Source organism: Thamnophis sirtalis, unplaced genomic scaffold (genome assembly GCF_051295495.1).
Source record: "Thamnophis sirtalis isolate CommonGarterSnake01/CBP01778 unplaced genomic scaffold, rThaSir2_p1.2 scaffold_15, whole genome shotgun sequence".
NCBI classification, from domain to species: Eukaryota; Metazoa; Chordata; class Lepidosauria; order Squamata; family Natricidae; genus Thamnophis; species Thamnophis sirtalis.
In genome coordinates, this window is record NW_028261395.1 from 4,232,394 (window position 1) to 4,304,482 (window position 72,089).

The 72,089-nt window shown below is 43.0% G+C and overlaps 3 protein-coding genes and 1 long non-coding RNA gene across 4 annotated transcripts in view; 3 read left to right on the forward strand and 1 right to left on the reverse strand.

The window, feature by feature from the left end:
- The first annotated feature begins 445 nt into the window (after nt 1-445).
- Nucleotides 446-7,914, forward strand: LOC148042436 (interferon-induced protein with tetratricopeptide repeats 5-like). The gene is made up of 2 exons (XM_087702020.1): nt 446-575; nt 5,365-7,914. The coding sequence occupies exons 1-2, from the start codon at nt 571-573 to the stop codon at nt 6,812-6,814; spliced, it is 1,455 nt and encodes a 484-aa protein (XP_087558146.1). The 5' UTR covers nt 446-570; the 3' UTR covers nt 6,815-7,914.
- A 9,705-nt stretch (nt 7,915-17,619) lies between these two features.
- On the forward strand, nt 17,620-26,564 carry LOC148042437 (interferon-induced protein with tetratricopeptide repeats 5-like). The gene is made up of 2 exons (XM_087702390.1): nt 17,620-17,624; nt 22,722-26,564. The coding sequence occupies exons 1-2, from the start codon at nt 17,620-17,622 to the stop codon at nt 24,169-24,171; spliced, it is 1,455 nt and encodes a 484-aa protein (XP_087558516.1). The 3' UTR covers nt 24,172-26,564.
- Nucleotides 26,565-38,749: 12,185 nt separating this feature from the next.
- On the reverse strand, nt 38,750-57,730 carry LOC148042438 (uncharacterized). Its single transcript, XR_015695101.1, has 3 exons — nt 57,642-57,730; nt 39,739-39,863; nt 38,750-38,947 (listed from the first exon to the last, which is right to left on the reverse strand). It is a non-coding gene; the product is annotated as an uncharacterized LOC148042438 (long non-coding RNA).
- Nucleotides 57,731-62,641: 4,911 nt separating this feature from the next.
- Nucleotides 62,642-72,089, forward strand: part of ASAH2 (N-acylsphingosine amidohydrolase 2) — a 28,744-nt gene continuing 19,296 nt past the window's right edge. The window contains exons 1-7 of the mRNA XM_087702192.1: nt 62,642-62,654; nt 64,378-64,469; nt 66,278-66,430; nt 67,233-67,409; nt 68,779-68,906; nt 70,470-70,547; nt 72,077-72,089. The exon at nt 72,077-72,089 is cut by the window's right edge and continues 108 nt beyond it. Of these exons, the coding sequence (XP_087558318.1) occupies nt 62,642-62,654; nt 64,378-64,469; nt 66,278-66,430; nt 67,233-67,409; nt 68,779-68,906; nt 70,470-70,547; nt 72,077-72,089 (654 nt within the window). The remainder of the gene's footprint in view (nt 62,655-64,377; nt 64,470-66,277; nt 66,431-67,232; nt 67,410-68,778; nt 68,907-70,469; nt 70,548-72,076) is intronic.

Sequence of the window (72,089 nt, forward strand, 5' to 3'; positions counted from 1 at the left end):
GATATATGCTGACTCTGTAAACTGCTTAGAGGGGGCTGAAAGCCCTATGAAGCGGTATATAAGTCTAACTATTGCTATTGCTATTCCTCTGGTCCGCTAATTTTGTCATCAAAGAATGCAATAAGATTAGTCTGGCAGCCGTTATTAAACACATAAAAATGCAAGCAGCCTCCAGTCCTTCCTGTCGGTTCCACTGAGTGTCGTGGGTTAAACTTGACCAGATTTATTCGCCGATCTTGACGTTATTCACCCCAAACCGGGAAAAGCCAGCCTGATCCCCTTTAACAACGACGGAAATCAGAAGAAATGGAAATCGATTCCGCTCCGGGCTTTACTTTCAGCAGGGCAAAAATGTAGTTTCGGTTCTCTCAATTTCAGTGGATCGTCTAAGTTTCGTTTTTCCTCCCCTCTCTTGCTTTCTTTCTGACCAGACGGGTGACTGACAGTGTGGAGCAAGCGATCTTCTCCTCCCGCTCTTCGCTTTCTGAAGTTTAAGGATCGCCATTCCTTTAAGAAAAGGAGATTCCGTGGGTTTTTCCCCCTCCCAAGCCTGATAATAAAACTGCAATTATGAGGTAAGGAAACAGATAATAATAGAGGGAGATCATTCTTCTCCTCCTCCTTTGCTCAATGTCGGGGTTGTTGCATCCTGTGGGGTTGTGTTTTGTTTTGTTATATTTCTTGCGACTGTGTTGTGGTTGGATTGTGGTCCCAAGTGAGCATCCTTTAAAGCAGTGGTCTCCAACCTTGGCAACTTTTAAGAGCTGTGGACTTCAACTCCCTTTATTTATTTATCAGCACAAATGCAATGCATACATACATACATACATACATACATACATACATACATACATACATACATACATACATACATACATCAGTCTGTCTCTATTTCTATCATCTCTATCATCCACCTATCATCTATCTATCTCTTTCTATATCTGTCTATCTCTATTCTGTCTGTCTGTCTATCTATCTATCTATCTATCTATCTATCTATCTATCTATCTATCTATCTATCTATCTATCTATCTGCTGATGAGAGCTAAATAGCTTGAAATAGATCTATACTAGTCTCCCTTTATTTATTTATCAGCACAAATGCAACACATCCATCCATCCATCCATCCATCCATCAGTCTGTCTCTATTTCTATCATCTCTATCATCCACCTATCATCTATCTATCTCTTTCTATATCTGTCTATCTCTATTCTGTCTGTCTATCTATCTATCTATCTATCTATCTATCTATCTATCTATCTATCTATCTATCTATCTATCTATCTGCTGCTGAGAGCTAAATAGCTTGAAATAGAGCTATACTAGTCTCCCTTTATTTATTTATCAGCACAAATGCAGCACATACATACATACATACATCAGTCTGTCTCTATTTCTATCATCTCTATCATCCACCTATCATCTATCTATCTCTTTCTATATCTATCTATCTATCTATCTATCTATCTATCTATCTATCTATCTATCTATCTATCTATCTGCTGATGAGAGCTAAATAGCTTGAAATAGATCTATACTAGTCTCCCTTTATTTATTTATCAGCACAAATGCAACACATACATACATACATACATACATACATACATACATACATACATATATCAGTCTGTCTCTATTTCTATCATCTCTATCATCCACCTATCATCTATCTATCTCTTTCTATATCTGTCTATATCTATCTATCTATCTATCTATCTATCTATCTATCTATCTATCTATCTATCTATCTATCTATCTATCTATCTAAGAGCCAAGGTGGCGCAGTGGTTAAATGCAGCACTGCAGGCTACTGCTAGATCAGCAGGTCAGCGGTTCAAATCTCACCGGCTCAGGGTTGACTCAGCCTTCCATCCTTCCGAGGTGGGTAAAATGAGGACCCAGATTGTTGGGGGCAATATGCTGACTCTCTGTAAACCGCTTAGAGAGGCCTGAAAGGCCTATGAAGCGGTATATAAGTCTACTGCTATTGCTATATAAGTCTACTGCTATTGCTATCTATCCAGTCATTTATCATCTACTTTTCATCCAGCTTACCCATCTATATTTATTTTAATCTCTCTGTCTGTCTGTCTCTCTATATATCTATTTACCCACCTGCATGCCTATTGTTGCCGGTGTTCGCACCATTACATCAACCTGTCCCACCCAATAAGGAGGGAGGGTATGTTGAGTTTCCTGTCGGGTAAAGAATCCCGACTTGGGGGGGGGGGTCCAGAAACAGAATTTTCTCTGCCATAGAACACTCTCCCCCCACACCCTGTGAGGTGGGCCCCCATTCTTCTGGCCATCCAGAAAAGTGTAAAAACATGGCTCTGCAGCCTTGCTTGGTGATCACATAGGAGCCTTCAATGGGATTGGCTCCTGCCCTGAAAGTCATTTTCACCCTCCTTTTTTAATTAACTCTCTCATGTTTAATTTGAATCATCTTTGCCTTTTAATAAAATGTACGTATTGTTTTTACGGTTTGATGTTTCATCTATATACTGCCAAGACAAGCAGTTTTAAAATATGATAAATCTTAAAACACAACGCTGGTTGTTCTTAATTGTTGATGGAAAATGGGACTGCAGGTGACTGCAGTTCTGCAGTTTGGCTGTTCAAATCTCACCAGCTCAGGGTTGACTCAGCCTTCCATCCTTCCGAGGTGGGTAAAATGAGGACCCGGATTGTTGTTGGGGGCAATATGCTGACTCTGTAAACCGCTTAGAGAGGGCTGAAAGCCCTATGAAGCGGTATATAAGTCTAACTGCTATTGCTATATTCCATACTTTCCAATCAGTATTTCAAAGCCGCTTCATAGGGCTTTCAGCCCTCTCTAAGCGGTTTACAGGGTCAGCATATTGCCCCCAACAACAATCCGGGTCCTCATTTCACCCACCTCGGAAGGATGGAAGGCTGAGTCAACCCTGAGCCGGTGAGATTTGAACAGCCGAACTGCAGAACTGCAGTCAGCTGAAGTAGCCTGCAGTGCTGCATTTAACCACTGTGCCACCTTGGCTCTTATTTGACCAAGAAGATGATGAACAGAACAACAGATGCTTTGTGGGTAAAAATAATTATGAGTAATTTTAAAAAATACTACAATTGGCCTGGAAATGTTTATAACTTATAAAGAAATTACTTCTTCCTCTTTATACAAGTATAATCAATTTTAATACTTGATTGTCTTCTTTTAAAATACAACAAACGGTATCGTCCCCCCATATTTTATCTCCTATGTATAAACAGATCCTCAGAGTAGGGGGGGGGGGATGATGACCACTTTATGGCTTACGGATTTATACTCCCAGAATTCCTGAGTCAGCCATAAAAGGGCCTTGATCAGCAAAGTCCCTTGAGGGTTACCAGAGATACCCATATTTCTATTTTAACCATGATCAAATAAATCAACCTTCAATTCCTTTTACAACCTTGATCTCCTTCAAATAATGCCTAGATCCACGTGCCACAGGTGGCGCATAGAGCCATATTTGCCGGCACCCGAGCCATCAGTTCCAAAGTACATGCACACACCGGCCAGCTGATTTTCGGCCTTCTAGAGGGCCAGGGCGGGCCATTTTTGCCCTCCCCAGGTTCCAGGAAAGCCTCCGGATCTTGGGGAGGGTAAAAAAACAGGCACAATCGTTTCTGAACTTCTGGGTTGTGCGTGCATAGGCATGGGTGTGTGTGCTTTGCAATATGGGTGTTGGCATGCATGCATGCATGCTATCACGTATGCGCACTTGCACTTTTGGCACCCAAGAACAAAAAAGTTAGCCGCCACTGCCCTAGATTTTGATTTCATTTTTTTGTCCCTTCCCACAAAATTCTTCATTTCAGCAAGCCTCTTTTGCAAATTCCAATATAGGAAAATTTTCAGGTCATTCCATTTGTTTGTTATTTACATGTTCTTTCTTATTAAAAGATTAGCCAGTTTCTTTTGTATGTCTAGTCCTTTTTCCATATTATTCTTACAGTGGATGTATCACTTTTAAATACACTTCCAGATCAGTCGCAATCTTGTCAGATAAAACTTGTTCCCCCTTCCTTAACAACTTTTAAACAGAGTCTATCTATATAGACATCTTAAAGCTAATGTCTGGGTCTATTGTTCCAAGATACTTTCCATATGTCCAGTGTTAAAATATTTTGCTTAATTCTGTGTAAGTCAAATTTAAGTGTTCTTCTCCTTTAATTGTAAACTATTTTTTTGTGTAAACTTCAAAGTGTCATCTACCTTCTTTTAAACAATTCTAAACAGGCATTTCCTTATGGGAAGGATTGTTGTAATTAATTTCAGAATTGTATTTTAAATCAAATACAATCAAAGTTCTAATAACGTTTTGCTGTTTATTCCCTACATGTGCTTTTTTTAAAAAAAAAGTTTTTGAACTTGCATTTAAAACTTCTTCCACTGAAGGAAACTCATCTGGTACTTTCTGACTTTGGAACTAAAGGTTCCTAATAGCTAAAAAGCAGTTAACAAGCAATTCCCAAATAAGTATGAACAATAAATACGCATACCCAATGTCTTTAAAGGCGCAAAATGGGTTTGTAGTGAAGTGCTCTAAACAGTTAAAGGCTGATGTCTTGCAATCCTCTTATTAGAAGAGCATTTGTTTGGAACACTTCTCTACTTTTCTGCTTTCCGTCTTTTTATTTCACTGTGATAAAAGCACAGGCATCTTCAGATTAACATTTCTTCTCTGGAAGACCATTACTGCAAATACTACTAATTCCTATCTACGAGTATATTTAAGTGATATCTAAAAAGTACAAAAATCCAACACTAATTGAATTGAATTGAATTTCCTTTATTTGTATGCCACCCTTTTCCCTGAGGGGACTCAGGGCGGCTCACAATTCAAAAAGGGAGGGGGGGAAAGACAAACAGTATTCCAATATGAAAACAATACAACATATTAAAAGAGAGCACAACAGTCACACAATTCGGGTGGGGTTGGAATCTTAACCCCAGGCCAGCCAGGACAGCCAGATCTTCAAAGCGGCGCGGAAGGATTGGAGGGTGGTGAGGGTCCGAATCTCCACGGGGAGTTCGTTCCAGAGGGTCGGAGCAGCCACCGAGAAGGCTCTCCTCCGGGTAGTTGCCAGTTTGCACTGGCTAGTAGATGGAATTCGGAGGAGGCCTAATCGATGCGATCGTATCGGTCTAGTGGAGGTAATTGGCAGTAGGCGGTCTCTCAAATACCCAGGCCCACTACCATGAAGGGCTTTATAGGTGATAAGTAGCACCTATCAGTTTTTTTAAAAAAAAGAAATCTCTAATTATCATGGATAATAGGACTGTTTCTTATTTTCACAAATGTACATGTGTCTCATTCTCTTTCCTTTTGTCCTGCAGTCTCACCTCCCAGGAAGGTTTAAAGGAGATTCTCCAACAACTTGAATGCCATTTTACATGGGAGTTGCAGAAAGAGCATATCGATCCCGAAGAATTGGAGGAAAGAATTGCCGAGCAGACCCGGTTCTTAACCAATAAATCCAAAGTTAGAAATTACAACCTTCTTGCCTATGTGAAATTCCTGAACGACAAGAAGGACAAAGCACTGGAAAACTTGCAGAAAGCTGAAGAGACGGTGCCCGTAGAATGCCCTGAGGATGTTCAAAAGGGAAGCCTGGTTACCTGGGGCAATTATGCCTGGCTGCACTACCACATGGGCAATCTTACTGAATCCCAAGCCTACGTGGAGAAGGTAGAAAGCATCTGCAAGCAATTTGGAAGTGAGTCTCCTTATAAGATGGAGCTCCCACAGATCGACTGTGAGAAGGGTTGGGCTCTCCTAAAATTCGGAGGCAGGTATTATGAAAAGGCCAAGGAGAGCTTTGAAAAAGCCCTGGGAAAAGAACCCGAAAACCCAGAATTTAACGCAGGCTATGCAATCATGGTGTACCGCTTGGAAGATTATTATGCCAAAAAATGTTCAGGAAAAGCCTCTTCACTGGAACCTTTGAGGCTTGCGGTAAAACTGAATCCCAACGACGTATTTGTGATTCCTCTCCTTGCATTAAAGTTACAGGAAACAAACAGAGTGAAGGAAGGAGAAAGATACATCGAGGAAGTGCTTGGGAAACATCCTGACGTTCCTTATGTATTAAGGCACGCCGCCAAATTTTACAGGAGGAAAGGAGACGTAGAGACATCACTGCAACATTTGAAGAAAGCATTAAGCTTGACCCCGAACTCTGGAATCTTGCACCATCAGTTTGGGATTTGCTATAGGGCACAATACTTCGCGCTGAAAAAAAAGGGGGCCAAGGACCAATTCCAGTTTGTGCAAAAGCAGTACGAGCTGATGAAACTTTGCATTTCTCATTTCCGGAAAGTGGTGGAGCGTAAAACCAAGTTTATCTACGCTTATATTGACCTTGCTAAGATGTACGCCGAAAAAGGAGAGATACTGGAAGCAGATAAGACCTTTCGGAAAGTGTTTGCCATCAGCAACTTAACCGCTACAGAGAAGCAACAGCTACACTTTAATTATGGACGTTTTCTGGAATGTCATAGGAAGTCAGAAAGGGATGCTATGAAACAGTACCTGGCTGGGCTGAAAATTGAAAACCATTCGTTTGAACAAAAGAACTGCGAAAGGAGCTTGAAGCAATTGATAGATAAGACAGATAAGAAAGGTCAGAAATGCGTTGAGGTATTCGAAAGCAAAGGATTCATCGCCGAACGCGATGGGTTCAAAGAAAGAGCCATCGAAGCCTACGAATCCGCCCTGAAAATGGATCCTGGGAACGAAGAGTGTCTGAGTGCAATTATGAACTTGAAGCTTTCCTTGAAAAGCTAAATGTTTGCTGTGTTTGGAAAGCAAATGGTTTCCAAATATTTCCTGCCGGGGGTCAAAGCCCTAAACTTAGCAGTTGCCCCAAGCTAGAGTACTTACATCTCTGCTGTGTGTGTGTGTGTGTGTGTGTATTTTAAAAGAATATTAGCTTCTAATAAGGCCTTCTTAGAACAAGTCAAAACATTGAACGGAACAGCAAGCAAGATTTAAAAAACCTACGTCTATATGGGGATGAGGTGAACTCTTACAACGATGCTCTGCAGCTTCAACAAGTCCTTGCAGAAGCTGCGATCGTTTTTGCATGTATCCCGATTTACCACTCAGTCACGGTGGCACAGTGGTGAGAAGGCAGTTTTGCAGGCTAATTCTGCTGACGGCCGGTACTTCGATTTTCACTGGGTAACCCAGAGTGTTGAGGGCAGTATGCTGACTCTGTTAACCGCTTAGAGAGGGCTATATAGATTTAAGATTTAGTTTATTTGTGTGTGTGTGTGTGTGTGTGTGTATTTTAAAAGAATATTAGCTTCTAATAAGGCCTTCTTAGAACAAGTCAAAACATTGAACGGAACAGCAAGCAAGATTTTAAAAACCTACGTGTATATGGGGATGAGGTGAAATCTTACAACGATGCTCTGCAGCTTCAACAAGTCCTTGCAGAAGCTGCGATGGTTTTTGCATGTATCCCGATTTACCACTCAGTCACGGTGGCACAGTGGCGAGAAGGCAGTTTTGCAGGCTAATTCTGCTGACGGCCGGCACTTCGATTTTCACTGGGTAACCCAGAGTGTTGAGGGCAGTATGCTGACTCTGTTAACCGCTTAGAGAGGGCTATATAGATTTAAGATTTAAGATTTAGTTTATTTGTATGCCGCCCTTCTCCGGGAGGGACTCAGGGCGGCGAACAACTCAAAGGGGGGGGGAAGGGAACATAAAACACAATACATGTGATTAAAATAAGCCAGAATTATACAACCATACGAGTCGAGAGGGGAGGGGAACTCATCAACCCCAGGCCTGCCGGCACAGCCAGGTTTTGACGGCTTTCCGGAAGGCCTGGAGAGAGGTGAGGGTCCGAATCTCCGCGGGGAGTTCGTTCCAGAGGGCCGGAGCTGCCACAGAGAAGGCCCTCCCCTGGGTAGTAGCCAGGTGGCATTGGCTGGTAGACGGAACCCGGAGGGGGCCAACCCTGTGTGATCTAAAGGGTCTTTGGGAGGTAATTGGCAGCAGGCGGTCTCTCAAGTATCTCTCAATAAAGCGGAGCAGAGCAGTTGCAAAATAGGAGAAAGAAAAATTATAGGCAGGAGAGAATTGTTGTTGACTAATAATAAGTGGGCTAACTAGCTCAGCCTTACTTTTGTACATTGCCCTAAGGAAGGTAAAAAAAAAAAGGAGATAAAAAGGAAAAGATAAAAAAAAATTAACAAAAAAGGGGAGAAAAATAGACAAAAGGGGATAAAATAAAGGAGGAGAGTAAGCAGTGTTTAGTCTGGCTCATAAGTTAAGTTTTGTTATCTTATAAAATAAAAAAGAAATAAGTAAAGGAAGAAGAAGGAGAAAATAAAAAAGGGAAAAAGAGATCCTTGATATAGTGAAATACTATAAGAAAGGTAAAGAAGAAGAAGGCAGGAAAAGTAGTTTTGTTTTGATGGTGACACTTAATAAAAATTGGCACCTAACACAGCATGATTTTTGGCGTTTGTAACAAAAGGGAAAAGAGGAGGGAAAAAAGCACTGTGGAGTGCAGATCAAAACGTAAGAGTAAAAGTTGTTAAATTGTGAAACATTTAGAACCGATGTCTGAAAAAAAAAAAAGAAATATGTTCATGTTCCGCACTTGCGCAAAAACTGGTGGGCGGTAAGGAAATTTTTCCATCAAGAAAGATCCCTTAGTGGGCGGTAAGTAGGAAAAGGTTGACTACCACTGATTTAAATCATCAAACCAAAAGATTGCATAGCCTAATCTGCAGGCAACTTCAAAGTCTTATATTCATCCTGCAGTTCTATATTGTCATTGGTTCCCTGGGCAAAGATATTTCCGTGGCACGACAAAACCGCGCTCCACTAAAGCGCGCCCGATTAAACCGCGTCGCTGACGTCATCAGCAGTGCGACAACAGCGACCGCGGAGAAAAAAGGGTGCTTTAAAAAGCGCTTTGAAAGCAAGCCGATTCAAGTTAAGGTAAGGGTTAGGGTTAGGTTAAGGGTTAGGTTTAGGATTAGGTTAAGGGTTAGGGTTAGGTTTAGCGTTAGGTTAAGGGTTAGGTTTAGGGTTAGCGTTAGGTTAAGGGTTAGGTTTAGGGTTAGGTTAAGGGTTAGGTTTAAGGTTAGGTTTAGGGTTAGGTTTAGGGGGGTTAGGTTTAGGTTTAGGGGTTAATTTTAGGTTTAGCGTTCACAGCGTGCTTTTTTGTCGCGCTGTGATGACATCAGCTACGTGGTTTCGTCGAGCGCGCTTTAGTCGAACGCGGTTTTGTGGTGGAACCGATATTTCAGTCCCAATACATCTGCAGGGTTGGCCTTTCCTGTCCGGACAAAGTAGTGGTTTGTGACATGGACATAAATATGACTTTGCAAAAAGCTAAAATTTTCAGAGCATAATAGTCTCTCAAATTACATACCTAGTATATGGAATTTGACAAGTTATTCATTCTCCATGCTCTTACTATGGCCATAGGACTGATACTGCAGCATTGGAAAGATAAGAGCCGAGGTGGCGCAGTGGTTAGGGTGCAGTACTGCAGGCCACTTCAGCTGACTGTGATCTGCAGTTCGGCGGTTCAAATCTCACCGGCTCAAGGTCGACTCAGCCTTCCATCCTTCCGAGGTGGGTGAAATGAGGACCCAGACTGTGGGGGCAAGTTGCTGACTCAATTTGCTAAAAAAAAATTGGAAACCGCTTAGAGAAGGCTGAAAGCCCTATTAAGCGGTATAGAAGTCTAATTAATAAAATAAATAAAATAAAAGGTAGGGCCACATTCTCTCAACAAATTGAAGAGCTGATTACACTTGCCACCTATGAGTGGATAGAGAAGCATAATATAATATGCAACGCATTTATACTCAGTGGGCATGATAGTCATGGAAGCATATTGAATATATAATGTATTTTTCAGACTATAAGATGTACTTTTTTGTCTCCCAAAAGGGGTTAAAAATGTCTGTGCGTCTTATAGACTGAATATTTCCGAAGCCCCGTCCACCCGCCAGTCATTTTTTGGCCTCTGCACACACTCCTTTTTGAGGCCTTTTTTCAGCTCGTTTTTGAGGCCGTTTTTGAGGCTTTTTTCAGCCCGTTTCCGAGGCTTTTTTCAGCCTGTTTTCAAGGCTTTTTGTTGGCCCGTTCCCCCCCCCAAAAAGTAGGCTGTAAAAAGCCTTGAAAACAGGCCAAAAAAGCCTCAAAAATGGTTAGAAAAAAAGGCTGGAAAAGGCCCCCAAAAAGGGCCGAGGTGCAGAGAGGCCAAAACCCTTTTTTGTTTGTTTTTCTCTTCTAAATTTAGGTGCGTCTTATAATCCGAAAAATACAGTATGTCTTGAATAATAATATACTTTTTTCTCTTGTATTTTTTAACCTCTTTAATATGTTACTTTTCTTTGATAATGTAACATTGCTATCATAATTATCTTTGCAAATTCCAAATAAATTGGCCTTGCAAGTCTCTTATGGCTATTAAAAGGGGGGGGGGGAAATGTAGCCTTTTTTTTTGCTCTTATTTAGGGTGACCAGATGTCCCGCATCTGGTGGGACAGCCACGCCTTTTCATAATTTTTCCCGCGTCCCGGGGCGTTCTCAAAAGATCCCGCTTTAATTTTGGCACCTTCTCGCTCGCTCCCCCACCCATCCGCTGCCGCTCGCATGGGCGGGGTAGTGTAGCGAGTGAACGAGCGGATGGGCGGCGAGCGAGTGAGCCACTCATTCGTTCCCCTGCCCATCCGCTGCCGCTCGCATGGCCTGGGTATTGTAGCGAGTGAGCGAGCGGATGGGCAGGGAGCGAGTGAGCCGCTTATTCGTTCCCCCGCCCATCCGCTGCTGCTTGCATGGGTGGGGTGTAGCGAGTGAGCGGGCGGATGGGCGGGGGAGTGGCTCGCCTTTCCAGCCCCACTTCCACCCGGACAAGCCATGGGAAAGCCTCCGCCTCTCCGAAAAGAGCCACCTGTGTGTGTGGCCCTCGGCGGGGTCTGGAAGTGGAGCCTTTCCCCAAAGCATCCCTCACGCACTTCGGGGGCCGGTGGGCGAGGCGAGCACAGCAGCCGGAGACTCCCCCGCAGGACCACTGTTCCGAAGGCAAGAAAACACCGCGTAGCACTTTTCAACTCTCGCGCAGCCGCAGTGATCTGTTGTGATGAACACGGGGTGACTGGACTGATGATAAGCCCCCGCCACCACCGGACTAACTGCTGCTGCCTCTTCCTCCTCTAACAGCACCGCCGGATTTGCTGCCCGGCGCTGCGGCTGAGGTGAAGCTGCCAAAGCTCTCGCCGTGCTTTTGAGGAGCCTTGAGGCCACGGGAGCCAGTAGGAAGGCGGCGGAGTGGCGGGAGCAGGAAAAAAGGCCCGATGGCTCCTCAAAAGCATGGCGGCGGCGGAGGGGGCAGGGCAGGGGTAACGCAGTGCCCAGCTCAGGTGCTCCGAGCGCAGGGGGAAGAAGCACCGCTGCTGCCATGGGCGGGAGCTTTGGCGGCTTCACCTCAGCGCCAGGCGGCAAAAATTTTAATCAAGAACACCCCCACACCGCCCCGCACTGCACCGCCCTGCTCGCCAATGGTGTCCCGCTTTACCAATTTTAAAATCTGGTCACTTTAATCAACTACCAAAGAAAGAAGAAAAAAACCCCCAGTTATTGGCTCTTCTGCTCTCCATACACCATATTTATACCTTATCCAACACTTTCTTCCCCCTCTCTCCTCCCCCTTTATACATCCTGTCTTCCCTTCATCATTTTCTACTCTACTTCCCCTTCCTTTCTCCTTCTCCTCTCTCCCCTTACCACTCCTCCTTATACACCTCATCTTCCCCCCTCACCCTCTCTCCTGTCCCTCTCTTCCTATCTTTCTTCTCTCCTCTGCTTCCCACTCTTCTACATCCTGTCTTCCCTCCATCCTTTTCTACTCTATTTCCCCTTCCTTTCTCCTTCTCCTCTCTCTTCATTCCACTCCTCCTTATCCTCCTCATCTTCCCCCCTCACCCTCTCTCCTGTCCCTCTCTTCCTATCTTTCTCCTCTGATTCCCACTCTTCTACATCCTGTCTTCCCTCCATCATTTTCTATTCTACTTCCCCTTCCTTTCTCCTTTTCTTTCCCCTTACCACTCCTCCTTATACACCTCATCTTCCCCCCTTCACCCTCTCTCCTGTCCCTCTCTTCCTCTCTTCTCTCCTCTGTTTCCCACTCTTCTACATCCTGTCTTCCCGCCATCATTTTCTACTCTACCTCCCCTTCCTTTCTCCTCCTCTCTCCCCTTACCACTCCTCCTTATACACCTCATCTTCCCCCTTCCCCCTCTCTCCTATCCCTTTCTTCCTCTCTTTCTTCTCTCCTCTGTTTCCCACTCTTTTACATCCTGTCTTCCCGCCATCATTTTCTACTCTACCTCCCCTTCCTTTCTCCTTCTCCTCTCTCCCCTTACCACTCCTCCATATACACCTCATCTTCCCCCCTCACCCTCTCTCCTGTCCCTCTCTTCCTATCTTTCTTCTCTCCTCTGCTACTCTTCCTCTCATTCATTTGGTGTATTAAAGCTTCTGAGCAAACTCCATTCTGTGTTGGTGGTATTTATAATTCCATTAATAATAAGTGGCTCTTCTTGAAAACCTCCAATGATGAAGCACCCACAGTTTCTGAAGGCAAGTTGTCCCATTGGTTGATTCTTCTCACTGCTAGAAAATTTCTCTTTATTTCTAGGTTGACTCTCTTCATGGTAAGTTTCCATCCATTATCTGTCAAGATCCATCTGGAGCTTGAGCTTATCTAGGGCAGGGAGTCCCGTGCCGTCCACACCCACCCAAGCGCCATGAAGGGAAAAAAACATCACAACATGTCACGTGATGGCAACGTGATGCTGTGAGTTTTGACACCCATGATCGAGGCTGTTGGCTCTTCCTGCCAGCTTAATATCTGCAAATTTGATAAGTTCCCTTTCTACTCTATTCTAAGTCTTTGAATCAAACACTTTGGCAACCTCATGAGAAGGAAGGACTCAGAGAAGAACTTAATGTTGGGGAAGATCAAGGGCAAAAGGAGGTTACGACAGAGAATGAGGTGGCTGGATGGAGTCTCCGAAGCAGCAGGCGTGAGCTTAAATGGACTCCAGAGGATGGTAGAGGACAGGAAGGCCTGGAGGAACATTGTCCATGGGGTAGCAATGGGTCGGACAGGACTTCGCAACTAACAACAACAAAGTCATTGAAGAACAGTGGTTCCACCACAAAACCGCAAAGCCCTTATCCGCGCCGACATAAGTGCGGAGGCAAACCCGCGACGTCCGAAGCGCTAAGAAAAAAACGACCCTACCACGATGACATAACCGCGGAGGGCAAATCTGCGCCTACCAAAGCACCCTACCCCTAACCCTAAACCTAACCCTAAACCTAACCCTAAACCTAACCCTAAACCTAGGGGCTCGCAAGCGGGGCGGCGACGCGGGGCGGAGGCAGGCCGCCCTCTTCTTCCTCAACAACATCTCGCCTCAGCCGCCACCGCTGCCGTGTCCTCCGCCGCCAAAGCCTCCCCCAGAGGAAGAGGCAGGGCGGGCGGCATCGGCGGAGCCCGTGCCCCGGCTGCTGCTGCCGGCCCCGCTCAGGCGCCCCGTGGGCTTCCTGCTGCCCCCCGCGGCTGAGCTGGACCCTTCCCGCAGGCTGCTGCTGCTGGGCAGCCCGCTTTGCCCCGTGCCCGCTGCCGCCGTCGGGGGCCGCCCTGGCAGGGGTCTTGGTGGGTGCCCCCAAGATGGGCATTACACCCCCCGGATTGCTGAGCCCCACGCAGGGTGTCCCTGTTGGAGCAGCAGGAGGAGGAGGACTACCTTTGGAGAACAAAGAACGAAGCATGTATCGCCCTTCTGTCACCGTGCTGTTGTCGCGGCGGTGATAACGCGCGGTGATGACGTCGTGGCTTTAGCGACGCGGTTTAATCACCGCTATTTTGACGAGCGCAGTTTTGTCGTGCCACGAAGAATAGTAGGCCTAAGATGGAACCTTGTTGTACCCCACTACTTACTTCCCTCCATGTAGATGTAGTACCATTAAGAACTACTCATTGAGAACAGTTTGTCAGCCAGTTACAAATCCATTTGGTGGTGATGCTGTCCATCCTACATTTTTCTAGCTTATCAAGAAGTAGGTTGTGGTCTACTCTGTCAAATGCCTTGTTGACGTCTAAGCATACTATCTCCACAGCATTTTGCTGGTTTACTAATTTAGTCCCTTTGTCAAATAATGAAATAAGATTGGCTTGGCATGATCTGTTTTTAACAAATCTGTGCTGGCTTCTAGTTCTGGGTTTTGATGATCTTTTCCAGGATCTTCTCAGGTATTGATGTTATAAGACAAATAAATAAATAAATTATTGGTTAGCCTGTAATTTCAGCCTTAGCATCCATACTCCATGCAGCACTTGGTCCTTCTAACCTATTCTATCATCTTCCTTTAACATCACCAATACCAACTCAGAATGCTCACAAAAATGAACATGACTTAGTCCTCACCACCACCACATGGAATCAAATGGTTGCACAAGAATGAAATAAGATTTGTTTGGCATGATCTGGTTATGATAAACCCATGCTGGCTTCTGGTTATAAATTTGCTTGCTTCTAGGCGTTGCTTGATTACGGTAGTATTAGTAACAATTAAGTGTTTATTATTTTTCCAATTTATGCAGCCATCTAAAACAAGTCCTCCAGGTGGTGTACAATTATTGGATAAGGGCCAGAAAGACTGGCTTCAAATCTAACCTTAAGGCAAGAGAAGTCATGAAGAGATATAATCTACCATTATAATCTGTAATCTACCTGCCAGGAACTGCTTGGGGAGGGGACGGAATGTAGAAGGGAGAACTGCTTGGAAGAAAAGCAGGATAGAAATTTTTAGATTTCTGGAGACATCCAAAAGGTTATTTAGATTGTGCACCCTAAAAAAATAACATCTTCAGACCTATTCCCAGATGTGCAGTGCAACACACAGACACACGCACACCTGCTATTCTATTCTAGGGACCTTGGAGGTCTTCTAGTCCAACCCCCTGCCTAGGGAGGAAACCCTACACCACTTAAGAACAAATGGCTATCCAACATCTTCTTAAAGACTTCCAGTGTTGGAGCATTCACAACTTCTGGAGGCAACTTCTGTTCCACTGATTCATTGTTCTCCCTGTCAGGAAATTTCTCCTCGGTTCTAAGTTGCTTCTCTCCTTGATTAGTTTCCACCCATTGCTTCTTGTCCTGTCCTCAGGTGCTTTGGAGAACAGTTTGACTCCCTCTTCTTTATGGCAACCCCTGAGATATTGGAAGGCTGCTATCATGTCTCCTCTAGTCCTTCTTTTCATTAAACTAGGCATACACAGTTCCTGCAACCGTTCTTTATATGTTTTAGTCTCCAGTCCCCTAATCATCTTTGTTGCTCTTCTCCGAACTCTTTCTAGAGTCTCCACATCTTTTCTTCATCGTGGTGACCAGAACTGAATGCAGTATTCCAAGTGTGGCCTTACCAAGGCATTATAAAGTGGTATTAACACTTCACGTGATCTTGATTCTATCCCTCTGTTTATGTAGCCTAGAACTGTGTTGGCTTTTTTGGCAGCTGCTGCACACGGCTGGCTCATATTTAAATGGTTGTCCACTAGGACTCCAAGATCCCTCTCACAGTTACTACTATGGAGCAAGGTACCACCTATACTGTACCCGTGCATTTCGTTTTTGTTGCCTAAATGTAGAACCTGACTCTTTTCACCATTGAATTTCATTTTATTAGATAGTGCCCAATGTTCAAGTTTGTCAAGATCCTTCTGTATCTTTAGCCTATCTTCTGGAGTGTTGGCTATTCCTGCCATCTTGGTGTTATCTGCAAATAGGATGAGTTCCCCATTTATCCCCTCATCCACATCATTAATGAAGATGTTGAAGAGCACTGGGCCTAAACAGAGCCTTGGGGTACTTCACTGCATACTTCCCTCCATGAAGATGCTGTTCCATTGACACGTTGAGTGCGGTTGATCAGTCAGTTACGGATCCTATCTGGTGGTGATGCTGTCTTATCCATATTATTCTACTTTATCTAGTAGTAGGTTATGGTCTACCTTATCCGAGGTGGCGCAGTGGTTAAATGCAGCACTGCAGGCTACTTCAGCTGACTGCAGTACTGCAATTCGGCTGTTCAAATCTCACCAGCTCAAGGTTGACTCAGCCTTCCATCCTTCCGAGGTGGGTAAAATGAGGACCCGGATTGTTGTTGGGGGCAATATGCTGACTCTGTAAACCGCTTAGAGAGGGCTGAAAGCCCTATGAAGCGGTATATAAGTCTAACTGCTATTGCTATTGCTATTATCAAATGCCTTACTGAAGTCCAAGTAAACTATATCGACGGCATTCCTCTGGTCCGCTAATTTTGTCATCAAAGAATCCAATCCATCTGGTGGTGATGCTGTCTAACCCACATTCTTCTACTTTATCTAGTAGTAGGTTATGGTCTACCTTATCAAACACCTTACTAAAGTCCAAGTAAACTATATTGATGGCATTATATTGATAAATATAATTGATGAAGAGCCGAGGTGGCGCAGTGGTTAAATGCAGCACTGCAGGCTACTTCAGCTGACTGCAGTTCAGCAGTTCGGCTGTTCAAATCCCACTAGGCTCAGGGTTGACTCAGCCTTCCATCCTTCCGAGGTGGGTAAAATGAGGACCCGGATTGTTGTTGGGGGCAATATGCTGATTCTGTAAACCGCTTAGAGAGGGCTGAAAGCCCTATGAAGCGGTATATAAGTCTAACTATTGCTAGATAGATGATAGGTAGAAAAAGAGAGAGAGAGAGATGTAGGTAGGTAGGTAGAGATACATAGATAGATCATAGATTGATAGATCGATAGATTGATCAATAGATAGGTGATAGATAGATGATAGATAGATAGATAGATAGATAGATAGATAGATAGATAGATAGATAGATAGATAGATAGATAGATAGATAGATAGGTTGACTCAGCCTTCCATCCTTCCGAAGTGGGTGAAATGAGGACCCAGACTGTGGGGGCGATATATGCTGACTCTGTAAACCGCTTAGAGAGGGCTGAAAGCCCTATGAAGCGGTATATAAGTCTAACTATTGCTATTGCTATTCCTCTGGTCCGCTAATTTTGTCATCAAAGAATGCAATAAGATTAATCTGGCAACCGTTATTAAACACAGAAAAATGCAAGCAGCCTCCATTCCTTCCTGACGCTTCCACTGAGTGTCGTGGGTTAAACTTGACCAGATTTATTCGCCGATCTTGACAGTTATTTACCCCAAACCGGGAAAAGCCAGCCTGATCCCCTTTAACAACGACGGAAATCAGAAGAAATGGAACTCGACTCCGCTCCAGGCTTTACTTTCAGCAGGGGAAAAATGTAGTTTCGATTCTCCCAAGTTCAGTGGATCGTCTAAGTTTCGTTTTTCCTCCCCTCTCCTGCTTTCTTTCTGACCAGACGGGTGACTGACCGTGTGGAGCAAGCGATCTTCTCCTCCCGCTCTTCGCTTTCTGAAATTTAAGGATCGTCATTCCTTTAAGAAAAGGAGATTCCGTGGGTTTTTTTCCCCCTCCCAAGCCTGGATAATAAAACTGCAATTATGAGGTAAGGAAACAGATAATAATAGAGGGAGATCATTCTTCTCTTCCTCCTCCTCCTTTGCTCAATGTCGGGGTTGTTGCATCCTGTGGGGTTGTGTTTTGTTTTGTTATATTTCTTGCGACTGTGTTGTGGTTGGATTGTGGTTCCAAGTGAGCATCCTTTAAAGCAGTGGTCTCCAACCTTGGCAACTTTAAGAGCTGTGGACTTCAACTCCCTTTATTTATTTATCAGCACAAATGCAACACATCCATCCATCCATCCATCCATCCATCCATCCATCCATCCATCCATCCATCCATCCATCCATCCATCCATCCATCAGTCTGTCTCTATTTCTATCATCTCTATCATCCACCTATCATCTATCTATCTCTTTCTATATCTGTCTATCTCTATTCTGTCTGTCTGTCTGTCTATCTATCTATCTATCTATCTATCTATCTATCTATCTATCTATCTATCTATCTATCTTATCTGCTGATGAGAGCTAAATAGCTTGAAATAGATCTATACTAGTCTCCCTTTATTTATTTATCAGCACAAATGCAACACATCCATCCATCCATCCATCCATCCATCCATCAGTCTGTCTCTATTTCTATCATCTCTATCATCCACCTATCATCTATCTATCTCTTTCTATATCTGTCTATCTCTATTCTGTCTGTCTGTCTGTCTGTCTATCTATCTATCTATCTATCTATCTATCTATCTATCTATCTATCTATCTATCTATCTATCTGCTGATGAGAGCTAAATAGCTTGAAATAGAGCTATACTAGTCTCCCTTTATTTATTTATCAGCACAAATGTAACACATACATACATACATACATACATACATACATACATACATACATACATACATCAGTCTGTCTCTATTTCTATCATCTCTATCATCCACCTATCATCTATCTATCTCTTTCTATATCTATCTATCTATCTATCTATCTATCTATCTATCTATCTATCTATCTATCATCTGCTGATGAGAGCTAAATAGCTTGAAATAGATCTATACTAGTCTCCCTTTATTTATTTATCAGCACAAATGCAACACATACATACATACATACATACATACATACATATATCAGTCTGTCTCTATTTCTATCATCTCTATCATCCACCTATCATCTATCTATCTCTTTCTATATCTGTCTATCTCTATTCTATCTATCTATCTATCTATCTATCTATCTATCTATCTATCTATCTATCTATCTATCTATCTATCTATCCAGTCATTTATCATCTACTTTTCATCCAGCTTACCCATCTATATTTATTTTAATCTCTCTGTCTGTCTCTCTCTCTCTATATCTATTTACCCACCTGCATGCCTATTGTTGCCGGTGTTCACACCATTACATCAACCTGTCCCACCCAATAAGGAGGGAGGGTATGTTGAGTTTCCTGTCGGGTAAAGAATCCTGACTTGGGGGGGTGTGTGTGTCCAGAAACAGAATTTTCTCTGCCATAGAACACTCTCCCCCCACACCCTGTGAGGTGGGCCCCCATTCTTCTGGCCATCCAGAAAAGTGTAAAAACATGGCTCTGCAGTCTTGCTTGGTGCTCACATAGGAGCATTCAATGGGATTGGCTCCTGCCCTGAAAGTCACTTTCACCCTCCTTTTTTAATTAACTCTCTCATGTTTAATTTGAATCATCTTTGCCTTTTAATAAAATGTACGTATTGCTTTTACGGTTTGATGTTTCATCTATTTCCTGCCAAGACAGGCAGTTTTAAAATATGATAAATCTTAAAACACAACGCTGGTTGTTCTTAATTGTTGATGGGAAATGGGAAAAAAAGGTGAGAAAAATTAATCAGAGGGGTGTACCTTTAATGTGTTTTACCGTCGTGGTTGGTGTGGCTAGGTGTGTTAATGAAATCCTGAATATAGAAGGAACAGTACGGGAGAAGGGATTGTGACTATGCAAGCAACTCCCATCTTTTTGAAGTTGCTTTTGAGCTAAACACTCAAGTCTACCATCTAAATGGCATTCATGGCACAGCCACAACAATACTCCCATTCAGACTTCTGGGCTTTGAAATACTGATTGGAAAGTATGGAATATAGCAATAGCAGTTAGACTTATATACCGCTTCATAGGGCTTTCAGCCCTCTCTAAGCGGTTTACAGAGTCAGCATATTGCCCCCAACAACAATCCGGGTCCTCATTTTACCCACCTGGGAAGGATGAGTCAACCCTGAGCCGGTGAGATTTGAACAGCCGAACGGCAGAACTGCAGTCAGCTGAAGTAGCCTGCAGTGCTGCATTTAACCACCTTGGCTCTTATTTGACCAAGAAGATGATGAACAGAACAACAGATGCTTTGTGGGTAAAAATGATTATGAGTAATTTTAAAAAATACTACAATTGGCCTGGAAATGTTTATAACTTATAATGAAATTACTTCTTTCTCTTTATACAAGTATAATCAATTTTAATACTTGATTGCCTTCTTTTAAAATACAACAAATGGTATCATCCTCCCATATTTTATCTCCTATGTATAAACAGATCCTCAGAGTAGCGGGGGGGATGATGACCCCCTTTATGGCTTATGGATTTATACTCCCAGAATTCCTGAGTCAGCCATAAAAGGGCCTTGATCAGCAAAGTCCCTTGAGGGTTACCAGAGATACCCATATTTCTATTTTAACCATGATCAAATAAATCAACCTTCAATTCCTTTTACAACCTTGATCTCCTTCAAATAATGCCTAGAGCCACGTGCCACAGGTGGCGCATAGAGCCATATTTGCCGGCACCCGAGCCATCAGTTCCAAAGTACATGCACACACCGGCCAGCTGATTTTCGGCCTTCTAGAGGGCCAGGGCGGGCCATTTTTGCCCTCCCCAGGTTCCAGGAAAGCCTCCGGATCTTGGGGAGGGTAAAAAAAACAGGCACAATCGTTTCTGAACTTCTGGGTTGTGCGTGCATAGGCATGGGTGTGTGTGCTTTGCAATATGGGTGTTGGCATGCATGCATGCATGCTATCACGTATGCGCACTTGCACTTTTGGCACCCAAGAACAAGAAAGTTAGCCGCCACTGCCCTAGATTTTGATTTCATTTTTTTGTCCCTTCCCACAAAATTCTTCATTTCAACAAGCCTCTTTTGCAAATTCCAATATAGGAAAATTTTCAGGTCATTCCATTTGTTTGTTATTTACATGTTCTTTCTTATTAAAAGATTAGCCAGTTTCTTTTGTATGTCTAGTCCTTTTTCCATATTATTCTTACAGTGGATGTATCACTTTTAAATACACTTCCAGATCAGTCGCAATCTTGTCAGATAAAACTTGTTCCCTCTTCCTTAACAACTTTTAAACAGAGTCTATCTATATAGGCAGACATCTTTGAAGTTTCAAACACCGTAGAAATTCAAAACCCGATCAGTGTTACGAAGCTGCTCGGCGCCATTTTGAATATCTCTTTAGCAAGTAAGATATCAGAAGGAATTCTTGTAAAAATGAAGCTAAGGATTAATACAAACAATTGAAAGTTCATGTGTATAGGATCTGCTCGTCTTGAATTCAGTAAATCAAATTTTTGTTCTGAGGATGGGAGATTTGCTTTGCGTTGCTAATAAACAACAGGAATTCCTGGCACGGAGACAATTTTGCTCTCGGGTGTCGCTTCCTCCCCTCCCAGAGTCGATCTGAGAGAGTTAGTTGGCGCGTTGCCCAGCACAATTAGCTCACCTTATCTCCTCCCCCCCCCCAAGAAAAGGTAAACAAGCTGTCAGACGGCTGATGGATTGCTCATCAGACAGATTAACACGTCCAGGATTCTGGAGCTGTAATGACCAGCTCCCACCAGCAAGGCCCTCCCCACCAGAAGTCCTATATAGGCAGACATCTTAAAGCTAATGTCTGAGTCTATTGTTCCAAGATACCTTCCATATGTCCAGTGTTAAAATATTTTGCTTAATTCTGTGTAAGTCAAATTTAAGTGTTCTTCTCCTTTAATTGTAAATTCTCTCTCTCTCTATATATATGTATGTATGTATGTATGTATGTATGTATGTATGTATGTATTTAAAGTCACAACCCCTGGTATGCCCAAATATGGGAGGAAGGTCACACTTCCACTCTCTGTCCTTCGGCTCGTCACAAGAGACCATCCAGACAGAAACCCAATATTTTTTACTGTTGCCTTTTTGTTACATCTGTTATATTTATGCTGATAAATAAATAAAGGGAGACTAGTATAGATCTATTTCAAGCTATTTAGCTCTCATCAGCTAGCCATACCCTTGCTGGGAATCGAACCTGTGCTCTATTGCCTCTTAGGCAGATGTGTTAACCATTGAGCTACAGAGCTCGACTCCTTATCAGCCAGGCCAGGGTGAAAGGTACATATTTAAAGTCACAACCCCTGGTATGCCCAAATATGGGAGGAAGGTCACACTTCCACTCTCTGTCCTTCGGCTCGTCACAAGAGACCATCCAGACAGAAACCCAATATTTTTACTGTTGCCTTTGTTACATTTGTGTTGTATTTGTGCTGATAAATAAATAAAGGGAGACACCTTTCCTCCAGTGTCTAAACTTCAAAGTGTCATCTACCCTCTTTTAAACAATTCTAAACAGGCATTTCCTTATGGGAAGGATTGTTGTAATTAATTTCAGAATTGTATTTTAAATCAAATACAATCAAAGTTCTAATAACGTTTTGCTGTTTATTCCCTACATGTGCTTTTTAAAAAAAGATGAGAAACTCATCTGGTACTTTCTGACTTTGGAACTAAAGGTTCCTAATAGCTAAAAAGCAGTTAACAAGCAATTCCCAAATAAGTATCAAAAATAAGTGTTCATACCCAATGTCTTTCCATCTTTTTATTTCACTGTGATAAAAGCACAGGCATCTTCAGATTAACATTTCTTCTCTGGAAGACCATTACTGAAAATACTACTAATTCCTATCTACCAGTATATTTAAGTGATATCTAAAAAGTACAAAAATCAATCACTAAGTTCAGTTTTTTTTTTAAAAAAAGAAATCTCTAATTATCACGGATAATAGGACTGTTTCTTATTTTCACAAATGTACGTGTGTCTCATTCTCTTTCCTTTCGTCCTGCAGCCTCACCTCCCAGGAAGGTTTAAAGGAGAGTCTCCAACAACTTGAATGCCATTTTACGTGGGAGTTGCAGAAAGAGCACATCGATCCCGAAGAATTGGAGGAAAGAATTGCCGAGCAGATCCGGTTCTTAACCAATAAATCCAAAGTTAGAAATTACAACCTTCTTGCCTATGTGAAATTCCTGAATGGCAAGAAGGACGAAGCAGTGGAAAACTTGCAGAAAGCTGAAAAGACGGTGCCCGTAGAATACCCTGAGGATGTTGAAAAGGGAAGCTTGGTGACCTGGGGCAGCTATGCCTGGCTGCACTACCACATGGGCAATCTTACTGAATCCCAAGCCTACGTGGAGAAGGTAGAAAGCATCTGCAAGCAATTTGGAAGTGAGTCTCCTTATAAGATGGAGCTCCCACAGATCGACTGTGAGAAGGGTTGGGCTCTCCTAAAATTCGGAGGCAGGTATTATGAAAAGGCCAAGGAGAGCTTTGAAAAAGCCCTGGGAAAGGAACCCAAAAACCCAGAATTTAACGCAGGCTATGCCATCACGGTGTACCGCTTGGAAGATTACTATGCCAAAAAAAGTTCAGGAAAAGCCTCTTCGCTGGAACCTTTGAGGCTCGCGGTAAAACTGAATCCCAACGACGTATTTGTGACTCCTCTCCTTGCATTGAAGTTACAGGAAACGAACAGAGGGAAGGAAGGAGAAAGATACATCGAGGAAGTGCTTGGGAAACATCCCGACGTTCCTTATGTGTTGAGGTACGCCGCCAAATTTTACAGGAAGAAAGGAGACGTAGAGACATCACTGCAACATTTGAAGAAAGCATTAAGCTTGACCCCAAACTCTGGATTCTTGCACCATCAGATTGGGGTTTGCTACAGGGCCCAGTACTTCGCGCTGAAAAAAAAGGGGGCCAAGGACCAATTCCAGTCTGTGCAAAAGCAGTACGAGCTGATGAAACTTTGCATTTCTCATTTCCGGAAAGTGGTGGAGCGTAAAACCAAGTTTGTCTATGCTTATATTGACCTTGCTAACATGTATGCCGAAAAACGAGAGATACTGGAAGCAGATAAGACCTTTCGGAAAGTGTTTGCCATCAGCAACCTAACCGCTACAGAGAAGCAACAGCTGCACTTTAATTATGGACGTTTTCTGGAATGTCATAGGAAGTCAGAAAGGGATGCTATGAAACAGTACCTGGCTGGGCTGAAAATTGAAAACCATTCGTTTGACCAAAAGAACTGCGAAAGGAGCTTGAAGCAATTGATAGATAAGACAGATAAGAAAGGTCAGAAATGCGTTGAGGTATTCGAAAGCAAAGGATTCATCGCCGAACGCGATGGGTTCAAAGAAAGAGCCATCGAAGCCTACGAATCCGCCCTGAAAATGGATCCTGGGAACGAAGAGTGTCTGAGTGCAATTATGAACTTGAAGCTTTCCTTGAAAAGCTAAATGTTTGCTGTGTTTGGAAAGCAAATGGTTTCCAAATATTTCCTGCCGGGGGTCAAAGCCTTAAACTTAGCAGTTGCCCCAAGCTAGAGTACTTACATCTCTGCTGTGTGTGTGTGTGTGTGTGTGTGTGTATTTTAAAAGAATATTAGCTTCTAATAAGGCCTTCTTAGAACAAGTCAAAACATTGAACGGAACAGCAAGCAAGATTTAAAAAACCTACGTCTATATGGGGATGAGGTGAAATCTTACAATGATGCTCTGCAGCTTCAACAAGTCCTTGCAGAAGCTGCGATGGTTTTTGCATGTATCCCGATTTACCACTCAGTCACGGTAGCACAGTGGCGAGAAGGCAGTTTTGCAGGCTAATTCTGCTGACGGCCGGTACTTCGATTTTCACTGGGTAACCCAGAGTGTTGAGGGCAGTATGCTGACTCTGTTAACCGCTTAGAGAGGGCTATTAAGATTTAAGATTTAGTTTATTTGTGTGTGTGTGTTTGTGTGTGTGTGTATTTTAAAAGAATATTAGCTTCTAATAAGGCCTTCTTGGAACAAGTCAAAACATTGAACGGAACAGCAAGCAAGATTTAAAAAACCTACGTCTATATGGGGATGAGGTGAAATCTTACAATGATGCTCTGCAGCTTCAACAGGTCCTTGCAGAAGCTGCGATGGTTTTTGCATGTATCCCGATTTACCACTCAGTCACGGTAGCACAGTGGTTAGAAGGCAGTTTTGCAGGCTAATTCTGCTGACGGCCGGTACTTTGATTTTCACTGGGTAACCCAGAGTGTTGAGGGCAGTATGCTGACTCTGTTAACCGCTTAGAGAGGGCTATATAGATTTAAGATTTAGTTTATTTGTGTGTGTGTGTGTGTGTGTGTGTATTTTAAAAGAATATTAGCTTCTAATAAGGCCTTCTTAGAACAAGTCAAAACATTGAACGGAACAGCAAGCAAGATTTTAAAAACCTACGTCTATATGGGGATGAGGTGAACTCTTACAACGATGCTCTGCAGCTTCAACAAGTCCTTGCAGAAGCTGCGATGGTTTTTGCATGTATCCCGATTTACCACTCAGTCACGGTGGCACGGTGGCGAGAAGGCAGTTTTGCAGGCTAATTCTGCTGACGGCCGGTACTTTGATTTTCACTGGGTAACCCAGAGTGTTGAGGGCAGTATGCTGACTCTGTTAATCGCTTAGAGAGGGCTATTAAGATTTAAGATTTAGTTTATTTGTGTGTGTGTGTGTGTGTGTGTGTATTTTAAAAGAATATTAGCTTCTAATAAGGCCTTCTTGGAACAAGTCAAAACATTGAACGGAGCAGCAAGCAAGATTTAAAAAACCTACGTGTATATGGGGATGAGGTGAAATCTTACAACGATGCTCTGCAGCTTCAACAAGTCCTTGCAGAAGCTGCGATGGTTTTTGCATGTATCCCGATTTACCACTCAGTCACGGTGGCACAGTGGTTAGAAGGCAGTTTTGCAGGCTAATTCTGCTGATGGCCGGTACTTCGATTTTCACTGGGTAACCCAGAGTGTTGAGGGCAGTATGCTGACTCTGTTAACCGCTTAGAGAGGGCTATATAGATTTAAGATTTAGTTTATTTGTATGCCGCCCTTCTCCGGGAGGGACTCAGGGCAGCGAACAACTCAAAGGGGGGGGGGAAGGGAACATAAAACACAATACACGTGATTAAAATAAGCAAGAATCATACAACCATACAAGTTGAGAGGGGAGGGGAACTCATCAACCCCAGGCCTGCCGGCACAGCCAGGTTTTGACGGCTTTCCGGAAGGCCTGGAGAGAGGTGAGGGTCCGAATCTCCGCGGGGAGTTCATTCCAGAGGGCCGGAGTTATAGGCAGGAGAGAATTGTTGTTGGCTAATAATAATAAGTGGGCTAACTAGCTCAGCCTTACTTTTGTACATTGCCCTAAGGAAGGTTAAAAAAAAAAAAGAGATAAAAAGGAAAAGATAAAAAAAAAAATTAACAAAAAAGGGGAGAAAAATAGACAAAAGGGGATAAAATAAAGGAGGAGAGTAAGCAGTGTTTAGTCTGGCTCATAAGTTAAGTTTTGTTATCTTATAAAATAAAAGAAAGAAATAAGTAAAGGAAGAAGAAGGAGAAAATAAAAAAGGGAAAAAGAGATCCTTGATATAGTGAAATACTATAAAAAAAGGTAAAGAAGAAGGCAGGAAAAGGAATTTTGTTTTGATGGTGACACTTAATAAAAATTGGCACCTAACACAGCATCGTTTTTGGTGTTTGTAACAAAAGGGAAAAGAGGAGGGGGAAAAAGCACTGTGTGGAGTGCAGATCAAAACGTAAGAATAAAAGGAGTTGTTAAATTGTGAAACAAATTTAGAACCCATGTCTGAAAAAAAAAAGAAATATGCTCATGTTCCGCACTTGCGCAAAAACTGGTGGGCGGTAAGGAAATTTTTCCATCAAGAAAGATCCCTTAGTGGGCGGTAAGTAGGAAAAGGTTGACTACCACTGATTTAAATCATCAAACCAAAAGATTGCATAGCCTAATCTGCAGGCAACTTCAAAGTCTTATATTCATCCTGCAGTTCTATATTGTCATTGGTGCCCTGGGCAAAGATATTTCCGTGGCACGACAAAACCGTGCTCCACGAAAGCGCGCCCGATTAAACTGCGTCGCTGACGTCATCAGCAGCGCGACAACAGCGACCGCGGAGAAAAAAGGGTGCTTTAAAAAGCGCTTTGAAAGCAAGCTGATTCAAGTTAAGGTAAGGGTTAGGGTTAGGTTAAGGGTTAGGTTTAGGATTAGGTTAAGGGTTAGGGTTAGGTTTAGCGTTAGGTTAAGGGTTAGGTTAAGGGTTAGGTTAAGGGTTAGGTTTAAGGTTAGGTTTAGGGTTAGGGGTTAATTTTAGCTTTAGCGTTCACAGCGTGCTTTTTTCGTCGCGCTGTGATGACGTCAGCTACGCAGTTTCGTCGAGCGCGCTTTAGTCGAACGTGGTTTTGTGGTGGAACCGATATTTCAGTCCCAATATATCTGCAGGGTTGGCCTTTCCTGTCCGGACAAAGTAGTGGTTTGTGACATAGACATAAATATGACTTTGCAACCAGAGCTAAAATTTTCAGAGCATAATAGTCTCTCAAATTACATACCTAGTATATGGAATTTGACGAATTATTCATTCTCCATGCTCTTACTATGGCCATAGGACTGATACTGCAGCATTGGAAAGATAAGAGCCGAGGTGGCGCAGTGGTTAGGGTGCAGTACTGCAGGCCACTTCAGCTGACTGTGATCTGCAGTTCGGCGGTTCAAATCTCACCGGCTCAAGGTCGATTCAGCCTTCCATCTTTCCGAGGTGGGTGAAATGAGGAGCCAGACTGTGGGGGCAAGTTGCTGACTCAATTTGCTAAAAAAAAATTGTAAACCACTTAGAGAAGGCTGAAAGCCCTATGAAGCGGTATAGAAGTCTAATTAATAAAATAAATAAAATAAAAGGTAGGGCCACATTCTCTCAACAAATTGAAGAGCTGATTACACTTGCCACCTATGAGTGGATAGCGAAGCATAATATAATATGCAACACATTTATACTCAGTAGGCATGATAGTCATGGAAGCATATTGAATATATAACGTACTTTTCAGACTATAAGATGTACTTTTTTGTCTCCCAAAGGGGGGTAAAAATGTCTGTGCGTCTTATAGACTGAATATTTCCGAAGCCCCGTCCACCCGCCAGTCATTTTTTGGCCTCTGCACACACTCCTTTTTGAGGCCTTTTTTCAGCTCGTTTTTGAGGCCTTTTTCGAACCGTTTTTGAGGCTTTTTTCAGCCCGTTTCCGAGGCTTTTTTCAGCCTGTTTTCAAGGCTTTTTTTTGGCCTGTTCCCCCCCCCCAAAAAAGTAGGCTGTAAAAAGCCTTGAAAACGGGCCAAAAAAGCCTCAAAAATGGTTAGAAAAAAAGGCTGGAAAAGCCCCCCAAAAAGGGCCGAGGTGCAGAGAGGCCAAAACCCTTTTTTGTTTGTTTTTCTCTTCTAAATTTAGGTGCGTCTTATAATCCGAAAAATACAGTATGTCTTGAATAATAATATACTTTTTTCTCTTGTATTTTTTAACCTCTTTAATATGTTACTTTTCTTTGATAATGTAACATTGCTATCATAATTATCTTTGCAAATACCAAATAAATTGGCCTTGCAAGTCTCTTATGGCTATTAAAGGGCGGGGGGGGGGGGATGCAACCTTTTTTTGCTCTTATTTAGGGTGACCAGACGTCCCACATCTGGTGGGACAGCCACGCCTTTTCATAATTTTTCCCGCGTCCTGGGGCGTTCTCAAAAGATCCCGCTTTAATTTTGGCACCTTCTCGCTCGCTCCCCCGCCCATCCGCTGCCGCTCGCATGGGCGGGGTAGTGTAGCGAGTGAGCGAGCGGATGGGCGGGGAGCGAGTGAGCCACTCATTCGTTCCCCCGCCCATCCGCTCACATGGCCTGGGTACTGTAGCGAGTGAGTGAGCGGATGGGCGGTGAGCGAGTGAGCCCTCACTCGTTCCCCTGCCGGTCCACTGCCGCTCGCATGGTTGGGGTGTAGCGAGTGAGCGGGCGGATGGGCGGGGGATCAGCTCGCCTTTCCAGCCCCACTTCCACCCAGACAAGCCATGGGAAAGCCTTCGCCTCTCCGAAAAGAGCCACCTGTGTGTGTGGCCCTCGGCGGGGTCTGGAAGTGGAGCCTTTCCCCAAAGCATCCCTCGCACACTTCGGGGGCCAGCGGGTGAGGCGAGCGCAGCGGCCGGAGACTCCCCCACGGGACCACTGTTCCGAAGGCAAGAAAACACCGCGCAGCACTTTTCAACTCTCGCGCAGCCGCAGTGATTTGTTGTGATGAGCACGGGGTGACTGGACGGACAGTAAGCCCCCGCCACCACCGGACTAACTGCTGCTGCCTCTTCCTCCTCTAACAGCACCGCCGGATTTGCTGCCCGGCGCTGCGGCTGAGGTGAAGCCGCCAAAGCTCCCGCCGTGCTTTTGAGGAGCCTTGAGGCCACGGGAGCCAGTAGGAAGGCGGCGGAGGGGCGGGAGCAGGAAAAAAGGCCCGATGGCTCCTCAAAAGCATGGCGGCAGCGGAGGGGGCAGGGCAGGGGTAACGCGGTGCCCAGCTCAGGTGCTCCGAGCGGAGGGGGAGGAAGCACCGCTGCTGCCATGGGCGGGAGCTTTGGCGGCTTCACCTCAGCGCCAGGCGGCAAAAATTTTAATCAAGAACACCCCCGCACCGCCCCGCACCGCCCTGCTCGCCAATGGTGTCCCGCTTTACCAATTTTAAAATCTGTTCACTTTAATCTTATTCTACACAGTGATATATGAAATATGTGGCTCTGCTGAATAAAAGTAAAATATCCTGGCCTTTAAATACTTCAAGGAGGCACCTGCAGAAAGTCGTAATTGCTGCAACTAAAAAGTATATAATCTGGACAACAGCTTTGGGGAGAATTCCTGTTTAATTGCTGGATTGTTCATGACTGAAGATGCTATCACAAATAATTGCTTCCCAGTGTCTTTATGAACCATATGATTTTCTTGGAAACTGAGGAAGTAATTTGCCATAAGTCCTTTTGAAATACTATTTGACTTCTGAGTCTAGTCAGGAAGCTAGGCTCCCTTCCAAATACCAACCAAATCTTGTTTTATCGTTTTTGGGGTTAACAAAAGCCAGCTGCAAATTCTTCAACTGGTTGCTGAATTCCTAAGTAAAAGACACCACAATTGAATACAGGTTTGTACATTTTTATTCATTAACGGCATTAGTCAAAAGTATTTTATCCTGTTTCTCATTGCAAAAAAATCTGAAGCAGTTTATAATAAAATTCACTAAAAAATGAGAGGAGGGGGGGGGAGGGTTAATGGACGGAGAAAACCATCCTACAAAGAAAAGTGTTATACATCTACTCCGTTGGTGCTGGATCTGGCATATTGTAAAGGGAAAGTCATTTTACAGGGTGGCAGCACAGCAAATCATGAAGATAATGGCAATTCAGTTTGTCTGTGTGTTTCACGTTACTAGAATAATATTCCTAAGGTGAATGTTTGGCACTAAGTTAAGAGGTTATACCAGTGGTGGCTAACCTTTTTGCCATTGCGTGCCAAAAGCTGGGGGGGTTGTGTGTGGGCCAGTGGTGGGTTGCTTATCCCATTCCAACTGGTTCGGTTGGAATGGGGCCGGCGTCCTCGTGCACACGTGCAATTCACGCATGTGTCATGACGCCTGTGCGATGCTCCAGCTGCTCACGGAGAATCGCGCAGGCGCTGTATGTGCCATCCAGCTGCTCGCGGAGAATTGCGCAGGCGCTGTATGTGCCATCCAGCTGCTCGTGGAGAATCGCGCAGGTGCTGTATGTGCCATCCAGCTGCTCGCAGAGAATCGCGCAGGCACTGTATGTGCCATGCGCCTGCGTGGAAGCTCAGAAGCCTTCAAAGACTGGTAAGGAGCGCGGGCGGGTGGGTGGGCCCTTCGCCGTTCCTGGAAGTTACTTACTTCCCGGTTCGCCAACCAACCGGTTCGCGGGGACCGCCGCAAACTGGTTGAAACCCACCCCTGGTGCGGGCATGCCCACACCCATAATTCTATGTGCGCAACCCTCCCCGTTTTTTGTCCTCCCCAGGATGCCGTCCTAGGCAGGCAATGAAAGAGAATATAATTTTGACTATGATATATCTAAATGAGTATAATGTTGCCTTGTAATTTTGGTGCCCTGTTGTGAAATTGCTTCAAAGCGTACCTTTGAAGTTCCTTGAAGGAAAAAGTTTCTAATAAGACCTGGGCTTCCGTTGTGTAGTATATGCAGCCACAATTGTGGGATTTCTCCTACAGGATTAGATAGAAACTAGAGTATCCTGACCTGGGTACTAATTGATGGCTTGTTTTCCTTGTCTTCTTAGGAATCATGGAGAAAGGCCTTTATTTCTCTTGCCAAAACCACTACTTGATGAAAGGGAAATGATCACAAGGAAGAGATGATCTGATGGATCTGGACAGGGGCCCATTACTCACAAAAGGCCACCTGTGGTCAGATCAATTGTGGTTTCTTAGCAAAGGTTTACAAAGTGTCACTTGTTGGCCAGGCTGTTGTCATCTTCAGTCAATTGGCAAATTGCGTGCCGCCTTTCTCACAGGAAAGCTGTAGGGTGGAGATCCTTGGGGTGTGTATTACATTATTATTATACTTCAGGTATCATAAAGCTTGCAATTTCTTGCAGAGTGATTTGGATCTCTTTCTCCATCTCTGGGTAGTTAGGAAGAGTGACGCTATGGTTCATTTTTTCAACATAACTACCAGACTTCGAGGGTAATTGTGTGTCTTTATTTCCTATTGAGGTGAAGGAACAAAAGTCTTTTCATGAGACTTAATGTAAGATTGGGAGAAATCTGCTGAAAGCCGTAACATTGCTTGCATGCATGGACAATTTTGAAAATTGAGAACTCTACACCTTTTAAAGAAGATGCAGTGATAGTTTGGTGCAGTAGTTGAAGGTGCTATGCAGGGCCGGATTTAGATAAAAAGAGGCCCTAGGCTACTCCACTTATGAGGCCCTTTCACCTCCCATTTTTAAGTCTGTAAATTACATGAGAAACAATAAAATACATCATTACTGTGATATATATCAATATTTATCAATATATATAGCTGGCCTCCCGACGGAGGGCAGCTCTGCTCTGCGGCAAAGGCAGTGAGGCCAGCCGCCTCCCCTGCTGTGCTCAGCTGCCCGGCTCGGCCCCCTCGCCCTCACCTGCCTGGCCGCTGGTGGGCTCCGCGTCGACGGGGCGGCTACTGGGAGCGGCCGCGCCTCTCGCCCGACCGCCGGTGCCGGGAACGTGGGCTGGCTCCCCAACTGCCGCGGCGCTGGGACGATCTTAACCAATACATTTTTATGTTTGTTTATTAGTCATATGCGTAGAATTTCCCCTTATTTTCGGTTCAGTGTTTTAGTGTTCACTGTTTTTAGAATAGGGTAATTTTAATTTTGCTAACAATTTGAATGTAGGCCCCTCTTGATCTTGAGGCCCTAGGCTGAAGCCTAGTTAGCCTATAGGAAAATCCGGCCCTGGTGCTATGTTAAAAGAACTGTGCATTATAGACTTTAGACATGAGGTTGTTGGTTGGTTTTGAGTCAGTTGTTCTTTCTTAGCTCTTGAAATAAGGTCCTAGCAAGCTACTTTTGAAAATCTTGCCAAGAAAGCTTCAGGGACTTGTTCTAGAATTCTCCAGGAATCAGGGCTGTCTTAATGGACCATAAAAATAACAATGCTTGTGAATCATAACCACCACATAGAATTTCTACACCAGGCAGGGAATATTTTTTTTTCTAGACTTATATACCACTTCATAGGGCTTTCAGCCCTCTCTAAGCGGTTTACAGAGTCAGCATATTGCCCCCAACAACAATCCGGGTCCTCATTTTACCCACCTCGGAAGGATGGAAGGCTGAGTCAACCCTGAGCCGGTGAGATTTGAACCGCTGAACTACAGATAACAGTCAGCTGAAGTTGCTTGCAGTACTGCACCCTAACCACTGCGCCACCTCGGCTCTTATAGAAACTTATAGAATAGAAACTCCTGGGAGGTATAGGAGACTTTTAACTGTCAGTTTTGTTGCTGATTTCTTTCTTTCTTTTAATTATAAAGATTTTTATTTTATTTTTCAACTACAAAAATAAATATTCCATCTTTCCTTATGCAGAGTGTCATCTGGGTACAAACATCTCTGTACCACATCGTTTTTCATTTGCCAAATCTTTCATATTCATATTAACATTATTTCCCTATGATTAATATTATAATATATTGAGCATTTAAACGTTATGAAACTCTCCATTTTTCTTTTTAATATCTCCTAGTGATAATAACATCAACATTAAACACCATTATTCTCATCATGCACGTACTAACAATTTTCATCTTACTTATATCTCTATCTTGATATCTCTCCTACTTATTTTTTAACCTTCTTCATTTCCCAACTCCTTTTTTATTCTCCAGCCATTGGTAAAATATTTCCCAAGTCATATAATATTCAGTTTGCTCTTTCTCCTTAATTGCTAATGTTAATCTATTCATTTATGCACATTCTGCACATTTTCCTTATCACCTTCTCTTCAATAGGAATATCTACACTTTTCAATAGGAATATCTACACTTCAGAGTTTTGTTGCTGATTTCTCTTTAGACATTTGATCGACCTCTGAAGAATAGGTTGGCATTTGTGGAGCTTAGAAATAAGCTTCACAAACTCAGTTTAGTAGCAAGCACATCATCTTGCTTTTTTTGTATCAAGCAAAATTCCAAAATCTTCACATCGAACATCTGTTGTATATGTATTTCACTCCTGGAACATTTCTACTTCTTTCTAGCTGAACAAATTTTATACTTAAGCTTTCCTAACTCTTGAGTAGCTATTGGTAGAAGTTCTTTTAAGTACAGATGTTTACCTAGAATTCATTTCTTTTGGGCAATTAACTCTGACATAGTTATAAGTTAAGCCTATTGAAGAATATAAATGTACGTGACCCGTCAAAACCGCGTTCCACAAAAGCGCGGTCGACGAAATTGCGTATGTGACGTCATCACAACGCGACGAAAAACATCGAAAAATTGAAATAAAAATTAAATTACAGCAAGCCGATTCACATAAAGGTAAGGGTTAGGTTAAGGCAGTGTTTTTCAACCACTGTGCCGCGGCACACTAGTGTGCCGTGACATAGTGTAAGGTGTGCCGTGGGAAAATTACTTTATATATAGTCAATATAGGCACAGAGTTAAATTTTTTTAACATTTTCTAATGGTGGTGTGCCTCGTGATTTTTTTCATGAAAAAAGTGTGCCTTTGCACAAAAAAGGTTGAAAAACACTGGGTTAAGGGTTAGGGTTAGGGTTAGGTTAAGGATTAGGGTTAGGTTTAGAGCATTAGCGTTACGTTTAGCGTTAGGTTAAGGGTTAGCGTTAGGTTTTTCGTTAGGTTAAGGGTTAGGTTTAGGGTTAGATTTAGGGTTAGGTTAAGGGTTAGGGTTAGGGTTAGGTTTGGGGGGGTTAGGGTAAGGTTTTCGCTTCATTTTTACATTTTTCGATCTTTTTCGTTGCGCTGTGATGACGTCACATACGCGCTTTCGTCGACCGCGATTTTGTCGTCCGCGGTTTTGTGGTGGAAACATAAATGTAAAAATAGACATTAAACTCACTGGGCAATTTATGACCTGAATGTCCCTGAGGAAGGCTAGTGCAGATGATCACATATTAGGCCACTGTGACAAATTCCCAAGACATTTGGGAGGGAAAATTGCTTATATTCATTCAACATCACTGCCCAGATGTTGGCAGGGCAGATCCATTAAGAGATGACAGAAGAATTCATGGGAGGTGGTTTGGCCTTGTCAATCCTGAGCAAGTAGGTGAGGTTCTCTTGTGGCATCTGGTTTGCTGCCACTACATTTCTTACTTTCCTTGTTGTCAGGGAGGTGGAGAGATTGGGAAAGGGCATGAATTATCTGCCCTTGGGTAAAGGAATGCTGCCATCCACCTTGAAGGAAACAGATAGTCATCTTTTCCAACTGGGCAGGATAACCAGCAGCCTATCTTCTCACTTTCAGTGAAGGATATTGAGCTTGCAGCTATGGAGAGGAACAGGCAAAGTGGACTCCCTAGGTTCTTTTCAGACTGGTTTCAGGATTTCATGGGTCGCCCTTGTGGATACCCTCTAGGCCAGTGGTCTAAAGGCCAGTGGCAAAGCTGGCTGAGGAACTCTGGGAGTTGAAGTCCACAAGTCTTAAAGTTGCCAAGGTTGGAGACCACTGCTCTAGGCGGCCAGCATACTTCCTGATCCCGCTGGATCTCCTGGCATCCTTCAGTACCATCATTAATGGTAATCCTGGACTCTCTGTGAGACAGCTTTGATCCCTGATGCAGTCGTATGTCCTCCATGCGGAATAAAACTTCAAAATTAGGAAGGGAGCCGGAGTTTTTAATGTTGGAAATGCAGATTAGATAGAGCCGAGGTGGCGCAGTGGTTAGGGGTGCAGTACTGCAGGCCATTTCAGCTGACTGTTAGCTGCAGTTCGGCGGTTCAAATCTCACCGGCTCAAGGTTGACTCAGCCTTCCATCCTTCCGAGGTGGGTAAAATGAGGACCCGGATTGTTGGGGGCAATATGCTGACTCTGTACACCGCTTAGAGAGGGCTGAAAGCCCTATGAAGTGGTATATAAGTCTAACTGCTATTGCTATTGCTATTGTACTCTCTAGTTGAGGAGTTGGAAGGAAGATCTGATGATCTCATCATTCTGAGGTCTATGGCAAATCTTGTTCTTTAAAGGCAAGTCAGCAGGATCTAGAACATGTTCATACATTTTACCCTCCTTTATATTCCTCTCCCTCTCAAAAGAAGGATTAGTATAGCAATTTGTATGGAAGCCAAGGTAGCACCGAGATGTGGGTCAGAGCAATGGACACAATCTGGGGGGTCATTAGAATTTTCCAATCGCATGTAGATTGCCTACGAACATTTGGACTGTCTGATTAAAAGGAAGAGAAGGGCGTAGTATTCCCGTAGGTGCCCCTTGCCTTCTTATCAGTGGTGGGTTTCAAAAATTGTTCGAACCTACTCTGTGGGTGTGGCCTCCTTTGTGGGAGTGGCTTGCCACCCATGTGACCGGATGGGAGTGGCTTGCCGCCCATGTGACCGGATATGAAGATGCCGACGACACTTGTCAGAACCACCTTAAATGACATCACACACAGCACTGGCATGTATAAGAATAGGATGCAAACGTGTTTTTTAAAAGGCATCTTTGGTTTGCGTTAAAACAACTTCAACACACGCAATGTTCTGATTGCCCCACAAACGCAGTAGTCATCCTTACCTTTCCCAGAGGCACTGAGTTTTATAAATAGGAGCATGATAGTGTAGAATAATCATATCCAAGGACCAGTGGTGGGTTTCAAAACATTTTGGGAACCTCTTCTGTAGGTGTGGCCTGCTTTCCGGGTCCACTGGTGGAACCTCTTCTAATCGGTTCGATAGATTTGACGGAACCGGTTCTACCGAATAGGTGCGAACTGGTAGGAACCCACCTCTGCTTCGTATGCTGGAAAACCAGCTGCACAAGTAAAATAAATATGTTGGTACCACATGTCAATTACCTGAATATTAAAATACCTTACTGAAGTTTTTGACATTCTTTTTCACATAACAGGATGTGGGAGGAGCAGGTTTTTATAATAGTTATGTTTTTTTTTTTAAAAAAAAAATGAGGTGGTAGTTTTAATGGCTACAGATCAAGTCACAGATTGGGAAGAAACCAAAGTCTGACCGAACATGATTTTCTGTGTTCTATAACATGATGCGGCAACGTTTGGTTTCTCAAAATACATGAAGCTTTAAATTAAGTTTTCTTCATTCTTGTCATCATTATCACCATCCAAATTTGTATGCCGCAGACTGATGAGTCTACAAACACATAAATTGCTATAAAACTTTATTGCTAAACAACAACGACCAGAAGAGAATAGAATTCTTGATTGGCCAACTGTGATTGGACACACAAGGAATTTGTCTTTGTTGCTCTCAGTGTACATAAAGAAAAATAAAATAGAATACATTCATCAATAGCAATAGCAGTAGACTTATATACCGCTTCATAGGCCTTTCAGGCCTCTCTAAGCGGTTTACAGAGAGTCAGCATATTGCCCCCAACAATCTGGGTCCTCATTTTACCCACCTCGGAAGGATGGAAGGCTGAGTCAACCCTGAGCCGGTGAGATTTGAACCGCTGACCTGCTGATCTAGCAGTAGCCTGCAGTGCTGCATTTAACCACTGCGCCACCTTGGCTCTATCTATCTATCTATGATTCTATCAAGAATCATATAACACTTAGTGATAGTCATAAATTATATGCAATCAAATTATACTAGGAAACAAAACAATATAAAATGTAGAGTTACAAGCAACATGGCTATAATCAAGCGGAAAGGGATAGGAACGAAGAAGAAAGAGAATAATAATAGTAATATTATTAGTAGGTAATATGACAGTCTTGTGGGAATTAGTTGTTTAGCAGACTGATGGCATTTGGGGGGGGGGAAAACTCTCCTTGTGTCTAGTTGTTCTGGCGTGCAGTGCCCTATAGCGTCGTTTTGAGGGTAGACGTCGAAACAATTTATGTCCAGGATGTGGTTTATAGGTTTATTCAACTTGTATGCTGCCCTATTCCCGAAGGGACTCAGGGCGGCTGACAAACCAGGAGGGAAGGGGCACAAATACAAAAAGAGTAAAAACAGAAACAAACAGCAATACAAAACAATTTAAAAAGTCACAACAAGCACAACCGATTCGAGTGGGGGTGGAACACAACAGTCCCAGGCCTGCTGGAACAGCCAGGTCTTAACGGCTTTATGGAAAGCCTGAATGGTGGTGAGGGTCCGAATCTCCATGGGGAGATCGTTCCAGAGGGCCGGAGCAGCCACAGAGAAGGCTCTCCTCCGGGTGGTCGACAGCCGGCATTGGCCGGCAGATGGAATTCGGAGGAGGCCTAATCTGTGGGATCTAATGGGTCTATGGGAGGTGATTGGCAGAAGGCGGTCTCTCAAGTACCCAGGTCCGATACCATGTAGGGCTTTAAAAGTAACGACTAGCACCTTGAAGCGTGTCCGGAGACCAATGGCAACAAGTGCAGCTCGCGGAGGATAGGTGTAACACTGGGGAACTACCAGGGGACTGAGGACTGGAAAAGAGCTGATGTGTGTGTTTTTGTGTGTGTTATATTGTTTGTTTGTTTGTTTTGTTTTATTAAGATTTATAGGCCGCCCTTTTCTCTGAGGGGACTCAGGGTGGCTTACAATCATTAGGGAGGGGGTGCAATTCAAAATAAACAATATGTGAACAAAATAGAGTAATAAAAACACAACTTGCATTCAACATTCAACACTCGGGTGGGGCAAATTAAAGACTTATCCCCAGGCCTGTTGGGAGAGCCAGGTCTTAAGGGCTGCGCGGAAGGCCTGGATGGTGGTGAGGGTGCGAATCTCTACGGGGAGATCGTTCCACAGGGTCGGAGCTGCAACAGAAAAGGCTCTCCTCCGTGTAGTCACCAGTCGACATTGACTGGCGGATGGGATTCGGAGGAGGCCCAGTCTGTGCGATCTTATCGGTCGGAGGGAGGTAATCGGCAGAAGGCGGTCTCTCAAGTACTCAGATCCACTATTTTTGCTGATAAATAAATCAATTATTTATTTTTATTTATTTATCAGCAAAAATATGACACAAATATAACAAAGGCAACAGTAAGACTGTTGATGGACTCTTGTGATGAGCCGATTGACAGATAATGAAAGCTGTTGGCTTCCTCCCATAATTGGGGCATACCAGGGGTTGTGACACAGTACATGTATGCCATATAACAGCCACGGAATGAATGGTCATCAGTCAAGGACTACCTGTAGCAATTTTCTCTAAAGTACGGAGGAAGAAGCTGTTGTCTGTGTTAAAGGAACGTCCAAAGGAGGATGAGAATCCATTTCAGCCTCAAAAGATACCATTACATGAAGCTAAAATGCTAATTTGGATGTTGCCTTACTTGAACGATCCCGTTGACGATGGCATTCAGTGCTGGCTTTATAAGACCTCCGGATGTTATCAAGAGCAAGGTGTTTTGGAAATAGCCTGCAGGTCCTGAATGGGTATGAGTTCCAGTCATTACGACATTGTCCTGATTGTACAGATCTCCGTATTTATATTTTAACCGTTTCATTACCTTAAAAAAAGGTTTGAAAGAAATATATTGTCTTGCATTGTCACATTTTACTTTTACCTAAAATATTTTCAATAGGACAAGGAGAGGGATATGTCTTACGGCATTCAGTAATGAGAATTCAAAGTGTACATATATATATTCAGAATATATATCTTTATCCAGAGTGTATATCTTTAAAGTGCTAAAGCACGTTACACATACACATACTGGTATATATGCATTTATCAAGCTGCCTTCTGTTGGGAAAATTCTAAATCACGTTATAGTAATGTTGGGATTGTAATCTGCCTGCTCTAAAGAAAAGCTACCTTAATTACAATGCTGTGTAACAGGACCAGGATTGGACCCGAAGAAAATCTGCAATGATTAATTAAATACATTAAATAAGCCAAAACATAGAAAGCAAGGCAAAAAAACCAACCACTCAGCTCACTATATGAATTGACATCTCATAGTCTACTTGTAGAACTTGACTACAATTAAGGATCTGTCTTTTAATTCCTAAGTTTCTACTGGTATTTAAGTATATAATTTGTGTAAGAGAAGGAGTGTAGCACCTGAAGGCAGAGTCAAGAGAGGAATCAGACCAGAATCTCTACATAGCCACAAAGAGACAGTCTTTTGACTCCATCCCCAGGTTCTGCCACTCCTTCTCCTACAGCTTCGAATTTATTACAACATCACCATGATTACAATTCATAAAAGAGAAGGGAGGGGGAGAGGGGAAGGAGAGGGGTGGAGAGGGGAAGGAGAGGAGTGGAGAGGAGAAGTATTGGTTATTCCTCACCTACCTCTAGCCTTACTCTTTGAGACATCATTCCTATTTCAGCAACCACATGTACTCCTCGCTTGGCGTCATCCTGTTGCTCTGCTAGGATGAAAGTTTTGCAATATAGTCGTGAGAGGATGCCACCACCTTTCTGATGAAGACTGGCATAGCCCATCTACAGTGAAACACAACATGTCATTATTTATTAGTTTAAGATTAAAAACTGCTTTGGTGGTTGTTGACTTTGAGTGACTAACTAAAAAATAAAACAAAATACAGGAATATAAATCCTTACATTCTGTACTCATATTGTTCTGTAAATATAGGAATTATATAAACGTAAAGGTTCCTCTCACACATACGTGCTAGTCGTTCCCGACTCTAGGGGGCGGTGCTCAACTCTGTTTCAAAGCTGAAGAGCCAGCGCTGTCTGAAGACATCTCCATTGTTGTGTGGCCGGCTGAAAGCGCACCGGACACTATTACCTCCCCACCAAAGGTGGTTCCTATTTTTCTACTTGCATTTTCACATGCTTTCGAACTGCTAGGTTGGCAGAAGCTGGGACAAGTAATGGGAGCTCACTCTCATACTCAGCTAGGGATTCAAGCTGCCAAATTTCTGACTTTTCTCTTTGACAAGCTCAGCATTTTAGCCCCTGAGTCACCGCGTCCCTAGGAATTATATACAGGAATATAAATATAGGAATATAAATCCTTACATTCTGTACTCATATTGTTCTGTACATATAGGAATTAATTATAGCATAATTACTCTTTCACATCACACCATCATCCTGAACTAAGGAACAACAAGCAAGCTCATCAGTGTCCTGATGTTCCTGGAAATCGAAACATCTCAATCCCCAAAGGCCTTTTGGAACAGCCAACCTTTCTTAAATTGTCATAGGACTATTGCCAGTTTAAGCAAGGGAGAAGTACTATTCCAAAAAAAGTGGGAGGAGGGAGAAATGCAGAAGATCTTGCAATCCCTGGTGGTAACGCCTCTTCTGCAGAGGTGGCATTCAGCCAGTTCCGACAGGTCCTGGAGAACCGGTAGTGGAAATTTTGAAAGTGGGAAGGGAATGGGGATTTTGCAGTATCCTTCCCCTGCCACACCCACAAAGCCACACCCACAAAAACTGGGAGTCAAAAACTTTGAATGCCACCACTGCTCTTCGGAGAGGGAAGACAAAGGAAGCCTCCCTTCCAGAGTCTACTGGTGGAAGCAGGCTGGGTATCATTAACCGTACACCTAGGAGCCAAGGTGGCGCAGTGGTTAAATGCAGCACTGCAGGCTACTGCTAGATCAGCAGTTCAGCGGTTCAAATCTCACCGGCTCAGGGTTGACTCAGCCTTCCATCCTTCCGAGGTGGGTAAAATGAGGACCCAGATTGTTGGGGGCAATATGCTGACTCTCTGTAAACCGCTTAGAGAGGCCTGAAAGCCCTATGAAGCGGTATATAAGTCTACTGCTATTGCTATTGCTATTCAATCCTCTCTTATCAGAAGTGTTATAATCTGAGACTCCAGAAATGCATATGCCTCCTCGAACCTGGTAGGTGGCTGAGAATATATATATATTCTCTCTCTCTCTCTACTACCTACCTACTGTATTTCTCTCTCTTTCTCTCACTCTCTATCCCTCTATTTACCTACCTACTTTTTTAAACATTTGCCTCTCCAAAACATGGGTGCGTCTTATACTCCGGTGTGTCTTATATTCTGAAAAATACGGTATATGAAAAGGGAAGGAAAACAAAAAACACAACAACCTGTATGTACATATGAGGTATACTGATACCGAAGTGTTGTAAAGATGAAAATTGTAATATAACATAAAGAAAATTGCTTAATGTTTTTTTTTTAAATCCTCTGTTTGCTTCTGGTAATTTAGGGGCATTTCTTGATGACAAGGGAGTTCCTAATAAGATTTTTAGGATTATTAATCAGATAAGCAAACAAAAATAATCAAAGGTTTGTGCAAGGATGGTGTTAAGTACCAGGACAGTGTGTTCTGGAACCTTTTATGTTGAGACAATTAGGAGGTTTATTGTAACCTTAGACGCGGGCAGATATTTTGTAATTCCTTGAATAATGAGCTGCATAATGAGAGAAAGCGAGAGATAAGTAGGGAGGAAGAGGACAGCACGTAATCCATTGCTGCTAGGCCAAGCAGATATTCTCTACCAGTTAAATATTTGACCCAATTTCTTCCGCGTTTGAAAATAGAAATCAGATGAATGTCATTGCGCATGAAAAGATGCAGAAGGAAAATAAGGTGGAGCATTAAGCTTCTCTGTTAATGTGTTCTAGTTTATTTAGTGCACATCGCATAAAAGTGGAGGTCTTATTTACAATCATTCGGAACATCGTTTCCGTAACTTTCCCTGAGCCTCCTTCTCGGTCAGATCCAATTTGAACTGAGCTGTTTTGCCAACTCTTTCTCATGGTGGCTGCTTAGCTCCAGCAATGGCTTCCTGTTGGGGCCCTAAGGAGCCCAGTCAGGCAGGCAAGGAATGGCGGGGAGGGGAGAGTAGAAGCTGGCGAGGAACCCCTTGATGTGAATGACATTGACTTGGCCACACCCACCCAGTCACATGACCACCTAGCCACGCCCTGGTCATTAGGCAGATCACATTACTGGTTTGTGGGATTCAAAGTTATGAATTTAGTGGTCCCTGAGGTTCAAAAGGTTGGTGGCCCCTGCCTTGTAGAGCCGAGGTGGCGCAGTGGTTAGAGTGTAGTACTGCAGGCCACTTCAGCTGACTGCTATCTGCAGTTCGGCGGTTCAAATCTCACTGGCTCAGGGTTGACTCAGCCTTCTATCCTTCCGAGGTGGGTGAAATGAGGACCCAGACTGTGGGGGCGATATGCTGACTCTGTAAACCGCTTAGAGAGGGCTGAAAGCCCTATGAAGCGGTATATAAGTCTAACTGCTATTGCTATTGCTATTGATGTATTATTTTCTTCTTTCTTTTTTTAGTTTGTATGCTAAATTGAGTGCATGTGCAAAAATAATCCCTACCACAAAATAAACCCTCCCCGAAAATATTGCAACACAGCAGCAGCAGCCATGAGGTGACCAATAGCAATAGCAATAGCAGTAGACTTATATACCGCTTCATAGGCCTTTCAGGCCTCTCTAAGCGGTTTACAGAGAGTCAGCATATTGCCCCCAACAATCTGGGTCCTCATTTTACCCACCTCGGAAGGATGGAAGGCTGAGTCAACCCTGAGCCGGTGAGATTTGAACCGCTGACCTGCTGATCTAGCAGTAGCCTGCAGTGCTGCATTTAACCACTGCACCACCTTGGCTCACTCGCCGCCTCCTGTACCTCAAAAATAATAAGGCAAAGTGCTTATTTCGGGGGTCAAAAGAAAATAAGACCCTGGCTTATTTTCGGGGAAACATTGTAGTATAACTATTTCTTACTAGCATGGAATTTCCTTTGTTGAGATGACATCCATCTTAAAATGAACTGATTACTTGTGAGCTCTTTACCTCAGGACAGAGGTGGGTTCCTACCAGTTCGCACCTATTCGGTAGAACCGGTCCGTCAAATCTACCGAACCGGTTAGAAGAGGTTCCACCAGTGGACCCGGAAAGCAGGCCACACCTACAGAAGAGGTTCCAAAATTGTTTGAAACCCACCACTGGTCCTTGGATATGATTATTCTACACTATCATGCTCCTATTTATAAAACTCAGTGCCTGTGTGAAAGGTAAGGATGACTACTGCGTTTGTGGTGCAATCAGAACATTGCGTGTGTTGAAGTTGTTTTAACGCAAACCAAAGATGCCTTTTAAAAAACAAGTTTACATCCTATTCTTATGCATGCCAGTGCTGTGTGTGAGGTCATTTAAGGTGGTTCTGACAAGTGTCGTCGGCATCTTCATATCCGGTCACATGGGCGGCAAGCCACTCCCATCCGGTCACATGGGCGGCAAGCCACTCCCACAAAGGAGGCCACACCCACAGAGTAGGTTCGAACAATTTTTGAAACCCACCACTGCCTCAGGAATCTTGTTTTTTATTGCTATCCAACCCAGAGCGCCATAATACCACCATATTCAAAGGTGGGTAGGTGGGTCAAAATCAGCAAGAGGAAACTTGAAATGTCACTGTGCAAGCTCTACCCATTTTGTACTTGCACTGATGAGCCTCGTGGTTTCTGGAACTCATCGAACGGCAAGTCAAAAGATTTCTCATGTATAAAACTAACAGGCGAAAACCTATTTCTTTGCTTTTTTTATTGGATTCATATCCTACTTGGTGAGCCCTGGTGATGCTGTAGTTAAAAGTGTACCATTGCAGGCAAATTATTTTATTTTATTTATTTTATTTCCCTTTATTTGTATGCCGCCCTTTTCCCTGGGGGGACTCAGGGCGGCTCACAGTTCAAAAAAAAAGGGGGGGGGAAGGACAAACAATTTTCCGACATGAAGACAGTACAACATATTAAAAGAAAACACAACAGTCACACAATTCGGGTGGGGTTAGAATCTTAACCCCAGGCCAGCCGGGATAGCCAGATCTTTAAAGCAGCGCGGAAGGACTGGAGGGTGGTGAGGGTCCGAATCTCCATGGGGAGTTCGTTCCAGAGGGTCGGAGCAGCCACCGAGAAGGCTCTCCTCCGGGTAGTTGCCAGTTTGCACTGGCTGGAAGATGGTATTCGGAGGAGGCCTAATCGGTGCGATCGTATCGGTCTAGTGGAGGTAATTGGCAGGAGGCGGCCTCTCAAGTATGAGTTCAATCCTGAAGGGGCTCAAGATTGTCTCAGCCTTCCATCCTCCCAAGGTCGGTAAAATGAGGACACAGATTGTAAACCGCCGATAGGATGGTGTTAAGCATTCTGGAGCAGTTTATAAGCCTGAATGCTATTGCTAACTTTTGTTCAGCTCCAGGCAAGGTACACCGCACTGCTTTTCGCATTTCCACAACACAACAGCTGCTCTGCGAGAAGGTTGGAACAGGTTTCTTGAGTGTCATAAAAAGATCCACCAATAATTATCCGATGGGAGGGTCAGACTGTTTCTACGGCTCCTTATAAAAAGCAGGCAAATCAGTCTTTAAAATGAGAAGCAAAGAGTCTGCTCAGAGTGCCTGTAGGAAGATCCAATAAGTGAGTAAGTGGCATTCAAATCTTATTTTTTTAAAAAAAAGAAAAGAAACTGGGAGATGCTGAAAACAGTTTTCAACTGCTTTCCCTACCGGTTCTGTGGGCATGGCTTGGTGGTCATGTAGCATTTCAACCCTGGATTTCATGGAACACAGTGTGATACCTTTCCGATGCACAACACAGGGGTGGGTTTCAGGCGGTTCGCGGCGGTCCCCGTGAACCGGTTGGTCGGCGAACCCGGAAGTAAGTAACTTCCGGGAACGCCGAAGGGTTCACCCGCCCGCCCGCATTTCTTACCCGGTTTTGACGAGTTCTGCGCTTCCAAGCATGCGCAGGACGCATACAGCGCCTGCGCGATCCTCCAGGAGCAGCTGGAGCATCGCACAGACGCTAGTACGCATGCGTGCACTGCGCGCGTGCACGAGGACGCCGCCGGCCCCGTTCCAACCGAACCGGTTGGAACGGGGAGGGAAACCCACCCCTGGCACAACATTTTAGTAGTGCTGTGTTGGAGGAGAAGCAAGCGGTGGGGACAAGGGGGTCTCTCTGCTTAGAAATTAACATTTTGCATAGTAAATTTGGAGTCAGTCCAGTACAGCTAACAAAGTAAAGGGAGAAAAAGAAAATCAAGCTGGTGTATAGTTTTCTTTCTCGAATTTTCTTTTTCAAGGTGTATTGTTTGCACCACCCTAACAACAGAATTGTGGTCGTAAATCAAGGACTACCTGTGATGGAGCATGAGCCACATGTGAACAAAATGATACATTAGGGCAGTTAGTTGGGCTAAATAATTTCCCTGCATTCTTTGAGACAGCCAAAAAAAAACCCATGCCAGTGTAATTTCTGCTGTTTTGATCAAGCTATTTTGCCTCCATAAAGAGACTAGTGAGCAAATTCTGCTGTAACCGCTTTAATGCAGGGCAAGCTGCAGAGCTGAGGTGGCGCAGTGGTTAGGGTGCAGTACTGCAGGCCACTTCAGCTGACTGTTATCTGCAGTTCAGCGGTTCAAATCTCACCGGCTCAAGGTTGACTCAGCCTTCCATCCTTCCGAGGTGGGTGAAATGAGGACCCAGACTGTGGGGGGCAATATGCTGACTCTGTAAACCGCTTAGAGAGGGCTGAAAGCCCTATGAAGCGGTATATAAGTCTAACTGCTATTGCTATAAGCTAAGGAAAGCAATGCAATGGGTTTATCTGGCTTCGTTTGCCCCCCCACCGTATCCCATCTGGTAGGGGAAATCTCCCATCAATTGCAATGCTTAACAAGTCCCCAAAAGGAGCTTCTTCAGGAGGCAACTGGACTTTCTAGTTTTTCTTTTGAATATGTTTCACTTCTCACTCCCCTCCGCTTTCCGAAAGTCTATTAAGACCTGGCTGTTCCAGCAGGCCTGGGGCTGCTGATCTTTGATTGAGCTCCAGCCCCACTAAGATTGAGTGCATGTTGTGTTCTTTTAATTCGCTTTGTCTTTGTCTTTTAAATTCTTTTATTGTTTTTATGTAAGCCGCCCGGAGTCCTTCGAGATTCGGCGGCATACAAATCCATTAAACCTTAACCTTAACCTTAACCTCATCCAAGAAGAAGCTTCTTGGATGCGAAGCGAAACGTCTTCCAAGAAAACTAGAAAGTCCACTTCTTTGTCCAGCCTCTTGAAGAAGCACCTTTGGGACAACCATGACTGGATGACGGAGAATCTCCATGGACAAATGCATAATTTCACCAGGAGGCAGGTTTTTAATAAGTGGAACATGAGTTCAACATGTGTCAGAATATGTTTCAGCTTTGCACAGATGTTTTATGTGGGTGCATTTAAATGGACCACTCATCAGTTATAAACAGTTGATCATTAGGCTTCTTTGGAACAGGGATTTAATCAGTGGGGAAATTCAAAAGTTTCCCCTACCGGTTCTGTGGGCGTGGCTTGGTAGTCATGTAGCATTTCAACTGTGGATTTAAGGTTCCACCACAAATCCGCGAAGCCCTTCTGCACGGAGACATAAGCGCGAAGACTAAATTGCGCCGTTCTTAGCGCTAGGGAAAAACGCGACCCTACCGCGATGACATAATCACGGAGGGCAAAATCGCGCATTCCCAAGCACTCACTACCCTAACCCTAACCCTAACCCTAACCCTAAACCTAACCCTAAACCTAACCCTAACCCTAACCCTAAACCTAACCCTAAAACAAACCCCTAAACCTAATCCTAACGCTTACCTTAAATGAAGTCGGCTTTCTGCCGCGGTGCCGTTTTAAAGCGCCCTTATGTTGCCGTGCTGTTGTCGCGGCGGTGATGACGCACGGCGATGACGTCGCGGCTTTAGCGCTGCGATTTTATTGCCGCGATTTTGACCAGCGCGGTTTTGTCGTGCCGTGGGATTTAATGGAACACAGTGTGATACCTTTCTGATGCATAACGTTTTAGTAGTGATGCAAAATTCCTGTTCACAATGTACCCAGTGATTAGGAAATAGTCCTGGTTTCTTTAGGATTCAGCCACGCAAAAAAACTAGAATTCAGTTCTTTTTTTTAGACCCAACTTCAGAAATATTATTTGACACTTAATAGAAATACTTCCATTCACTTTATTTTAAAACGCTGAGCTAGCAAGAGAAAAGCAAATACAGCAGAACCAACAACCTCAGTGCTGATAAGTATAGCAATAAAAAGGTATGCAAATTATTAGATATTGTCTTCCAAAGTACAATGTTACCAGAATTCTAAGATTAAAAGGGGAAAAAAGATATGCTTTAATAACCAGACAAATCCTTGGTTGAAAAGGATTGTGCGTTGTGGGAAAGGACAGATCCATATTTAGCTCTTGTTCTGTTAGGTTGTGGCGTGTGACTGTAAGTTGCATCCAATTCAATAAAACATAACACATGTCTGCAAAAAAAAAATTTTTGAGAGCTGTTTTGGTTATTCCACATAATTTTTATGTTTTTTGGTGCGCTGAATCCGAAAATGACCTCCATTTTGTAATAGGACATCACGTTTCCTGACAATTTAGGTAACTGTTCTTTCCCCCCTTCACGGCTCTTAACAAACGGGAAGACGAATAAACTTAAAAGGAACTTTCTTTATCAGTTCTCAGTTCAAACTGGCTTCGAGCCCAAAAATAACAGAAATACAGTCTCTTTCAAGCATATAACAGAATACAAAACAACTCTTACAAGCAATGCACTTCTTCCAAAGTCTCCACGAATCAGGGTTACATGAAACACCAAAGCACTTATCCAAGTGTATCAAGCAATGTTGTACGAACCCAGGAACGCACGAAGGAACGTTGACTCCTGCGACTGGGGCGTGGCAGCATCCGTCCTTTTATCTCCAAACCTGCCCCTAACAAGCCCCAGCTGCATAATGAATCTTGTACCCCGAAAAGACTCACAGCAGACATCTGCTGAGTCACAACAGGTAACTATGTTAAATAAGGCAATACCTCAAAATAAATGGAAATAGACGTATAAAATTAAAGTTTATTACAATATTTTCATGAAAATCCTTTTTTTGAACTGAAATGAGCTCACCCACACACACTAAACTCGATTCTTCTTCCTTGTGAGGCTCCTCTTGGTGCATTTACACTTGTGAGTAGCATCTGGAATGTCTCTCTGAAGCATCCAACAGTAGTCTACCATCATTGTAATGCTCCATTTTCCCTGGTATCTCCTTTCCATCTCTTTAATGTCTTGGTGGAATCGTTCACCTTGTTCCTCACTCACAGCTCCCAAATTTTCAGGAAAGTAGTCAAGGTGGGACTGGAGGAAATGCACTTTCAAACTCATCAGGCAACCTAAAGCTTGAAATGCTTTCAGCATTCTTCCGACAATCTTTTTGTAGTGAGGATCTTTGTTATTGCCTAAAAATTTCTGTACGACTTCTTTAAATGCAATCCACCCTTCTTTTTGAGGATCCGTCATGGTATTGACAAACTCTTGATCAACTATAAGCCTTCTGATGTCTGGTCCGACGAACACACCTTCCTTCAATTTTGCCTCCGACAGGCATGGAAACTTGGTGACCAAGTATTTGAAGCATTCTCCATCTCTTGGAAGTGATTTTACGAATTGTTTCATCAATCCCAATTTTATGTGGAGAGGTGGTAGAAGAACTTTATGGGAAGGTACCAAAGTTTCTCAGAGGACATTTTTTTTCACCGACTGTTAGCACCCTCGGCTGCCAACTCTTCTTGGTCCAGTGATTTTGTCGGTCTCGACTGTCCCATACACACAGAAAACAAAGGTATTTGGTATACCCAGCTTGTTGCCCGAGCAGCATGCACAAGATCTTCAAGTTCCCACACACTTGCCAACCATGGTCTTCATATTTAAGTTTACGAAGAACCAATTCCAAGTTCTCGTAGGTTTCAACAACATTCATAACATAGGATGGGGCTGGATACATCAACAGCCCCAGGCCTGCCGGAACAGCCAGCTCTTAGTCGCTTTGCGGACGGCCAGAAGGGTAGTAAGGGTCCGGATCTCAATGGGAAGATCGTTCCATAGGGCCAGAGCAGCTACAGAGAAGGCCCTCCCCCGGGGAGTCGCCAACCGACATTGGCCGGCAGATGGAATCCGGAGGAGGCCTAGTCTGTGCGATCTTATAGGTCTCTGGGAGGTAAATGGCAGAAGGTGGTCTCTCAGGTAGCCAGGTCCAATACCATGTAGGGCTTTAAAAGTAACAACTAGCACCTTGAAGCGTGTCCGGAGACCAATGGGAAGCCAGTGCAGCTCGCGGAGGATAGGTGTAACGTGGGTGTATCTAGGTACACCCACAATCGCTCGCGCGGCTGCATTCTGGACTAACTGAAGTCTTCGAACACTCTTCAGGGGCAGCCCCATATAGAGCGCGTTACAGTACTGTTAAAGCTGAATTAGTTGTTGTCAGGTAGGATGTTGTAGCAGACAATTTTGTATACTATGCTTAGGTCAGCGTAGTTCAAGGTTGTCCAAGCCCAAAGATTTCAAGCCTGGTGACATAAGATATTCTATTGTGAACAGAGGAATTCTTGTGAAATGCCTCTGGACTCGCTTGATTGTATTCATGTCTGATATATAGTGTGGGTTTCCAGGCAGGCGAGCTGTATTCGAAGATTGGTCTGGGAAAGGTTTTGTATGAGCTAGTTAGCAGTACAATGTTACCAGAGAAGAAGCTTTGCAAAATTGGGTTAACAACTCTTAATGCCTTTTTGACAACGCTGTTACAGTGAGCTCTGGGGCTTAGATCGTAAGAGATTATTACTTCAAGGTCAGATCATCAGATGAACTGCAGTGATTTGGAAAGACGGAGAACCGAAGTGGTGACAAGCAGCTTTATAAATAAAGCTATTGGGATATTGTATACATCCAATGTTCATTTTATTGCTTGAGAACAGAATGAACTCAAGAACGTACACAGGTTGCTTGCATTCCTGTAAGCAAAATCCTTAACTCACTGTTCCACAAAGACAGCATTTCAAATAGTCTCCCCATGACAATCATACAGATCAGTGAAGTGCGGTCAGCTTTAGCCCCGGTGAGGCAGCTTTTTAGACTTGTGGACTTCAACTCCCAGAATTCCACAGCCAGGCATGCTCAGTTCCGATTTAAAGCGACAGCATTTTTTCCCCTTGCAAAATAAGTTTTCCCATTCTTTTTCTTCTCCCCCCCCTCCTTCCTCCCTCTCTCCCTCCCTCCCCCCTCTCTCAAACAGACACACGCACACAGAGAACTTGGATCCCTCTCTCATTCACTCACTCTCAAACACAAACACAGAAGTTGGATTGGATATATTTTCCAAAGTCTTGAAAGCAGCTCCTCTGCCATACCCCCCCTTCCCCTGCTGCCTTCCGATCACACTTTTTGAATTCCTCCCCCCTCCCCCCACACGCACCTTTTTCCAGCTGTTTCAGAGATGATTTCAACTCTGCTTCTGCCTGCCCTGCCCTGCCCTCCCCTCTTGAAAGGCCAGAGCTCTGAGTCAGACTGAGCTAGTTGCTCCCAGAGAACTCTAAAAAGCCTCTAAAAATGCCCTCTACAGGAGGCGAGAGAATACGTGCCTCATTTGCATAAGGAATTCTTTGCTTGTTAACCCTTGCTTAACTCTCAAAAGGCAAAAAATTCCTTATGCAAAAGAGGCCCCTATTTCTCTGGCCTCCTCCTATGGTTAACACAAAGCACTGTTCCAAGTCACTGTGAATCTGGCAGCAACTACCTTGGCTTTAATTATTTTTAAAAATAGTCTTTAAAATTCTTTCCTTTCCTCATGACTGGTGAGGCCACGCCTCCCCTGCCTCTAGTGACTGCACGTCCCTGATACAGATAGCAATAGCAATAGCACTTAGACATAGATACCACTTCACAGTGCTTTACAGCCCTCCCCCCAAGCAGTTTACAGAGTCAGCATCTTGCCCCCCCCCAACAATATGGGTGCTCAGATAGTCCTCAACTTACAACAATTCATTAAAAGTTGCAAGGGCACTGGAAAAAGTGACTCATGACCATTTTTCACACTTATGACCATTGCAACATCCCCACGGTCATCTGATTTACATTTGGATACTCGACAACTGATCCACATTTATGATGATTGCAGTGTCCCGGAGTCCCATGGTAACCTTTGGTGACCTTTTGACAAGCAAAGTCCATGGGGAGACCAAATACATTCAACAACCGTGTGACTAATTTAAGAACTCCAGCGATTCAAAAAAGCCGAGGTGGCGCAGTGGTTAGGGTGCAGTAGTGCAGGCCACTTTAGCTGACTGTGATCTGCAGTTCAGCGGTTCAAATCTCACCGGCTCAAGGTCGACTCAGCCTTCCATCCTTCCGAGGTGGGTGAAATGAGGACCCGGACTGTGGGGGCAAGTTGCTGACTCAATTTGCTAAAAAATTTGTAAACCGCTTAGAGAGGGCTGAAAGCCCTATGAAGCGGTATATAAGTCTAATAAATAAATAAATAAATTCACTTAACAAATGTGACGAGAAAATGGGGCAAAACTCATTGAACAAATTTCTCACTTAGCGACATAAATCTTGGGCTCAACTGTGATCGTAAACCGAGACCTACCTGTACTAATTTGTCACTTTGCTGGGATTTGTTCATTAACAAACCGGGGTTTGGTTATCGATCAGAAGGACATTTTTTAACGGATGTGATCAAAGGGTAAAATGGATATTTAAATGAAATTACTGTAATAAGGACACAACCAAGGGAGAAATTATTTCCGCATAAATTTCTCTCTTAGAATACGTGCAGTAATTAAAATTTGTACAGGTTGAGGGAGGAAGAACCAGTTGACAATTATTCATTAAGGGCGGCTCACAAATAAGGAGTGATTTCACAGTGAAGTGAAATCCCACATGGGATTTCAAAGAGAGGGAAGTCTGTGTGTTGCTTTGGATGCGCGTACGACAAAAGCGCGTGTGACTAAAGCGCGGTGACAAAACCGCGCCGTCAAAACCGCGGAGACGAATGAGCGCTGAAGCGCGCCGACAACAGCGTGCCGACAGAAGCGCGCTGTAACATAACCCTAAACCTAACCCTAAACCTAACCCTAAACCTAACCCTAAACCTAACCCTAAACCTAACCCTAAACCTAACCCTAAACCTAACCCTAAACCTAAACCTAACCCTAACCCTAACCCTAACCCTAACCCTAACCCTAACCCTAAACCTAACCCTAAACCTAACCCTAAACCTAACCCTAAACCTAACCCTAAACCTAACCCTAAACCTAACCCTAAACCTAACCCTAAACCTTACCTTACCTTAAATCGCGCTTCTGTCGGCGCGCTGTTGTCAGCACGCTGTTGTTGGCGCGCTTTTGACATTGCGGTTTTAGCGCCGCGGTTTTGTCGGCGCGCTTTTGACGTTCGTGGTTATGTCGTGCCGCAGTTGCTTTAACATTATTAAATGCCCGTGTAAAACAGAATAAAAAACATAGCTAAAGATGATATTTCTAAACATTAGAAACTGGTTAAATGCCCTTTCCTTTTTTAGACACCATGTTCAAGCAAAATACTTGAGCTAGGCTGAGCTTTCAGAAATGAGGAAAAGGTATCAAAATTCAACAGTTAAAATATCAATGATTAATCCATTGCAGATAACTCTATGGATTGTTGAGCACTGTGAATGCCAGCAATTTGATAATAGGTAGATAATTAGGTCACCCACAATCTTTTGCCCCCCTTCATCTGTGCAGGAGCTGATAGGAGGTGAGGTCTGGGTGTTAAACTTTAGACTATTATAGAGAACAGAAAAACAGCTCCCATCTCCCTATCGTATCAAGACAAACCTAGAGATATGAATTCTGAATGTGTTTTTAATAAACGTTTTATTCCATGTCTTCAGCATAAAAACAATCCTACAGTGGATAAAGCTGCAAGGAAAAAAGACATATTTTTTACTTGCCTATATAGGACCTTCTCCTACTTGGTTCCACCACAAATCCGCGAAGCCCTTATCCGCGGAGACATAAGCGCGAAGACTAATTAGCGCCGTTCGAAGCACTAAGGAAAAACGCGACCCTACCGCGATGACATAATCACGGAGGGCAAATCCGCACATTCCCAAGCACTCAGCATCCTAAACCTAACCCTAAACCTAACCCTAAACCTAACCCTAAACCTAACCCTAAACCTAACCCTAAACTTAACCCTAACCCTAAACCTAACCCTAAACCTAACCCTAAACCTCACCCTAAACCTCACCCTAAACCTAACCCTAAACCTAACCCTAAACCTAACCCTAAACCTAACCCTAAACCTAACCCTAAACCTAACCCTAAACCTAACCCTAAACCTAACCCTAACCCTAACCCTAACCCTAACCCTAACCCTAAACCTAACCCTAAACCTCACCCTAAACCTCACCCTAAACCTAACCCTAACCCTAACCCTAACCCTAACCCTAAACCTAACCCTAAACCTAACCCTAACCCTAACCCTAACCCTAACCCTAACCCTAAACCTAAACCTAAACCTAACCCTAAAACTAACCCTAAAACTAACCCCTAAACCTAATCCTAACCCTTACAATTTGTGTTGCTAAGAGAGAAATCAGTTAAGTGAGTTTTGCCCCATTTTACAGCTTTTCTTGACACTTTTGTTAAGTGTTTTGTTAAATTAGGAACCCCGTTGTTAAGTGAATCTGGCTTCCCCATTGATTCTACTTATTAGAAGGTTGCAAAAGGGGATCACATGACCTCGGGATACTGAGATCGTCATAAATATGAACCTGTTGTCAAGCTTCTGAATGTAAATCACTGGACCACAGGGATGTTGCACTGGACATATGTTAGCATTGACTTCATTTAGTAATCAGGAAAGAAACCACTCAACTCCATTTGATTGAAATCAAGTGTACTTTTACTAATTATAAATGAACAGTAGCCTAGCTAAGCTGAATCTGGTTAATTAGGCGCGAAAGCAAAGAATATCATGTATAGGTCAATCCCCTCCCCTTGGCACCCCAGTCCATAGTCCATATATAATTCACCCAACTGTCAGGTGGGAGAAAACTTCAAAAGCCATCACCAGGATGGAATGCCGGACAGTTAGCCTTGGCGGGAAACTCCCTTCCTCCACATGCACAGTAAGATGGTCAGGCAGCATCTAGAATCTTCCTCCAGCACATCATGATTCCCCTCCCAAATACCATGCCTCCCCTCCCCGTTTCAATGGCAGCCGAAGCAGCAGCAAGCGGAGGCTGACAACATAACTGTGAAAAATGGTCATAAGTCATTTTTTTCAGTGCTGTTACAATTTTGAACGATCACTGAATGAATTGTTGTAACTCAAGATAGTCCTTGACTTAAAACAATTTGTTTAGTGATCTAATGACTGTCTCTCGCACTTACAAGGTCTTCGGATTATAATTTATGACCTTCCTAGCTAGTTTCCAGCAAGCAAAGCCAATGTAGGTAAGCTGGATTCATTTAACAACTTAACTGCATGATTCGCTTAATAACTTTGGGGGGAAATGGTAATAAAATTGGGCGAAACTCATTTAAAAACCTCCTTGCTTGGCAACAGGAATCCTGCTTTCAACTTTGGCTTTCGGCTATCTCAAGCCATGTTAGGTTTTATAGGTTAAAACCAGCAATTTGCATTAGATGTGGTTGACTAAGGCAGTTCCTGAAAAGTAATTGGCATTGTACTCAACAAGTTGGCACATCTATTTCTTCCAGCTGCTATTTATAGGGCATTTTCAAGTTCATGCAAATACTGGTAATATGAAAGATTACAAGGGCAAGATACCGTATTTTTCAGAGTATAAGACGCAGCTTTTCCCCCCTCAAAAAAGAGGCTGAAAATCTGGGTGCGTCTTATACACTGAATACAGCATTTTTTTGCCTCTTGAAACTCTGCCCCTTCACCAAAATGGGCGTGCATACCTTGTAGGAGGCTTTCAGAGAACTCCTGGGGGCTGGGGAGGGCAGAAATGAGCAAAAAACAGGCTGTTTTTTGCCCCTCAGCCCCCAGGATCACCCTAAAGGCTTCCTAAAGGCTATCCATACCCTTTTTTTTTGACAAAAATGGGCCCGTTTTTGCAAAAAATGGGTCATTTTTTGTTCATTTTTGCCCCCCGAGCATTCTACAAGTCTCCTAAGGGCTATTCATGCCCTTATTTTGAAAAAAAAAAGCAGGCCTGTTTTCACGAAAAACGGGTTGTTTTGGGGAGATTTGTAGAGTGCAAAACCTTTTTTTAAAATTTGCCTCTTCAAAACCTTGGTGCGCCTTATACTCCAAAAAATACGGGTATTTCAATTCCTTCAAATGAGATGTATAGTATGCATGAGGTTCACATCTAAAATCCCATTCAAACCATGGACAATGTGATTGCGTGTTATTAATTTCATAACCTTCGTTGTTATCGGTTAGTTGAATTGGGATGACTAGATGAATCCAGCCATTCTCCATCTTCTAAACCAGTTGAACTTTATTTTCTAGCCTGGAGATTATATCAGCAAACGCTACAGTATTTGATAACATTCAGGTTTCATGTGATTTATTGGTAAAGAATATTATCACCACACAATTTATCAAATCCGTCATGTCCTGAAGAACAAAGTCTAATAACACTTAATGGCGTTTTATACAGTGAAAAATCTTATCTTCACAATCACTAATTCTTAGCCTTCAGCACAAATGTTGCTGGTTACAACATGCAGGATTTCATGTCATTCTATTGCTTAAGCAGGATGTCAGTTATGCAAGTATATCTTTTTCATCAGTAAATACATGTATATGTATATGTATATGTATATGTATATGTATATGTATATGTATATGTATATGTATATGTATATGTATATGTATATGTATATGTATATGTATATGTATATGTATATGTATATGTATATGTATATGTATATGTATATGTATATGTATATGTATATGTATATGTATATGTATATGTATATGTATATGTATATGTAGGTCTCTAGTATATATGTATATGTATATGTATATCAGGGCTGGGTTTCAACCGGTTCGCACCGGTCCCTGCGATCCGGTTGGTCGCCGAACCCGGAAGTAAGTAACTTCCGGGAACGGCGAAGCCCCCCCCCCGCGCCCGCGCGCGCCCGCACACCCGCGCCCGCTCCTTACCCGTTTTTTTTGAATTTCGCGCTTCCACGCATGCGCAGAACGCCTGCGCGATCCTCCAGGAGCAGCTGGAGCATCGCGCAGACACTAATACGCATGCGCGCGCCGCGTGCGTGCACGCGCGCGCTGCCTGCGTGGTAAGGACGCTACGTGCGTGCGCGCGCGCGCCGCGTGCGTGCATGAGGACGCCGCCGGCCTCGTTCCAACCGATCCGGTTGGAACGGGGCGAGAAACCCACCCCTGATGTATATGTATATGTATATGTATATGTATATGTATATGTATATGTATATGTATATGTATATGTATATGTATATGTATATGTATATGTATATGTATATGTATATGTATATGTATATGTATATGTATATGTATATGTATATGTATATGTTTATGTATATGTTTATGTATATGTTTATGTATATGTATATGTATATGTATATGTGTTTTTTTATTTGTGCTGATAAATAAATAAAGGGAGACTAGTATAGATCTATTTCAAGCTATTTAGCTCTCATCAGCTAGCCATACCCTTACTGGGATTTGAACCTGGGCTATATTACATACTAGGCAGACATCTTAGCCATTAGGCCACAGGCTCTTATCCGTTATCAGCGAAGCCCGGGTGAAAGGTATCTATTAGATTTTTACAAATCCCAGTAAGGGTATGGCTAGCTGATGAGAGCTAAATAGCTTGAAATAGATCTATACTAGTCTCCCTTTATTTATTTATCAGCACAAATAAAAAAACACAAATATAACAAAGGCAACAGTAAAAATATTGGGTTTCTGTCGTGATGGACACTTGTGACGAGCCAATTGACAGGTGATGGAAGCAGTTAGCTTCCTTCCATAATTGGGACTTACCAGGGGTTGTAAAAATCTAATAGGTATATGTATATGTATATATATTGCTATCATGTATATGTGTGCATATGTATATTTATTTGTATGTATATATTTGTTTGTACACACACACACACACAGAGACTTTGCAGTCTGCTGCAAATTTCAGGTGGTTAGGAGTTCAAGGTTGAAGTGATGCATGCTTTTTCTTACTCACTTGTTTTTCTTCCCCAGTATTAACTGATAAAGCAGAGATTATCAAGGAATACTCATTAGATAACTGCTATTCTTAATTGCTGGATTATAAAAGCATTGCTAGATTATAACAGCATGATAATATTTCCATATTATAAAAGTGAGAGTAACATGCAAAACTTTTCTTACTCAGTGGAATGCCGTTAGAAACCACGTCAACTGTCCTCCCGCACCTCCATGTCACTTTGATCGTTCTGTCTGCCTTTCAGTATCCATGAACCACCGGGAGAGGAGTTCAGATTCTGCACAGTGAAATACAGGAATCTCCAGCTTTCTTCTGATCCTCTGCAACCATTCATCAGGTAAGGGTGCTTTCGTGTTTTCCAATTCAAGACAATAGCTCTCTCTTTATTTACATTCTGTCTCTTATCACAACGGGATCGACTCGTGAACCAAATTTTAACAAAATCACAATCAAAAAGAGTTTGGCCTCAGAAAAACAAACAAATAGCTATTTGGTGGTTTGCTGAATAGATTAATATAAATCATCCAATATAAATTGGACGAGGAGGGGAAGGAAGAAAGGGTAAAGCAGAGAAAGCAAGGGTGGGGAATTTAGAATAGGAGAGAGGGTAAGAAGGAGGAGAAGGAAGGAGGAGAGGGAAAAGAGAGGGGACGAAGAAAGGAGGAAGGAGAGGAGGAAAGAAGAAGGCAGAGAAGGGAGGTTGAGAAGATAGAAGGAGCAAGGTTGTTGCAAAATAAGACGGAGGAACGGGTGGCAAGAAAGTGACGCAAGCTGTATTATATACCTGTGTGAAAGCAATTATAGAGACTAATGATGATAGACAAATGCTAAATAACAATTATAAACACAACAACGGATAGAGTGGATGGAGGGAGGAGTAGAAGGAAAGATAGGAAGGAGAGGAGAAAGGAGAGGAATAGGAGAAAGGGAAAGGCAGAGGAAGAATGGGAGGGAATGTAAGAGTAGGAAAGAGGGGAGGAATGGGAAGAAGAGGGGAAGGGTAAAGGGGAGGAAGGGGAAGGAGAGAAGAGAAAGGAGAGGAGGAAGGAAGGAAGGAGAGAAGAGAGAGAAGAAGGGGGTAGGAAGGAGGGAGGGAAGGAGGGAGGGAAGCAAGGAGGGAAGGAAGGAGGGAAGGAAGGAGAGAAGGAGAGAAGAAAGGAGGGAAGGAAGGAGGGAAGGAAGGAGAGAAGGAGAGAAGAAAGGAGGGAAGGAAGGAGGGAATGTAGGAGAGAAGGAAGGGGGGAAGGAAGGAGGAAAGGAAGGGGGAAAGGAAGGAGAGAAGGAGGGAAGGAAGGAGGGAAGGAAGGAGGGAAGGAAGGAAGGAGGGAAGGAGAGAAGGAGAGAAGAAAGGAGGGAGGGAAGGGAGAAGGAGGGAGGGAAGGAAGGAGGGAAGGAAGGAGAGTAGGAGAGAAGAAACGAGGGAAGGAAAGAGGGAGGGAGGGAAGAAGAAGTAGGACCGTTGTAAGATAAGATGGATCTATGGGATGGCAAGAAAGCAATTTTCAAGTATATTGTCAACTGTAGGGAAAAAATTGTTATAAATACACATTATTAATAACAGTTATGTTATAATTGTGAATGTATATATGAAATTGATAAAAAAAATAAAAAAATGCATACTTGTGAATGAACTTAAATGGGAAAAATAAAAAAAGTTCTAAAAAAAAGAGAATCTTATCCAGTGAGTCCTTTCTTCTCAATGGTGAACCACTTTTGAGTTTCATCTTCATCTGTTTTGATATACCTGTGTCTGTAAATATACATTTTATATGTTTTTGTTTCTTTTTTTTAAACTCTCCTCTTTTCCATAATTTTGGGCATTCTTTTCCTCTGTTTTTGATTTTGGTTGGTTAGAAAACAGCTAACTAGGATCTGAGCGGTGGGTGGGGGAAGCGTGCAGATGGGCTGGGGGAGAGAGCTGGAACCTGTTCTAAACGGCACGGCAGATTTGTGGAACCTCTTCTATAGAAGAGGTTAGAACTGGCAGGAACCCACCCCTCCTACCTACCTACCTACCTACCTACCTACCTACCTACCTACCTACCTACCTATTCACTCCCTTCCTACCTACCTACTGTATTTCTTTCTCTCCCTCTCTGTCCCTCTATCTACTTATCTACTTTTTAAAAAAAATTTGCCTCTTCAAAACCTTGGCGCGTCTTATACTCCGGTGCATCTTATACTCCAAAAAAATATGGTAGACACCTAGGTTACCGATACTTGTTTTGACTTGTTTCCTCTACTTTTTTTATAGTTGCTGTTCCATTGATGAAGAAATCGAAATAAGCAATTGCTCTTGGCGTTGTTACTGTTGTCTTCGTGATGGCAGTGGTAGCAGTGGTCATCATATGCCTCTTAGTCCTCTATGTCCAGCCAAGTGGTAAGCCTCTGGACTTCATCTTATCAATATTGTAATAGTGGTGGAATAGTGGTGTCCATGAAGTTATTATCTTGAGAGATTTCCTACCAAGGATGGGATTGGAAAGTCTTTAGATCATTCATTTTCACTTGTAGGGACCCCCCCGCCCCCCAGTATTCATGTTCCCCTATACTCATTTAAAAAGTAGGATGACAGCCGAGGTGGCGCAGTGGTTAGGGTGCAGTACTGCAGGCCACTTCAGCTGACTGTTATCTGCAGTTCAGCGGTTCTAATCTCACCGGCTCAAGGTTGACTCAGCCTTCCATCCTTCCAAAGTGGGTGAAATGAGGACCCAGACTGTGGGGGCGATATGCTGACTCTGTAAACTGCTTAGAGAGGGCCGAAAGCCCTATGAAGCGGTATATAAGTCTAACTTATAAGAGCCGAGGTGGCGCAGTGGTTAAATGCAGCACTGCAGGCTACTTCAGCTGACTGTTATCTGCAGTTCAGCGGTTCTAATCTCACCGGCTCAAGGTTGACTCAGCCTTCCATCCTTCCGAGGTGGGTGAAATGAGGACCCAGACTGTGGGGGCGATATGCTGACTCTGTAAACTGCTTAGAGAGGGCCGAAAGCCCTATGAAGCGGTATATAAGTCTAACTTATAAGAGCCGAGGTGGCGCAGTGGTTAAATGCAGCACTGCAGGCTACTTCAGCTGACTGCAGTTCAGCAGTTTGGCTGTTCAAATCTCACTGGCTCAGGGTTGACTCAGCCTTCCATCCTTCCGAGGTGGGTAAAATGAGGACCCGGATTGTTGGGGGCAATATGCTGACTCTGTAAACCGCTTAGAGAGGGCTGAAAGCCCTATGAAGTGGTATATAAGTCTAACTGCTATTGCTATTGCTATTACAATGAAGCGAAAACACTGGGCCAGAAGATTTTGAAGAAAGGATGATCCTGGGATAAAAGTAGAAAAGAATTAGGTATTTAACATTAATTCTCAAATTGCATTTCTTTTCCGATGGTAATGGTTACATTGTAGTGGAGGGATTCAATTTTTTTTTACTACTGCGGTTCTGTGAGCGTTTCTTTGTGGGCGTGGCAGGGGAAGGTTATTGCAAAATCCCCATTCCCTCCCCAACCCACTAACCTGCTTTCTAGCTCAATTCTTCATTCTCCTGTTCAGGGCAACAAAAGATCAGCTGGGAAGCTGAGAGGCAGCAGGGACGGGGCCAGGATATATGCTGGTTCTCCAAACTATTCAAAATTTCCACTTCTGGTTCTCCAGAACCTGTCAGAACTGGCTGAATACCATCTCTTTTGCATTGCCAACTGCCAAGTAAAGGAAATGTTTATATGCCGTGTTGAAGATTGTCAGTGGTGGGTTTCAAAAATTTTTGGAACCTACTCTGTGGGTGTGGCCTCCTTTGTGGGAGAGGCTTGCCAGCCATGTGACCTGGTGGGAGTGGTTTGCCAGCCATGTGTTCTCTCTCTCTCTCTCTCTCTCTCTCTCTCTCTCTCTCTCTTTCCTTCCTTTTGTCTCTCTGTCCCTTTTTTTCTTTTTTTCTTTCATCTCTCTCTCACTTTTTCTTTTTTTCTTTCTTCCTTCCTTTCTCTTTCTCTTTCTCTGTGTGCGTGTGTATGTGTGTGTGTTTGTCTCTCCCTCCCTCCCTCTGTGTCTCTCTATGTGATTCTCTCTCTGTGTCTGTCTGTCTGTCTGTCTCTCTGTGTGTATCTCTCTCCTCCAGTGGTGGGTTTCAAAAATTTTTGGAATCTCTTCTGTAGGTGTGGCCTGCTTTCCAGGTCCACTGATGGAACCTCTTTTAACCGGTTTGGGAGATTTGATGAACCGGTTCTACCGAATAGGTGCAAACTGGTAGGAACCCATCTCTGGTCTGTGTGCGTGTGTGTGCGTGTGTGTGTCTGTGTGTCTGTGTCTGTGTGGCAGTGGTGGGTTTCAAAAAATTTCGGAACCTCTTCTGTAGGTGTGGCCTGCTTTCCGGGTCCACTGGTGGAACCTCTTCTAACCGGTTTGGTAGATTTGACGAACCGGTTCTACCGAACTGGTGTGAACTGGTAGGAACCCACCTCTGAAGATTGTACTCTAATGACAGGCATGGATGCAGCAAGGCACATAACAGGGGGAAATAAGAGAAAAAGGAAAAACTAAGTTAAATTTAAAACAAAAAGTCAAGGGATATTAAAGTGCCTTGAAACATCATTACCGAGAGACTCAAAATTTCCTAAAGTTGTCTTCTAAAAATGGCACTATTTATGCTTTTCCCTTGATTCCTTGGGGTTTGCTTCCATTTTGCCCAAAAGAAAAAGAAAAAGCAAGAGTAAAAGTATCTGAAATCAATCAAATCTTTATTACAGTCAAAGTCCAGCATAATGACAGTGGGGTGCAGTCAGTTTAAAAACAAAAGTACTGGCTTCTTTGGGATCTACAGCGAGAGACCGATGTCATAATCTTTCTTTTCATCCTTGATTTTGTTGCTGATCAAACTTGGAAATGAAGGAGCTGAGGTGGCGCAGTGGTTAGGGTGCAGTACTGCAGGCCACTTCAGCTGACTGTTATCTGCAGTTCGGCGGTTCAAATCTTGCCGTCTCAAGGTTGACTCAGCCTTCCATCCTTCCGAGGTGGGTGAAATGAGGACCCAGACTGTGGGGGCAATTTCCTGACTCAATTTGCTAAAAATCTGTAAACTGCTTAGAGAGGGCTGAAAGCCCTAAGAAGCGGTATATAAGTCTAATTAATAAATAAAATAAATAAATGAAATTTGCAAAAAAGGCAAAGATGAAAAAGGAAAGTAAACTACTGTATTTTTCAGAGTACAAGATGCAACTTTTTCCCTCAAAAAAGAGAGTGAAAATCTGGGTGCATCTTATACACTGAGTACAGCATTTTTGGCGTCCCAACACCCTGCCGCCTTCACCAAAATGGCCATGCATAGCTTTTAGGAGGCTTCCAGAGTATTCCTGGGGGCTGGGGAGGGCAAAAACAAGTGAAAAATAGGCTGGTATTTGCTCGTTCCCCCCCGCCCCCAAGAGCACTCTATAAGCCTCCTAAAGGCTATGCACGGCCTTTTTTTAAAAATAAAAAACAGGCCTGTTTTCACAGAGTGCAAAAACTTTTTTTTAAAATTTGCGTCTTCAAAATCTTGGTGCATCTTATACTCCGGTGCATCTTATACTCTGAAAAATACGGTAGTTGTTTTTTTTAACCAGTTTTTGAGGGCACCAAACCTTACACGCTTTTAGAATTGAAATACTGGTTCTCACAAAATGGCTTATTGTAGTCACCACCACTGAAATCTTCCCTCTGAGGAAACACACTTCTCCTCCTGAAAGTGCTCAGCTGTGTTTCCTTTCATTGGACTTCATTTTGGACCCCTGAAGGAGTATTCTTTCAACCGTGTCAAAATAGCTTTAAGAACTTAGATATCAGTGGTGGGTTTCAAAAATTGTTCGAATCTACTCTGTGGGCGTGACCTCCTTTGTGGGAGTGGCTTGCCACCCATGTGACCGAATGGGAGTGGCTTGCCGCCCATGTGACCGGATATGAAGATGCCGACGACACTTGTCAGAACCACCTTAAATGACCTCACACACAGCACTGGCATGCATAAGAATAGGATGTAAACTTGTTTTTTGAAAGGCATCTTTGGTTTGCGTTAAAACAACTTCAACACACACGCGCTGGCTACCTGTCGATTTCCGGATGCGCTTCAAGGTGCTGTTAATCACCCATAAAGCCCTACATGGTAGTGGATCTGGATACTTGAGAGACCGCCTTCTGCCAATCACCTCCCTGCGACAAATAAGATCACACAGATTGGGCCTCCTCCGTATTCCATCGGCCAGCCAGTGTCGGCTGGCAACTACAAGGAGGAGGGCCTTCTCAGTAGTCGCCCCGACCCTTTGGAACGAACTCCCCGTGGAGATTCGCACCCTCACCACCGTCCAGGCCTTCCGCACAGCCTTGAAGAACTGGCTAGCCCGTCAGGCCTGGGGATGAAGATAGTTGCCCCTCCCGAATGATGAATGCATGTTGGTTACTGTTTTTATTATATGTGTCTTTGTTATTGTCTGCATTTCCCCTTCCCTGATTTTATGTGAGCCGCCCTGAGTCCCCTCAGGGAAAAGGGCGGCCTACAAATGTCAATAAAATCAAATCAATCAATCAAACAATGTTCTGATTGCACCACAAAGGCAGTAGTCATCCTTACCTTTCACAGAGAACTGAGTTTTATAAATAGGAGCATGATAGTGTAGAATAATCCTATCCAAGGACCAGTGGTGGGTTTCAAAGAATTTTGGAACCTCTTCTGTAGGTGTGGCCTGCTTTCCGGGTCCACTGGTGGATCCTCTTCTAACCAGTTCGGTAGATTTGACGAACCGGTTCTACTGAATAGGTGCAAACTGGTAGGAACCCACCTCTGTTAGATATGCTTTTAAATTTCAAATTCTGCACAACCCTGCTTCTGTGTTGGAAGGAATGCCTAATTCTTCTATTTATATTTTTTTTTTCAGATGCTGATTCTGAATTGTCTAAAGGTGCTGAGGGTTACTTAATCGGTGTTGGCCGGGCGGATTGTACTGGTCCTATAGCTGAAGTATCTTTAGTGAGTATTTGCTTGGCCTCAATAGCTCACAGCCTAGTTATCCCAACCATTTAATATCTAATATTTAATATGGCTGTTCTGGCAGGCCTGGGGCTGCTGAAGTATCCAGCCCCACTTTAATTGTGAATGTTGTTGTATTTTAAATTGTTGTTTGTCTTATTTATCCCCCTTCCCTTTTTATTGTAAGCTGCCCCAAGTCCTTCGGGAGTGGGCGGCATACAAAACCAATAAACTAACTAAACTAACTAAACTAACTAAACTAACTAAACTAACTAAACTAACTAAACTAACTAAACTAACTAAACTAACTAAACTAACTAAACTAACTAAACTAACTAAACTAACTAAACTAACTAACTAACTAACTAGCTAACTAACTAACTAACTAACTAACTAACTAACTAACTAGCTAGCTAACTAGCTAACTAGCTAACTAGCTATCTAGCTAACTAGCTAACTACCTAACTAGCTAACTAGCTAACTAGCTAACTAACTAACTAGCTAACTAGCTAACTAGCTAACTAGCTAACTAGCTAACTAGCTAACTAGCTAACTAACTAACTAACTAACTAACTAACTAACTAATATCTCCTTTCTTTCTTGTACAACCATATTTATAACTTGATGGAAATGTTCAGAAGGATTTTGGAAGCCACCTGCCAGGTTCGAGGAGGCATATGCATTTCTGGAGTCTCAGATTATAACACTTCTGATAAGAGAGGATTGAATTAGGTGTACGGTTAATGATACCCAGCCTGCTTCCACCAGTAGAATCTGGAAGGGAGGCTTCCTTTGTCTTCCCTCTCCGAAGAGCAGTGGTGGCATTCAAAGTTTTTGACTCCCAGTTTTGTGGGTGTGGCTTTGTGGGTGTGGCAGGGGAAGGATACTGCAAAATCCCCATTCCCTTCCCACTTTCAAAATTTCCACTACCGGTTCTCCAGGACCTGTCGGAACTGGCTGAATGCCACCTCTGCAGAAGAGGCGTTACCATCAGGGATTGCAAGATCTTCTGCATTTCTCCCTCCTCCCACTTTTTTTGGGAATAGTACTTCTCCCTTGCTTAAACTGGCAATAATCCTGTGAAAATTTAAGAAAGGTTGGCTGCTCCAAAAGGCCTTTGGGGATTGAGATGTTTAAATTTCCAGGAACATCAGGACACTGATGAGCTTGCTTGTTGTTCCTTAGTTCAGGATGATGGCGTGAGGTGAGAGAGTAATTATGCTATAATTAATTCCTATATGTACAGAACAATATGAGTACAGAATGTAAGGATTTATATTCCTATATTTATATTCCTGTATATAATTCCTAGGGACGCGGTGACTCAGGGGCTAAAATGCTGAGCTTGTCATTCAGAAAGGTCAGAAATTTGGCAGTTTGAATCCCTAGCTGAGTAATAGAGTGAGCTCCCATTACTTGTCCCAGCTTCTGCCAACCTAGCAGTTCGAAAGCATGTGAAAATGCAAGTAGAAAAATAGGAACCACCTTTGGTGGGGAGGTAATAGTGTCCGGTGCGCTTTCAGCCGGCCACACGACCATGGAGACGTCTTCAGACAGCGCTGGCTCTTCAGCTTTGAAACAGAGTTGAGCACCGCCCCCTAGAGTCGGGAATGACTTGCACGTATGTGTGAGAGGAACCTTGACCTTTATATAATTCCTATATTTACAGAACAATATGAGTACAGAATGTAAGGATTTATATTCCTGTATTTTATTTTATTTTTTAGTTAGTCACTCAAAGTCAATAACCACCAAAGCAGTTTTTAATCTTAAACTAATAAATAATGACCTATTGTGTTTCACTGTAGATGGGCTATGGCAGTCTTCATCAGAAAGGTGGTGGCATCCTCTCACGACTATATTGCAGAACTTTCATCCTAGCAGAACGACAGGATGACGCCAAGCGAGTAGTGCATGTGGTTGCTGAAATAGGAATGATGTCTCAAAGAGTAAGGCTAGAGGTAGGTGAGGAATAACCAATACTTCTCCTCTCCACTTCTCTCCTTCCCCTCTCCTTCCCCTCTCCACCCCTCTCCTTCCCCTCTCCCCCTCCCTTCTCTTTTATGAATTGTAATCATGGTGATGTTGTAATAAATTCGAAGCTGTAGGAGAAGGAGTGGCAGAACCTGGGGATGGAGTCAAAAGACTGTCTCTTTGTGGCTATGTAGAGATTCTGGTCTGATTCCTCTCTTGACTCTGCCTTCAGGTGCTACACTCCTTCTCTTACACAAATTATATACTTAAATACCAGTAGAAACTTAGGAATTAAAAGACAGATCCTTAATTGTAGTCAAGTTCTACAAGTAGACCATGAGATGTCAATTCATATAGTGAGCTGGGTGGTTGGTTTTTTTGCCTTGCTTTCTATGTTTTGGCTTATTTAATGTATTTAATTAATCATTGCAGATATTCTTCGGGTCCAATCCTGGTCCTGTTAGACAGCATTGTAATTAAGGTAGCTTTTCTTTAGAGCAGGCAGATTACAATCCCAACATTACTATAACTTGATTTAGAATTTTCCCAACAGAAGGCAGCTTGATAAATGCGTATATACCAGTGTGTGTATGTGTAACGTGCTTTAGCACTTTGAAGATATACACTCTGGATAAAGATATATATTCTGAATATATATATATATACTTTGAATTCTTATTACTGAATGCCGTAAGACATACCCCTCTCCTTGTCCTATTGAAAATATTTTAGGTAAAAGTAAAATGTGACAATGCAAGACAATATATTTCTTTCAAACCTTTTTTTAAGGTAATGAAACGGTTAAAATATAAATACGGAGATCTGTACAATCAGAACAATGTCGTAATGACTGGAACTCATACCCATTCAGGACCTGGAGGCTATTTCCAAAACACCTTGCTCTTGATAACATCCGGAGGTCTTATAAAGCCAGCACTGAATGCCATCGTCAACGGGATCGTTCAAGTAAGGCAACATCCAATTTAGCATTTTAGCTTCATGTAATGGTATCTTTTGAGGCCGAAATGGATTCTCATCCTCCTTTGGACGTTCCTTTAAGACAACGGATTCTTCCTCCGTACTTTAGAGGAAGTTGCTACAGGTAGTCCTTGCCTGATGACCATTCATTCCATGGCTGTTCAAAGAAACGATGGCGATGAATGAAGGGATTGGTGACTGAGGCCCAAGCTATGGTCATTGGAAAAACCTCTGTGGTCAATTTGATGAATTTATTTTATTTATTTAGTGTATGGAATATCATACATGGGCAAGCAAGTTATATATATCTGCCTAGTATGCCTAGTGTGCAATATAGCCCAGGTTCAAATTCAGTAAGGGTATGGCTAGCTGATGAGAGCTAAATAGCTTGAAATAGATCTATACTAGTCTCCCTTTATTTATTTATCAGCACAAATAAAAAAAACACACATAAAAAATAAAACACAAATATAACAAAGGCAACAGTAAAAATATTGGGTTTCTGTCGTGATGGACTCTTGTGACGAGCCGAAGGACAGATGATGGAAGCAGTTAGCTTCCTCCCATAATTGGGGCTTACCAGGGGTTGTAAAAAATCTAATATATCTATCTATCTATCTATCTATCTATCTATCTATCTATCTATCTATCTATCTATCTATCTATCTATCTATCTATCTATGTGTCTATGTCTATGTCTATGTCTATGTCTATGTCTATGTCTATGTCTATGTCTATGTCTATGTCTATGTCTGTCTGTCTGTGTGTGTGTGTGTGTGTGTGTGTGTGTGTGTGTGTGTGTGTGTATATATATATATATATATATATATATATATATAAATATATAAATATATAAATATATAAATATATAAATATATAAATATATAAATATATAAATATATAAATATATAAATATATAAATATATAAATATATAAATATATAAATATATAAATATATAAATATATAAATATATAAATATATAAATATATAAATATATAAATATATAAATAAAGTCACAACCCCTGGTATGCCCAAATATGGGAGGAAGGTCACACTTCCACTCTCTGTTTTCGGCTCGTCACAAGAGACCATCCAGACAGAAACCCAATATTTTTTACTGTTGCCTTTTTGTTTCATTTGTTATATTTATGCTGATAAATAAATAAAGGGAGACTAGTATAGATCTATTTCAAGCTATTTACCTCTCATCAGGGCTAATTTTAGTGCATGCGTCAAAAGATTTTAGTTTCAGGGAAACACAGTAGTCTTGTGCTAAAAAGCTGGATGCAAAAAAGCTGGATGCAAATCAAAATGTCTCCGTTTCCATGCTTTTAATCCCTATTTTCTACTTTTCAGAGTATTGACATGGCACATCAGAATATGGTGCAAGGACATGTTTTTATCGGTAGAGGTTTGGTAGAGCACAGTCAAATAAACAGAAGTCCTCTTTCTTACCTTGAGAATCCAGCTTCTGAAAGACGCCGGTAAATAAAAAAAAATATTGAGGGCATTTTCATTCATTGTAGTGGATGTAATGTAAATCTTATAATTTAGCTAAGGCATAGTATTTATATCTGCGCAGCGCTGGATTAAGATTCACTTGCTCAAAGGAAGCGTTTCCCAATGTTAGTAACTTTAAGATGTTTGGACTTCAGCTGCTACAATTCCCTCCAATGTATTGACGGGGGAAATTGGCAACTGAAGTGCACAGAGCTTAAATTTATCATGCTCTAAACAATTATCTGTTTGTTTAGAACTTGCTCAATGAAAAACAGACTCCTATGGGTATTTTATAGGAGCCCTGTCTAGAATATAATGATTTACTGTTTTGTTCTCTTTCCAAAATGCCCAGAAGGAGATGAAAATATATTTGGAGGGTATTATTTCCCCCCCTCCTTCTTCCATTTCCTTGATGAGGGAAGGCCACTATCATGATCATAGGAACGGCAATGCTGAAAGGTTCAAGAGACAGAGTCCTTCCTTAGCCATTCATTTATTTATTCATTTTAGATCACCTGGACCAGTGGTGGGTTGCAGGCAGTATGCCCTGGTATGGGCGTACCGGAGGCAGCCCAGAGCACTGGATACCGTTCCGGTATGGTGCTCCGGAGGGCCCACACACCCGCCCGAGCTCCTTACTGGAGTTTAAATGCTTCTGCGCTTCCGTGTAAGTGCATGGCGCATACAGCGCCTGCGCGACGCTATGTGGAGCAGCTGGATTGTCGCGATGGCACTTGAACACACGCACGCACTGCGTGTGTGTGCGCTGCGCGCATCCATGAGGACGCTCCCAGCCCTGTTCCAACCGTACCAGTTGGAACGGAATTTGTAACCCACCACTGACCTAGACCTTACGTTATTTAGCAGCTTAGAGACAACAGAACATCCATGGTATAATAATGATATGATAGAAATTATAAATTATCATAGTAAAGCAACATGGATAGTTAAGTGAACAATGAGAAACAACATAAAAGTGGAATTTAGCACATACTTGACAAGGTCAGTCTATAGTAAAACTTATATACTATAGTAAAGAGCCGAGGTGGCGCAGTGGTTAAATGCAGCACTGCAGGCTACTGCTAGATCAGCAGTTCAGCGGTTCAAATCTCACCGGCTCAGGGTTGACTCAGCCTTCCATCCTTCCGAGGTGGGTAAAATGAGGACCCAGATTGTTGGGGGCAATATGCTGACTCTCTGTAAACCGCTTAGAGAGGGCTGAAAGCCCTATGAAGCGGTATATAAGTCTACTGCTATTGCTATTGCTATTCCATGACATTAAGAGTGTGTACATAGGTAAAAATGTGTACATATGTGAATACCCAAGAAACTTTAATGTTGACGTTGCTACGGATGTTGATAATGCTGAGAATGAATTTTGAGAGCTCAGAATGCTGAATGCTGAGAACGTTGAATTCTTCATGCTGGTGAGCAATTGAAGGCCACAAATATTTGTTAAGATGTTGTTAAGGTTGAGAAGCTCTATTCTAGTTGCTGTGAAAGGCTCTCTTGTCTCCCCCCCACACCATGTTCTCCATGCTTTCCAGGTATTCATCAAACGTAGACAAAGAATTGACGTTGCTGAAAATGGTTGCAGATAATGGCCGAGAGATTGGAATGTTTAGGTGAGAACTTTTTTGAAAACAGGAAGGAAGTATATTGGTTCATTTTATTCCCAACAGGGCTGTTACAGGCTACATATAAAGGCTGGTATAGAAAGGTAGATTGGGATAAAGCAGTGAAAGTGACTAGCTTAAACATACAGGTGAACTTGAATGGCCAAAGGTAGCCTCGAACCTTGGTCTTCTTTTTTCAAGTTCATCACCTTTATCCCATTTCATATGTTGCCTGATGAGTTGGTGAAGTTGAAATTCAAGAAAGATGGGTGGGTAAAGAAAATAAAGTTGAGAAAAGCGGACTTGTGTGATGAAGAACAAAAGAAGGGAAATAAGACCATACCCCATGGTATTGAAAGTATAGCTTGCTGGGAGATAGGTTAAACATGTATTCCAGCAATCAATAATTGATTGTTTACTAGCAGGTTACTAAAGGGAAGCTGCATACTGGCAGCTTCCCTTTCAAGGAGAGGAGAAGAAGAAGGGCTTTAAAAGAGAGGTTTCTCTCACATTTTAAGCTGTTCAGAGTCATTTGTGAGATGTGCGGCAAATAAATTGAATAATAAATGAGTAAAAAGAAATGGATTAGAGATAGATAGTTAGTTAGTTAGTTAGATAGATAGATAGATAGATAGATAGATAGATAGATAGATAGATAGATAGATAGATGATAGATGATAGATGATAGATGATAGATGATAGATAGATAGATAGATAGATAGATAGATAGATAGATAGATAGATAGATAGAACTTGCCTCCAGAAGTTGTGAATGCACCAACACTGGACATTTTTAAAGATGTTGGATGACCATTTATGTTGTTTATGTTTATGTTTATTTTATTTATATGCCGCCCTTTTCCCCCGAAGGGGACTCAGGGCGGCTCACAACTCAACCAAGGGAGAGGGATGCAGACAAAAATTAAAATGACACACAACAATACATAATTTAAAACACACAAGAGTCATACCATTCGAGAAGGGGGTAGAAGCTTTTTAGCCCCAGGCCTGTCGGAATAGCCAGGTTTTAAGGGCTTTGCGGAAGGTCTGGAGGGTGGTGAGGGTTCGAATCTCCACGGGGAGCTCGTTCCAGAGGGTCGGAGCAGCCACAGAGAAGGCCCTCCTCCGGGTAGTCGCCAGTCAACACTGGCCGGCGGATGGAATTCGGAGGAGGCCTAATCTGTGGGATCTAATCGGTCTAGAGGAGGTAATTGGCAGCAGGCGGTCTCTCAAGTACCCAGGTCCAATACCATGAAGGGCTAAAGTGTCTAAATTTGTCTAAAGTGGTGTAGGGTTTCCTGCCTGAGCAGGGGGTGGGACTAGAAGACCTCCAAGGTCCCTTCCAACTCTATTCTAATCTAGATAGATAGATAAGTGACAGACAGACAGACACTGACTGACTGAATTTTTGGATAGGAAGTGTTAAATCATATATGGTTAGTTGCCTAGGGCCTTTGGTAATAGATGGCATAGAAGTAAGTAAGTAAGTAAACAAGTACTCTCCTAACAGCTTTCCCTTCTTTGATTTTTTTTACTAGCTGGTTTGCCGTT